The sequence below is a fragment of the Carassius carassius genome, chromosome 7 (genome assembly GCF_963082965.1).
Source record: "Carassius carassius chromosome 7, fCarCar2.1, whole genome shotgun sequence".
NCBI lineage: Eukaryota > Metazoa > Chordata > Actinopteri > Cypriniformes > Cyprinidae > Carassius > Carassius carassius.
In genome coordinates this window covers 19,299,552-19,365,638 of record NC_081761.1, presented here as the reverse complement: position 1 = coordinate 19,365,638, position 66,087 = coordinate 19,299,552, and the positions used below count along the sequence as shown (strand labels likewise).

General features: G+C 39.3%; 1 protein-coding gene across 2 annotated transcripts; it reads right to left on the bottom strand.

Moving 5' to 3' along the window:
* Positions 1 to 6,492: 6,492 nt before the first annotated feature.
* On the bottom strand, positions 6,493 to 18,262 carry LOC132143663 (probable ribonuclease ZC3H12C). 2 transcript variants are annotated; one of them, XM_059554085.1, is made up of 7 exons: positions 18,048 to 18,262; positions 17,353 to 18,005; positions 11,568 to 12,364; positions 9,145 to 9,284; positions 8,715 to 8,949; positions 8,466 to 8,572; positions 6,493 to 8,290 (listed from the first exon to the last, which is right to left on the bottom strand). In XM_059554085.1, the coding sequence occupies exons 3-7, from the start codon at positions 12,266 to 12,268 to the stop codon at positions 6,936 to 6,938; spliced, it is 2,538 nt and encodes an 845-aa protein (XP_059410068.1). In that variant the 5' UTR covers positions 12,269 to 12,364; positions 17,353 to 18,005; positions 18,048 to 18,262; the 3' UTR covers positions 6,493 to 6,935. The 2 variants fall into 2 exon arrangements, with proteins under 2 accessions (XP_059410068.1, XP_059410070.1); XM_059554087.1 differs by lacking the exons at positions 17,353 to 18,005; positions 18,048 to 18,262 and adding an exon at positions 14,809 to 14,866.
* Positions 18,263 to 66,087: the final 47,825 nt, after the last annotated feature.

The following is a 66,087-nucleotide window of genomic DNA, read 5'->3' as shown; positions in this document are numbered from 1 at the left end:
TTTTACAGCGCTGCGCATTATAACCAATCACACAAGATTCTGTTGAGCTTTTGAATGCAATGGCCAATCAGAGGTGTTCAGATGAGTCATTGCTAAAATGCTGGTGTTTCCTTCACTCGCTCCTGACTGGAGACAACAAAGTGTGTACGAATCTGTAATTAAGATATTGATTTCACAGTGGCAACAGTTTCAGTGATTTTAATGGGAGTTTCTGAGAGTGATTGAACTCTAGACGGTCAGTGAAAATGATCTTTGATAATGTAAATGTTATTTGCTCTCTTTCTGAACAATGAAAGATTAATAGCAATTTTTACATCACATTAACTTTCAATTTTAAATTCACATTTAATATAAAGTCAGTCTTATTAAAAATATGTTATGGCATGACACCTATATCTGTTACTTAAGTAAACGGACAGGGTTTTATAATAAATTACATAATTAGGCTACTTTGACCATCGCATATTATCATTATTAACAATCTATGAAATGTGAGAATCGAGATATTACATTATATAGTTCATGTTTCTGGGAATGTTTCTAATAAAAATGAAAAAAAAAAAATAAAAATAAATAATGCTTAATAATAATTTGCCAATATGCTGTTGTGGCTGCTGTATGTCACATAATGACCCCCATATGCCTAGACACAATTAATTATGATATTTCCACAATATTTACGCTTGCAGAAATATACTTCTGCATGCAGACAGAAGAAGATCCGTCAATGTGCATTTGGTTTGTTAAGTTCAGATGTTCGGTAACTTAGCGGTCATGTGAGGAGTTTTCTCTCTTCTCTGTGTCAGAGGTTATTTATACATATATAATACACACTTTAAAATATAATTTATTTTGTGATGCAAATCCAAATTTTCATCAGCTGTTACTCCAGTTTTCAGAGTCATGATCCTTCAAAATATAAATCTAATATATTGATTTATTTCCAGTGCTGGAAACAGTTTTGCTGCTTAATGTTTTTTTGGAACCTGTGAGATTTTTTTTAGGATTATTTGATGAATAGAAAGATAAAAGAACATCATTGATAGTAAATCAACATATTGGAATGATTTCTGAAGGATTATGTGACATTGAAGACTGGAGTAAAGGCTGATGAAATATATATATTTATACACACACACATACATTTTATCTATATATCTAAATAAAAATAGGCTCAGTATATATGACCCAAAGTAACTAGTAACTAACTACTTGAGTAGATTTTTTATCCGATACTCTTTTACTCTTACTCAAGTAACTATTCAGACTAGTACTTTTACTTGAGTAAATATTTCTAGAAGTACTTTTACTTTTACTTGAGTACAGTTTTTGGGTACTCTACCCACCTCTGTCTATTTGTGAAAACCTGTATTCGAACTGTAAATCATGTTTTTTGCAGTCATATTATGGTTTAATATGTCACCATAGACATTGCCCTATCCTGCTCATACAGTATTTATTTTATATGTGCAGATCTTAAAAATCCTTTCATTTTATAAAAAAAAAATAGTTCTGTATTTTTTATTTTATAATTTTTGTACTGTATGTTGGCTATTTATATTATGCAATCCTATATGCAATCCAGGTGGTTTTAATAGTACAATAACATCTGATTTAAAGTGAGAAAAACTAAAAACTGTTGTAAACATGATATTCACCACAGTTTTAAGTGCTGGAAAAGCTTGAAAATGCACCCTGAAAGTCCTTGAATTTGAATTTGGAAAAGGTACAATGTTCAATAGTTCAATATTTCTATGACCCAAATATTCAATTTTAGTTTTGATGCATATTTTACATGCATCTGAGGTTTTAAACTATAGTACTCAATGAAAGTTTTACACGTATGGATCAAATGTTTCTTGCTCTCTAACGTTATTCATGGGCTTAATGTTAGAGAGTTTGACTCCTAACACTAAGGTTGTGGGTTCAAGTCTTGGGCCGGCAATACCACGACTGAGGTGACCTTGAGCAAGGCACCAAACTCCCAACTGCTCCCTGGGCCACTGCAGCATGAATGGCTGCCCACTGCTCTGGGTATGTGTTCATGGTGTGTGTGTTTTCACTGCTTTTTGTGTGCACTTCGGATGGGTTAAATGCAGAGCACAAATTCTGAGTGTGGGTCACCATACTTGGCTGTATGTCACTTCACTGTTCAATCTCAGCAACTTTAAACAAAAATATGCATCAGATAAAATGACAATATTGTTTATAAGAAAAGCGCAAATTAAGTTTTTCCTTTGTAGCTTTAATTTAGCTAAAAACATATATATATGGAGATGGCAGCAAATACAAAATCCATAACATATTGAACAAGTCACACATTTACCACCACACATTTATTACTCTTTGTAATACAATGCTTTGAACAACTAAAGCATCATTGGCAGTGGGCATTAAACATGTTTCCAAACTCACTGCTTCCTTTGGTCTTTAAGCAATAAAACCCACTGACACATCAAATATTACTGAGACCTTAAAACGCAACACCTAAATTTACGCTACTTTACATTATTCTCTGCGCTTCATGAGCTCACAGACTGCAATGATTTCTACAGAGTGAGCTTGGCATTCTTAGGAAATTGAAGGCTGATTAATTGTTGAGTTAAAAGTAGTAGCATTACAATATTGCAGAAAACAATTATCAGTGATGGATGCACATCAAACAACTCATCATGAACACTTATCCATCTTTATAAAGCATCCCTACCAAATTTGTTTTTCAATGATTACAGACTTTTGGTTTTTGGTCTTTATAGATACTGTTATAGAACGTTATCCAAATTTAAATAACATGTACTCGGAAGCATTTGTGATACAATGTACATTGATAGTAAACAAAAAACAAAAACTGTTAACATCTTATCTAATTGAAAACAGTTGTCTGAACATGGTTCAGATTATTCAGATGTGTTTTAAGCACAATGCCATGTAGAGGCAAATACTCTATGCCCACACCACCGCCAAGTATGGCACACAGTGCCACAAGGCCAAAGGGAAGGCTCTTCTTGTTTCAAAATAAAAGGTGTTCCTATAACAAACATATTTCAGGCAGTATTTTTTTCTACCACAGCTTAACAGCTCATTCCTTGCCTTTGAACTAAGCCCTCTTTAATGCATCAAAAATAACATCTCTCTTCATAGTTTTTGGAAAACGTCTATTTGAAGTTAGATTTCAGATGTAAAAATGTTTAACAGAACGAGGCCAGAATGAATCATATGTAAATGAACAGAAATTCCTGTTCAGTTAAAGAACTAGGTACAACTTCTGTGTTGGTGGTCAAAATGTACCCACTTATTTTGGTCCAAAATTCCAAAAAATATCCATGCATGTATGTATGTTTTGGTCATGGCTACTTGAAATGACCATTTGTACAGTGAGGTGCAATTAACAAGTATAAATAGTATCTAACATTATTTTTACCTAGTATGTATTGCAATTTTTTCCTCCACTGCTTTTTTGTCATCTTTTTCTCAAACCCTTTTAAGGGAAAAAATAGTTTGTTCTGCATCTATTCAGTCTAGTAACTGAGGTCAAAACTTAACCAGAAACATCCGAATCAATATCAGCCGAATCAAACAAATAAACAGTGAATCAGAAGGTGAGTCTCAATTTCAAATAAGAATTTGAATCTTGAGTCTTAAACTTTGAGTCCGATTTTTGGTAAAGGTTTGCATGGAAACCATTGGGGGTCAGTTCGCTAATTTTCTTTATACACCCTCTCCAACATATCTGTGTCAAAACTTTGCATTCACATTTATGACCCTAAATAATCCCCAAACTTTTAAGAAGTAAATAGTTTAAACAGTATTTCAAGTTGTGGGTTAAATTGACCCTAATGCAACAGAAGAGTTCCTATTTACTTAAAAATCCCTACTTTTTTTTCTTTTTTTTTCTTTTTTTAGAAATAAGATCGGAAATACTTTAGCTTTAAAATAAATTAACTTGTTTATCACTGTCCCTTCTTCATTTTAGAAGCATTTAATGCTCTTCCTCTCCCTAAAAAATCGAAACAACTTATCTTCATAAAATGTTTCCCAAAATATTTCTTAATTTTTATGTGTACTACCTATTGTACATATCTTTGTGAGTGAATATACTTTTCATAAATCATATGTATATAAACATCTCTGAATTTAAGTTAAAAAGATACAATTTGTATCAACAAGGACAGGTATTCTCTGGCTACCCTAAGTCACATGTTATGAAAACAATTCTGGAATAATTCATTCCTGATAAAGAAGTCTGCAAAACATTAAATTTATCTGCACCTTATCAGATCCATACAGTATCATGCACCCATAAGCTTAGCCAGAGATGTCCCTTACTAAAACTAAGGTACACAGACAGAGCTGTCTTCACTACTCTACACCTGTGGCTACATTCAGACCTTTTATCCTATGACAACACTGAAAGAACTACAGAATACCTAAACCCATTTCCAAATTACAAGCAAGCACACCCTGACACATTTATCTCTCTATGTAAAATAATAAAACATCACAAAAACATAATTAAAATGGCAATATAAGCAGTTAGTGATAGGCAAGTTACTCCACTTTTGCATATAAAGAACCATATTCAAATGTAACTAGATTATAAAGAATGTGATTTAGAAGAAACAAGCAAAAAAAAAAAAAAAAAGCAAACAAATAATTCAAGTGAGAGTTGGCATTACATCACAAAGAGGAGGAAAGCCAAAGACCTTGAGGATTATGGCTATATAAAAATATAAAGCTATTTTTGTGATAGCACCTCTGAATTTGAAAGCGATTATCTTACAGAAATGAACAAACGTGTATACAAATATTCCTCAAATATATATTTTTTTCAGCCAAAAAAGTTAGTCATATTCTAGCAAAGTAAAGAGGGTCCTGCCCTTTACATTCATTTCATGTAAGTGAGGCTTGATCTGTTGACACAGATGAATGCAATACTTTAAACATCTGTTTTCTCAAGTCAAATCTACATTTGTATAGTGCTTTGTTTCAAAACAGTTTTACAAAGATAATAGCCAAGATGTCCTAAAAGATTCTATTGTAGAACATCTACACCTACAAATACTCTGGCCTTCTATCTCCTCTTACCGATTGCCAGAAGTTACCAAACTGCATTGAATTTGATAAACAGCAATAAAAAAGTGCCTTGTGATTCCTTGCATGCTCACCTGAACATAATCATGAACATAAAGTAAAACATTTCAGAAAATAAATAGCAAAAAATTAAATATCACACACACACATCACAGCATTCACACTTCTAGTCTGTAACTTGTCTTTTATAGCTATATTCTTCTCCACTCAGCCAAAAAGACATCAAAAACGCTTAATATTATGGTGTCCATGTTTACAAGGTCATACTTTCTCAAAGCTGAGAATTTAAATCTGATACTTTTAATGCAATGTTTTACATAAATAGACTGGGTCAACCTCACCAGATGCCTCAATTTCATTAGGATGTAAGAAGCTGCCAAAGAAGAGTCAAGGTTTACAGAGAGTGGGTCACTGTTAAAGGGATACTCCAATGTGCTTCACAAACTTTACAATGCACTTACATCACATTTCACAACATGCTGACGTTTACATCAGGTGAACACAGTTGGCATCAACTAGAGTAGCATGGATTGCCAGTGTGTTTTTTGTGGCTTTTGAAGCATCATATTTGAGGGTCCCATAAACACTCACCTAAAGGATTATTAGGAACACCTGTTCAATTTCTCATTAATGCAATTATCTAATCAACCAATCACATAGCAGTTGCTTCAATGCATTTAGGGTTGTGGTCCTGTTCAAGACAATCTTCCGAACTCCAAACTGAATGTCAGAATGGGAAAGAAAAGTGATTTAAAGGGTTATTTCACCCAAAAATCTAAATTATGTCATTAATAACCCACCCTCTTGTCGTTCCAAACCCGTGAGACCGTTTATCTTCAGAACACAGTTTAAGATATTTTAGATTTAGTCTGAGAGCTCTCAGTCCCTCCATTGAAACTGTGTGCACGGTATACTTTCCATGTCCAGAAAGGTAAGAAAAACATCATCAAAGTAGTCCATGTGACATCAGAGGGTCAGTTTGTTGAATTTGTTGAACCATCGAAAATACATTTTGGTCCAAAAATAGCAAAAACTATGACTTTATTCAGCATTGTCTTCTCTTCCGGTTCTGTTGTGAGCGCGTTCACTGCAGTGTATGATATCCGGTTCGCAAATGAATCATTCGATGTAACCGGATCTTCTTGAACCAGTTCACCAAATCGAACTGAATCGTTTGAAGTGGTTCACGTCTTCAATAACCATTAATCCACAAATGATTTAAACTGTTAACTTTTTTAATGTGGCTGACACTCCCTCTGAGTTAAAACAAACCAATATCCCGGAGTAATTAATTTACTCAAACAGTACAATCTGCCTGGTCTGATGAGTCTCCTCTGAAGGCTACTTCCAGCAGGATAATTCACTATGTCACAAAACTCCTATCATTTCCAATTGGTTTCTTGAACATGACAATGAGTTCACTGTACTAAAATGGCCCCCACAGTCACCAGATCTCAGCCCAATAGAGCATCTTTGGGATGTGGTGGAACGGGAGCTTCGTGCCCTGGATGTGCATCCCACAAATCTCCATCAACTACAAGATGCTATCCTATCAATACGGGCCAACATTTCTAAAGAATGCTTTCAGCACCTTGTTGAATCAATGCCACGTAGAATTAAGGCAGTTCTGAAGGCGAAAGGGGGTCAAACACAGTATTAGTATGGTGTTCCTAATAATCCTTTAGGTGAGTGTATTTATGGTCTCCCCAGAGATTTATATAAAAAAAAAAGTTATAAAAATAATAATAATTCTCTGTTTGTGTTCATCTGAAGAAAGAAACTCACACATTTGTGAAAATGTGAGTGTGAGTAAATGATGAGAGTATTTTCATTTCCATCAGCACTTAGTATCCAGCATAGTTCTTTTCTGCCAAAATGGCTGCTGCCAGCTGTTGGGCGTCAGTCACATGAGGGTACCGCCCCATGACCAACTGCACTAGCTCTGTGGGAAAAATGTTGCACAGGTTGGTAAACACTTTCTCTCGTACTTCCTGGTAACGACTCAAGGCAAGTGTCTCCTGGTGCTGGTGTGATAAAGCATGGGGCAGATGGTGGGGTGGAGGAGCAGAAGGACAGCCCCAGGGCATCCTCCACATCTGTTCACGATTCTTTGAAAGATCCTGGAAACCGATGGGCTCGTAGCATTGTTGTGAGTGCTGTCTGTAATATGTATCCCAGCTGGTCTTTCGCTCTTGGGATACATAGGGTTTTCTAGGAAGCAGTGGAGAGTGTTCATAAGAGTCTGACACGCTGTCCACACGTGTTGAAGCAAGGCCACGACCCAGAGGAGACTTCTGGGAGTGAGTGTTGCTCTGGAAGAGAGGAGAATAGTCTCCAGGATAGCTTGAGCGGGAGCCTATCACTTGATGCTTGCTTTGTGGAGACATGTAGGAGACAGAGTGCTGGAAATGGGGGTCTTGCTGGTCTTCTGGAGCAAAACTATGAACATGAGGTATGCTGTGGTGGAATCCTGGGTGATTAGATGTAGCAGGAGAGAGAATGAACCCTGGAGGAATAACACAGGGTAACTGATAATTTCTACGATGATGTTGGTGGTGAGGACACTTGATTCCTTCATCCAGTAGCAAATCAGAAGAACTCATGCAAGAATGCTCATTGTGGGTTGCCATGCCATAAGAATCGGAGCTCATGCTGCCATCACTGCTGCAATCTGATGCCACTGAGCTTGTCCGTGGATCAGCATCAGACAGGAAGTGACGATCTGGACTGTTCTGAGAGGGCAGGCTTAGGCCAGAATATGCCCTAACCATGGAGTAATACAGATCGGGAGATTCACAGTTTGCGTGTGGTTCTGCTTGAATCTGCTTGTGATCTTTCAGGTCTTGGCTATACCCATGACAGGAAGGAGGACCTCCTGGAGCTGGAGGAAGAGCTAGGTTGCTCTTATACATGTCTGCTTTAGTTTTGGTACACAGTTTATCTTCCACATCACTGTAAGAGTGGGCACGGATACTGGGGTCCAGTTGCCTCTTTGGCAGAGATCGTTTACCGTCACCAGCTTTATCATTACGGAAGCCTCCAGGCTCACTGTGGCTTTTCACGAGACCGGTCTCTCCCAAACTTTTAACTGTGGAGTTCTTGGCACTGGCACGGAGCTCATCTGCTACCGCTCGCTGTGGCTGTGTACCACGCTCTGGATGGTAAAACTTACACTTGTGCCCGTAGGTACATTTCTTTCCTAATGGAAATATTACGGATGTTGAAAATAATAGTAATCTACTTGCATTCATGGAAATAATATATTTTCAATTCAAAATTGTGAATTTTGACTACAGAAGTCAGTGTTCCTACCAGTCGTGTAACATAGCTACTTGCATCTTAGACAACTGTACAACAGCATTAAAAACACTTACCATATGGACAGGGCTGTTTCTTATGCTCTGGAATGATGGGTCTTTTTCTAAGAAAATTCTCCAGACTTGGCCCATGTCGACCCAAAGGATCATCAGGAGGCATAAACCTAAGAGACCCCCCCCCCCGCCACATTATTATTTATTTTTCATAAAGAGGAAAAAGAGCAATTGAAGTATACTGAAAACACTGAAATTAAGATTTATGTTCAACATTCATATACTTCATTATACCAGGTTCAATAGACTTACTTATCATTTACAAAGGAGTACATCAGAAGGCGTTCATCAATAAATTTTTTCCATTCCGGTTTCTCAACAGCCAAGTCTCTGTAGTTGTCATTGGAGACAATAATGCCATCTGATTCATAAGCTAGCTTAACAATAAACCTGTCATCATAGCAGACTACTCTGCGGCCCTGGACACGACGTGATGGTGTAAATACAAGAATCTTATCCTTTTCCAGACGTCTCAAAATCTCTTGATCTGTAAGGGGGAAAATTTTTTTGGATTGGTAGATATAGTTAATCAAAGGCTGATATTTTTTTTCTATTAACTGCGGGAAAAAAAACAAACAGATACCATTTAAAGTATTTACCTAATATAACCTAATAAGGAAAAGATTAAGACAAGTTTGAATCAAAAATTTTCAGTTGATGGCTTGATGACAAATCTTTATACCTGTGATAAGAGCATCAGGACGGGACTGTTCTTTCCTCCAGGCCGGAACAAAAACGGTTATGTCTCGATGGCCATGTTCAAGAAACCAGTCAACTGCGAGCTGAATGCCTTGACAGGAGAACATCTCCTTATTGCCATGGCTGTAAAAATGAGAAAGTTCTAATTAAAAATAAACAACTGTAACCGTAAATACATAATAACCTTTAAACAAAGCGTATTAATGGTTTATTTTGGTTTTTTTTTTAGCTAAGCAAATCGTTTCCCAGACAGCAACATAGTGTTGCCCGAGATCTGGTCCACATCTGGCCCGTGTGAAATACATGCGGGCCAGACGTGGGCCGAATCTGGGCCGAAACAGCTTGCTTTCTGGGTTGTACACAAAAACACACAATTTTCACATACTGTTTGTATGTACGTAATTGTAAATATACTAATACTCATTATACTACTGGGCCGTTGAATGCTTGAATCTGATTGGCTGGCGAATGTTCTGAGGTGTGCAATTATTTTCTGGGAAACGGATGGCAAACGTAGTTCCAGGCAGCTCTCCTGATCTCATTACAGTTCCATATCACTTCGCATAGTAAAACTGTAATAATGGAAATTACAGGACTAACAAAAACAACAATGACAGACAATTTTCCAAAAGTAAACACACATGACATTTCTCACTAGCGAAGTAATAACAGCGCTGTTTAGAGACGCTGATGCAGCCTAATTCATGCAAATTCTTTCTTTCTTTTTTTTCTCTGTGTGTCTCTGTCTCAATTGCTCTCTTTCTAATAGCTTCATTAATAATTGTATTAGAATGCTATCAACGGCTCAAGCCAAAGTCTCTTTTCTCAAGCTTCCTTTACCATCTTTAAAATGACATTTTGGAACCAACAAAAGAGGCATTGGATGAGATGCGGAACAGCAGTTTAAGTACAAAAACCGGACTAATCCTTTTAAATATATCATCTGATCAATGTCTTGAAGTGTGGTAACCATAGTATAAGTGGAATAATTTACTCAGGACGGTGAATTATTAGAAAAAGATGCTAAATATCAAACTGAATTTTTAACACGCCTTCATTGGTGTTTCCATGGAGAGGGATTCATGTACTGTCAATAAATTGAAACAGGAAGCGTCTCATATCTTTTCAATGCATTGTATGGTGCAAACTGTGTATTGTATTCATAGGGGCTGATCACATGGTCATAGTGCCAACAGCTGACACTTAACTTATACATTTACACATTTAAATGGATGTGCCCTTGACAAAAAATAAATAAATAAATATATAAAAAATGAGAAAAAGAAAATAATCTTCTCAAAGAATCTATCAAATAATTTTGTTCTATTAATTTTTTTTTACGATCTGACATATGTGTTAGTTGTGGCCGATTATTACTAATATGCCCATGTGAACACAAGAAGTCAAAACTTCTCAAAACATTGTACATATGGAAAACATGCTTAGTTTTAATTAATTTCTGATGCTCAGATGGCTAACAGCAAAACCATCAGCCATTTCAACTAAAAAAATGAGTGCTGTAAAAGATGGGTGCTGTAATAATGTTCTCCACTAGATGTACAGGAGAATAAATATTTTTTCAGTTCACATTACTTTGGGACAAAAGTTGATATAGTGCACTGTCAATATTGTTTTAAAGAATTAAAGTAAATCTGAAATGTGCTTATAGATCATCCAATTTATTTAAATGTTTCATGAATGCATTGGTGTTTTGTTAAAAAGTCATCATAATCACAATGTCCTGAAGGTACTCAACATTTTTAGAGTGAGTAGGCCTACCAATTTTTTTTTTCTACTACTGGAATGTAAAATAAATAAATAAATAAATAAATGCTAATAGCTATTGATTAGTATTGATTAGGCAATTTCATGAGACTATCTTTAATAGACATCTTGGATGCAGACTAAACTTTTTTTTGTTTTTGTTTACCACAATAACAAGAAACTGGATCTGATGGTGTATCTTTGCAATGGTTTTGCAAACTTGCACTAAATCTTTTATTATTACCCCACACTGATCACACCACATCATTTGTTGACAGCACCACCTATTAAGTATGTTAATGTTATAAAGAATTAAATCATATTACAATTGATTGTATTTATGGGTTTTCAAAAATGTTGTCTAAAATCATCAACAAATGTGATCTAATTACTCCTTTTTGTAGTTGGTCTGATGGTCTCTGCCATGCTTGCTAAGCTCTTCATTTTGTTTCTGTCATGCCTGGCCCCTTAATTGCCACTTGCAGCAATATTTATGATCATTAAATTACCACATGCATAACCTCTGCTACTTCAGGTCATGTAATCTAAATGTAGTGTTTAATAATTGTTTTGATCAAGGATAAACATATTAACCCACACAATGTGTGTACTGTATGTGCTTTTTAGTTTTTGGATTCTCACCTCATGGCCACATTGCTGCCATCAATAACAATTGGGCGGAAATTATCCTTTTCTTCCACAAAGGGAGACTCTGACCGGCGAGAGTCAAGTGAGTCAGAGAAACTGCCAAAAGATGTGCCAGAGGATGATGATGATGTGGAAGTGGATTGGGAGAGAGTCTGTGTCCCACCCTCATTCTCTGGCTTACTGCCCAGTTTTACCAGCTCCCCAAGAACATCATTGATCAGTGCATCTGACCCGAGCTTGTTTAGAACCAGCCGAACTAAGTCTTCTGCATAGCCAAGTTTAAGGGCAAACTCCATCTTTGTCTGGTATTCCCTGAGTGTATCCACAGGGCCTGGCTCTTGGTGTACTATATCCAGAACTAGTGAATCCATATCCAGACATGGAGACTTACAGTGTGGTGGGTGGACTGAATGGATGGACCCTTCACCAAGCATATCAACAAGAGGATGACTGTGGCTATGTGCAGGCTCACTGTCTGACCCCGCACTTTCCTCTGAGTCATCTTGTAGAGAAGAACCGCAGCTCCTAGAGCAGGGGGCAACAATGTCACCCATGTCAGATAAACCATTGTCCATGATAAGTCCAGCGTCTGCGCCAGTGTTCTGGTCTGTAGCCTTGACATCAAGGTAGTCTATATCCAGCCCCAGTTCGAGGATGTGGCCTGTTCCATCATCCAGATGGTCTTTCAGGCCCATGAATCTGCAACAAACATCCAACGCTGTTCTGACTGAGAGTCTTGCTGACCCCTGACACCTGTTATTCAGCCCTCAGATTGCCTTTCCTAGGTAAACCTGGAGAAGGAGAGAGGGATACTTTAAGAGACTCCATAGTAATCCAGGGAACAATGAGAGGTGTCAGAGTTGCTGAACTGCTAAAGCATGCTTGAAGTAGATGGGGTTAAAATCTCTACTAAAGGACATGACATCAATTGTGAGTTCTATTGTTCACCTCATCTGTTCACACTTTAGTCCCATAAATGAAACACCAAAGTGTCCCCAGCAATTTTGGCTTTGTCTCTACTCAAATGTTTATATTCGCTCATTCTGTAGGAGTTGTGCTGTTGGCTCCCCATTTCTCTTTTACTTTCCTCTATCCTCCCACCATCCTATTATATATGTATTATATATATTATTTTATGTTTCACAGGAGAAAGAAAATCTAACAGGTTTAGAACAACATGATGGTGAGTAAACAGACGATTTTAAAGGACAGATGACTTAACACTTTAATATATTTAAAGGGGTCATATGATGCTTTTTAAAGATCATTATTTTGTGTATTCAACAGAATATGTTGACATGCTTTAATGTTCAAAAAACACATTATTTTTCAAATACTGTAGTTTATTGTAGGTCCTCTATGCCCCGCCTTTCTCAAATAGGTCATTTTCTACAAAGTCCCTCCTTCCGAAAAGCGCAGTCTGCTCTAATTGGCCAACTGACTTAGTTTTACCATCAGTTCAAGCCCGAAAGTGGAACAGAGTGGTGTGACAGACACGGTGATGAAACTCGTATGTGTTTGCAGTACACAAACCACGGACAGTTAAGACCGCTGACTGCACTGTGTGACCCTGTCTCTCTCTAACACACAAACAAACACACACGTGACTCGCAAAACTCTGCATTTGAACCTTCAACAGTAAATACTTCAAGAGTAACTAAACCCTAAACCAACTTTTTTTAGTTAATGATCTATAAGAATGGGGCTTTATTAGTGCTGTTCATTGATTCGAGTAACTTTTTTGACATTTGAGTATAAAGTGTTTTAATTCTACAATATATGGTGTAAAAACGTGTGAGTGCTGCCCTCTTCAGGTTGAACGGTGGCTACTGCAGTTGATTTTTCCTATTGGATGTTGCGGTGGCAAGTGACATAAGCGGTGGCAGGTGACGTAAGCAGTTTCCAGCTCACCACGCCCCTTGGTACGAGCTACCACGCCCTTGGCAGTATAAAACCATCAAAATCACTGTAGTGAGTCAGGAGCTGGAATTGCGAGTATTGGTAACGACCAGGATAGACTATTATAGCATCTCTTAAGCATAGCAATTATATAGTTATTTAGATCTTCAAGTTAGCGTAGATTTATCTGTATTTAGTACAGTGGTCAGGATGGTACGGAGGTGTGTTGCTGGTTGTGACAGCACTGCTGGACTGCATAGTTTACCAGCAGACTTTAAAATTAGGAGCCAGTGGTTGCATGCACTTGGCCTGGAAGACCACACGTTCCCGCCTAGAGCTCGAGTGTGCAAACTGTATTTTACACGGGATTGCTTCTCCAACAGCAATGGAGGTGGAAATGGGCTTCTCCACACAGCTCGCGCTGAAAAGTGACGCGGTGCAGGAGTTAAGACCGCAGTTTGAGCCAGCGGCTCGAATTGATATGAACAGACAACTCGACATCCTCCACTTCAGGTGAAGGTATGGGAGAAAAGTCCTCTACTTCAAATGATCGCTCTGTTGCAAAGCTACTTGCGTCACTACAGTCACTCTCCATTTTAGCGACTCTGACAGCAGCTGTCAATCAATCCGTCACTGCGGGTCTCAGGATCACGCCGCACTCGCTCAGCCCCGCCCTAGGTTCATCCCCTCTATCTCCGCTGTGATCTGCCCACTTTTCAGCATTTTTCAAATATTGTCAGTGGGTGGAGTCGGGCTCTGAGCAGGGGTTTAGTTACACGTTAAATTAATAACAAAACCTTCATAAAGTAGCTGATTCAGTAGCGTCAGATAGTTTGTAGCCAAGTCAGAATTACCTCCTCTCCTAGGTTCAAGAAACATTAATCATTGCAAAATGCATTGCTGTTCTGTTGTCAGTAATCTTAAAGATTCCTAAATACGTCTACTTTTGGAATGCCAAATAAAGTGCTTTTGCTCTCACACAGATACACAGCATCTCCCTGACATGGCTGCTTCAACACTAACTGCGGTTACTGAAACCAAACCTTCTTTCTTTGCATGAACATTTGGGTGGCATTACGCAAATATTTCCACATAGTGACGTAGACATGTGGTGGCATGTTTGAATGAGCCATTTTGAGGGGGCGTGGCAGTCTTAACTTTGATAAAGAATATCTCTTTCGATCTGAGACTTTAGTCTTTGCAAATTTACAGATCTTCTTCATGCAGCAAGAGCTTGTAACACTCCAAAGAGAAAGGAAAATTTTTAATTGCATCATATGACCCATTAATATGCGTGCAGTATGGAACTCAATGTGAGAAGAAAACTCAATCTTACTGCTCTGAATGTCAGTGAAGACCATGTCAACTAGATGAGCCCAATAGACAGATCCCCTTCCGAAGACCTCGTCACCTAGACAGCCATTGGGACAAGACCATTATTTCTGACTTTGTTGCAGCCTAGAATTGAGTTGCTGGTTTCATCTGGCCAGGGGAGAACAGCACACTTTTTTGACACACTATTACCCTGTTTAATACTGTAAAGCTTGATTGTAAAAAGCACTATATAAATAATGGTGAAAAAAAAGAAACATACAAACACTGATAATGGTTAGAATACAAGATAAAACAAGATAATAATTCCAGAGTAAAACATTTTGCACACAATATAATCTTAGCACTAAAGAGTTTTCAGATAGAACAGTGTTCCTTTTTTATTATATCTTGCGTACTAATCTAGCTACTATAGGCTTGGCATTGTACACTATATTGTTAGCTCTTTTGACAAAGGCAAGGCAAGGCAAGTCGTGGTCTAATGGTTAGAGAGTTTGACTCTTAACCCTAAGGTAATAATAAGCAAATAATTGCTGCCCATTGCTCTGTGTGTGTGTGTGTGTGTGTGTGTGTGTGTTCACTGCTTTTTGTGCACTTTGGATGGGTAAAATGCAGAGCACGAATTCTGAGTATGGGTCACCATACTTGGCTGTATGTCATGTCACTTTCACAAATTGCTCAAAATGTTCCTTTGGATTAAAACTTCTGCTAAATGTATAAGTCTAAATATGCACTTCTTAAATTAAAGATGATTTTACAATTATTAAGAGGGTCCTGTTGCATTTCAACAAGACTTCAGTATGATTTGTTTTAGGATGTTGAAATGCAAGCAGGGTAGGTGATAACTAGCCCCAACAGACACTACATTCTTAGAAACTACACAATTTCCGGCAGAACACCTATCATTCACAAAGTTCTACAGTTTGCCTTAGCGTATTTCTTTATCAAATATTTTGGCAAATGCATTGTGATATTAGCTACTGATAGTGTCTAGATCCCTAAACCCTAAAATTTAAAATAAATAAATTCTATCATCATTTACTTGCTTACGTAGAGTCTGATGAGTTCAAAAGTTGCATCATGCCACCTAGGGCCATAAACTCACCAAATGTATAAGAAAAGCCAAGTAGCATGAAAGGAATGGAAATAGAAATTCCTGGAGGCGCTGACAGATTCAGACCACTTCCTCAGTCAGCAAGTACCCCTCAATATTTTGGCCTCACTCGTCATCCAGAGTCAGAATAATAATTCCAAATCTTTTTTTTTTTTTTTTACTTTGGAAAAATCCAGTTTAACTTTCACCTTCTTTTTTGAGCTTCAAAGTTCTGGACCATATTGACTTTCACTGTATGGTCAGCTGAAACATTCTTTTAAAAAATCTTATTCTGTGCTCCACAGATGAAAAGCTATTGAAACCGTCAATTATCCAATTGTTGCTAGGCTGCAGCTGCTGAACAAAGGTGTGCATATGTCTGACTTGTCTACCAAAAGAAAAAAAAAGAGTTCACCAGACCAATCTGTGCATTACATGCTCTCAGAGGGTGGGAATGGGAGAGGGACGGGCGAAAAAAATATAAAAAATTATTCCCTCATGACAATGATCGTCTGATGGATTAAACTGACCAATGTGTGTGTGTGTGTGTGTGTGTGTGTGTGTGTGTGTGTGTGTGTGCGTGCGTGCGTGTGTGTGTGTTGTAGTGCAGTGCCTTGGTAGTTATTGAGTTTGTGAGGAACGTCATCTAAGCTGTCGTCTTAGCCCTGTGCAGACAACAGAGAGGGTCGTCGCCAAGTTAGGGAGTGGGGGCAGGGGGTTTGCTGCCAGCAGGGCAACAGATGTCTACTGAGGCCACTGGGGAACAAAAAGTGGTGTTCTCCTTTTCCAGCACCCAAAAGAGTCAGCCACCGCATTTTCTTAACTGTCTGTGGTCACGTGACAAAAATGAAAAGCTTGCCTTAATTCTGAAGTGCAAACACCCTCCTTCTGGGAGTCTTGATAGCCATTTCAAATTCATACATAAAAAACACTCTGAAATGGCTTCCACTATCCTTCAGCCCCACATAACCTGAAGCACATCATACATCAACCAACCAACCCAGCTGGTTGGGACGGGGTAAAGGGAGAGGGCCTCCAGTTCCCTTTTGTAAAACTCTAAAGAGTGGCAAAGCAAGCCAAAGCTCCATTGTCTAAAAGATCTCTGGATTGATGTCCTTCTGATTTTTCTTTTCAGATAAAGTGGAAATCAGCACGAATATGCAGCAGAATCTCTATGACACCTGTCCTTGAGATATTCTGACACCTGTTCTTATAAGTGTCTCCGTTCCCACAAACCAATCAAAGGCAAATGATTTTAAGAAACAATTACTGCTAACAGCTAGTGAGCAAAAAAAAAAAAAAAAACATGAAATGAAATATTCATTCAAAATGGAAGAAATATGTGCATTCAATAAAAATTACAAAGACACTTAATGCGCAAAAGCATATATATATATATATATATATATATATATATATATATACAGAGAGAGAGAGAGAGGTAAGATGACTTACCATAAATCCTGGAATATCCAACCCAAAAGTTCTTGTGGTTAATTAAAATACCTCTTCTCAGTACAGCACTGGTTAACACAAAATATATATTTTCCTTGTTTTACTACAACTCAAAACCAAGAAGCAGAAACCAAGTAGTATTTAAGTAGTTAAATCCAAGCTTGAAGAAGTAATACTCTGTGCCATAGATTGTGTTCCGTCAGAAGACAATGAGAGCTTGAGCAGATGGAGCTACAATGTCTACCATTCCCCGATAGGCCAGTAGCTGTGCATGGACCAATAAGAGTGCAAAGTGCTCACAATTGAGTGTAAATACTGAAACACACTCTCACTCGATTTCTCTGATGCACACACACATTTGATATTCTAAGGGAGTGTGGGGATAAGCTAGTGGCTGTCCAAAAGGTCTTCCCCCACGCGGTTCATGAATAGACGAGGGGTGCGCGGTCAACAATGGAGCCACACAAAAGAGGCCTTAGCAGGCAGCTGCAGCACGAGGCCTTAGTCATTAGGGAGCAGGCTGGCAGTGGAAAACACCTGGCTCGCTTAGGGAATACAGCAGCTTTCGCTTCTTTGTTTATTTGACTGGGGGGATGGGGGTCTGGTTCAGATACAAACAATGGGCTGAATTATGTTAAAAGCATTGCGTGTGTCTTTAAAAAAAAAAGGCTGGGTGAAAGTGAGGATGAGGGTACTAGTGTGTGAGAGAGACAGCAAAGGGTTAGATGGGTAGTTGTGTGTCAGAGGGGAGCCAGATCCAGAAATCTACACACAATAAGTTTGTAAGGAAAAAAAGATGTTTTCATTGTTGTGCCACACTTCCACAAAATGGCTTTTTAGAGAGGACAGATAAAACGGGAGGACAAGCCCTATGGTCTGGGTTTTTGTCATTTTAGGTTATGAAAGCCTTGGGGGGAAAAAAAGGCAAGGAAAGCATGTGATTCTATAAAATCGGTAGTTCCAGTAGTCCAAACCTGAAGAACCTAACCTTTATCAAATCATACTTATCCAAACAAACTCAATCTTAAAACAAGATAAGTCGAACTGGCTTTAAGTACAAATTAACAGCTCTACAAATATAGATCCTAGGATAAATGTTTTAGCATAAACCAAACCATTCACAAGCATACAAACAGCTAAGACAGACTTAAAACTCAGATACTATTTAAAACAATGGTCATGCTTGTGGGGTAAAACGTCACGTACAGTATGACATCAGCACTCTCTTAAATTTTTGCGACTGGGGCTCAAATTAAGGTTCCGAAATATATGTTATAAAATGTAAAAAACGATAAACTATATCAAATGTTCTTAAAAATGTAAACGTCGGACATGACAACTTTGTAAACACGTAATAACTAATATTTTAAGATACGCAGTTCCAGTCGTACGTGTTTCCCGAATCAAACCTTTTGGTCCGATGAATACCTAAAACATCTAAAACATGTGTTGGTGCAGACCATCTAAAATGGACTAAAACATGCCCCTTTCAATGAATTCTGTCTACATGTCATCTCTGGTTTATTTACCAGTGTGATGTTTAGAGAAACAGACAGAGGAAATAGTTCCTGCGGTATCCTTAGACTTGTAATGCCTAACTTTAAGTGTAATAGACGGGTTTGTATTAAGTGTAACAGTCAGAACAGAAAATGGCAGGACTCATTTTCAAGTTGAGGTAGTGCCTATTATGTGTCTTTGTGACACAGGTAGACCAGAAAAAGCTCTAAAGTGCATCACAATCTCAGTTTAAACACTCTCTTGACAATCATTTAATCATGTTGTACTCTATTTTGTTCATGTTTTTGCCCGTTTGACCAAACTTTGAGAATAGTCTTTATCTAAAAAACAATGAAAAAGATACACGGCTGGTGGGCCCGATCAACATTAAAAGTTTTCACTATAGTTTAGAAGAGAGGATTTCACTATTAGGTATTTGTTATTCTGATACATATTTCTGTTGTTCAAACATATTTCCTGTATAAAAGAGTATGTCTATAACCTATTCAAGGGCGTTTAGTGCAATCTTATGGATCTTAAACGTAATCACATTACAACAAGGTGACATAGTCCCTCTAGCAAATCCACCAAAAGTGGACAAAGCAGAAAAATCTCAGCACACGGTAGATGCTAATGCTTATGACCGAAGGGGAGTACACGTAGGCCTACTCTTTAATGTCAAGCGGAAATGTTGAAACAAACAAGTATGACAAATAAAAATGTGAACATGGTCATCAGCTATATGAACAAGAGCTCTAGATGTAGGGGCAATATTTTTATGCTGTAGTTATGCTGTAAAAATTCCTATGAACAGGCACTGTATGTTTGACCACAGTCAGAGAAAACTCTTCATCAGAAACCTGCAAAACAACATGTAAACAGATCAGTCAACTATCTCTGGTAAAAATATATATAAATAAAATAAAATTATATATATTCACAAGTCACACATTGACAATTTTTGTCTTATGTGCTCATTACAGCTAAAATCCTGTTTTGCCAAATGCCGTACACACTTTTGCATTTAATAATTCAGTGATTTTTTTTAGTCAGATTTGCTCACAGATAATCCATATGCAAAAGTTATGTTTGAATTTTTCTATAACCGTTACAAAAGTGAGAACATTGTGGTTCTCAAATGTGTTTGTATTACAAGAGTAGCCCATCTAACAAATCTGGCAGAGGTGGAGAAACAAAGATGTTTAGCACATACACATATTGTAGATGCTTACAGTACGTACACCAGAGATGTTGCTTTATTTGAATCAAAGAAGATGGCGATAGGATCTGATAACATTCTTTAATGTTGTGTTTTGTTAAAATAGTAAAATAGTAAAATAGTCTCTTTCCCATGCAGGGATTAGCATGAATTTACAGGAGTCTTAAAACAAAAACGGCCAAACAAACAAAATGTGAATGGTTTCATCTGCTATCTGAACAAGATGACTTAATCTAGTGGATTAATGAAAATACCATTACCAAATCAACAAAAAACATTTTTAACAATTGTATTCTGAATTTTATATGCATTGTAAACATTTGTTTTCTTGCTATACTCTCTTTCTTAGTGATTTGGTCGCTCGAATACGCAAAAGGTTATGGATAAAACGTATCTACACAAGAGTGTGGAAACTTTACCATGCTCAAACATAAACGAGTGTGCAGCTTTCAGTGAATCCGTTTGATTTGTTTTGGTTTTAAGTGTAAAACAACTAGACTTCATTTTTGTGTTTATGCTTCATGTGATCGCACTTTTTGGACAGACACAAAGTTGCACTAAAAGAAATATCTCAAAGAGAAAAACTGTAACTTAATTTCTTAATTTTCATTTATTCTATTATGATGATGGCTCACAAAGAGATGTCTTCACCTAAATACTTACAGTCCGACAAACAAATTGTGAACGGCCATCCAAAATCTTGATATGGGGAAATCTAGTTGTGTAAGAAAAATGTCATTTACAAAACATTGTGATTCTTAGATAAAAAGTGAAGTGAAATTCAGCCAAGTATGGTGACCCATACTCAGAATTTGTGCTCTGCATTTAACCCATCCGAAATGCACACACACAGAGCAGTGAACACACACACACACTGTGAGCACACACCCGGAGCAGTGGGCAACCATTAATGCTGCGGCGCCCGGGGAGCAGTTGGGGGTTCGATGCCTTGCTCAAGGGCACCTAAGTCATGGTATTGAAGGTGGAGAGAGAACTGTACATGGATGTGACACATCCTTGACATAATCTGTCGGCATGCAAAAATAGTCATAAATGTTTTAGCACAGCTATTTACACAAATAGTATGAGAACTGTCGTGTCACTTGCATAGAAAGTTCTAGGTAAGATAATTTACACAAGGTGTTATAGGCCTGGGTAAATAATTTGAAAATAGTATTTCTGTCGAATGAGAAAAGTTCAGTCACGCATTTAAAAAAGTTTTCAGATGTAGAAATTATGTTTCTGTCAAACACATCCAAAAAGTTTTCTACTCGTGTGAAAAAAGCAATTGTGTGCATAAATGATCTAAAGAAACAATGCTGGTCATCAGGTTATTTAAAAAATAATTAAGACAATAGACAGTGTGCCTTGCTTTAGTGACACACAATGTGTTTAATCTTTTAAACATGTTTAAAATGGTAGGTGTAATTAGTTTACTGAGATTAAGCTAAATGTATATTTGTTCATTTACAGTACACATACTATCTACAGGCTATATTAAAATGAAAACACAAAGTAAAAACTACAAATACGATTTTGCTCATAATTTAAATTTAGTTTACTCAGTTTTACTGTGTGTGTGTGGTTCAGGTGTACCCCATGTTATGAGGGACAATGATGTTATATCATCAAAATCCAGCAGATGGCGCAATTTTCACTATAACAGGGTATCATAACATTAAACTGCCGCAGATGGCGCAATTTTCACTATAACATGGTGTCATTTCACCCCAGCCTCACCAGAGGGAGCCATTTCACTAAGAGCAGTTAGCAACCGGGAAATGGTGCTAAGATAGAACCGTGCATTCCTAACCGGGAGCGCTTACAGCCTGCGATGTCGTGTTCATAGATGACAAACGGATAACGCGGTGGCAAAACGTCGATTTAACGGACCCAGAATTGTTTTTCTGAAATCCTATACATAGCAAACTGAATTGTAGCACGGTAAGCTAAAGCTAAGCACATGTCAACAGGATGTCGTCGTCTTTTCAAAATAAAAGTGTTTTTCATAAAAAAAAAGTCTGGCGATGATATTAAGTCAAACAAAACATCTCGACATAATCATAATTTGTGATAAATTAATAGAGTAGTTAAAATATCTCTATCAGCAGATAAAATAAAACACCATAGCATAATTTTTGAATATAGTAGTTAAAATATCTCTATCAGCAGATAAAATAAAACAGCATATCATAGTTTATGAATATCTCTATCAGCAGATAAAATACCAATGCATGTTTTATTACAGTAATGAATTGTAATATGGTTTAAAGACACCATAACATCATAGACTGTAAAAAATAGCATAACATACTTTGATCAATTAATAGTATTTAAAACACCATAGCATGAAATGAGAAAATACTCACTTTTATCCATTGTCTTGGAGAGCCGTCCGGAAAGTTTTTGGGCAAGCGATTGTCTTGGAGACTCGTCCGAGAAAGTTTTTGGTACGAGTGATGGTTTGAACACGTCAAATTGCATTTATAAAGGTGACCAGCTTGAAAGAAATCGGTGTTGAGTGACCACTAGGTGTCATCCTTGTTCTATGAATGGATCTGTACAATTCGTGGAAACAGAGCAGGGATCAGCCGTGTCACCATAAATTCGCGGGCACAAGAGATTCTAGATGCGGACCGTCCGTAATTCATAGATGGAACCGTCAGAAAACTGTCAAAAACATGGTACTCCTGCATGAGATACGATGGTTTCAATTAACAACATCTTAAAAGATATTATGATTGTGTAGTAAATTCAGACGAGGGTGAACTGTGGCGTGCGTACACACACACACAGGGACTGATTTTTGAAGCACCGCCGGTCAGAAAAGGTGATGTGAAAACACCTCCTTCAGCTCTCTAAAAAATGTAGAATGGATTTTGTTTATCTGAAACAATCGGTTTAAGTATATTTTTTACAACCGTTTCATTTATATTCTTTTAAAGAACAGAATGTTTTTCAACTTTAGCTCTGCTGTACTGAGGCATGAAAAGGGGGGGGGGGGGGGTCAGACAGAGAGAACGCGCATGCAGGCACGTGCACGGCTAACTATGTTTTGAGACAGAGGTAAGCTCAATCAGGAAAGGAGTATTTTTGTTTTTACCGCTTTTAATAATTTGAAAACATTATTACAACTTTTTAAAATTTTAGAATTATAATTTGAAAATCACTTTAACCCTAACAAAACATTGACCGTGTCTCATTGTGATCGCTGATTCAGAGAGAGTCCAACAGATAGCGCTGTGCCCCCGTTTCACAAGCTGTATGTTCTCTCTAAAATAAGGTAAGCCGACTTTATTAAGCTAAAACAATTGGTTTTAGTAAGCTTTTTATTTTATATTCTTTTAAAGAACAGAATGTCTTTCAACCTTAGTTAAATTGCTTTAGATTATGTATATTATATAAATTATATAAAGGATAGAATATAAAGAACGGTATGTTTTCAACTTTAGCATGATAATTATTATATAATTTATATTATAGAAATTATATAAAGGATAGGATGTTTTACATACGAATGTGAAATAATTAAATGTTTTTTTAACCTATAATTGTTTTAGATTATATAAATTATAGAATGTTTTATGTATAAATGTGAAATAACTGAATGTCGCATATATGAAATAACTGACCCCATTTATATACTGCTCAGGAATGTAATGGGAGGGGGCGCAGGCCTGTGACACAAGCCATATAACCACACACGCACACACATAACCACACACAAACCCATATAACTGGGACAAAGTTCAAACAACCGGCAAAAAACATCTGTTCTCTTCATATAGCGGAAAACTACCCGTCAAAACTATGGTTTAGGACTAACTAGGTCAATAGGGCAAAACCTTTCCTCAAAACCACATGATCAATGCATGGGAGGGTTCATATAGGGCAAAATTACCCGTCAAAACTATGATTTAGGGCTAACTAGGTCAATAGGGCAAAAGCTTCTGTCAAAACCACATGATCAATGTGTGGGAGGGGTCCATAGGTTAACCCATGACCTCATTCGGGAAGTTCAACCATCCATCATAAGGTCACCGGAAGTTCAACCTGTCAAAAGGTCAAAGGTCAAAGTCGTAAATCATTTTGACAAAGTGTATGGTAAGAACTACTTATATTGAAAATAGAAGGGGACCTAGGACGGATCCTTGTGGCACTCCATATTTTACTGGTGATAAATGAGATGACTCCCCATTTAAATAAACAAAATGGTAGCGATCAGACAAGTAGGATCTAAACCATCTTAGAGCCTGCCCTTGAATACCTGTATAGTTTTATAACCTATCTATGAGTATGTCATGATCTATGGTGTCGAACGCAGCACTAATATCAAATAAAACTAGCAATGAGATGCAGCCTTGATCTGACGCAAGAAGCAGGTAATTTGTAATTTTAACAAGTGCAGTTACTGTGCTATGGTGGGGCCTGAAAAATCTTTTCTTTTTTTTTTTCTTTTTTTTTGCAGAAAGGAGCTCAATTGAGCAGACACAACTTTTTCAAAAAAAATTGACACAAATTTAAGATTTTAAATAGTCCTATAATTTGCCAGTTCACTAGGATCTAGTTTTGGTTTCTTAACCCTCTGGAGTCTAAGGGTATTTTTGGGGCCTGGAGAAGTTTTGTCATGCCCTGACATTTGTGCTTTTTTCAGTTTCTTATAAATATCTGAATGGGTAAAGTCTAATCTCACTGTAAACAGCACAAACTGGGCTATAATAATATTTAAAATGCATGTATGTACATGATTGTGTTTTTGAGAAAAAAAATATTATACGTGGTTAGTGAAAAACTAAAAATGTTAAAACACTTGAAAAAGGCAAAAAAAATCACATAGAGAACATTGGTTCCCAGGATTTTTGAGATTTGGAGCTTGTAGCCTAGAATTTTTCTTTCTAAATTATGTGAAAATCATCTTGTTTACTCACTTACAGAAAACAATATATTGATTTACATTTTCTAAGACACTTTTTGTTGGTAAAAGTCATATGCGAGTAGGCAACTATCATGAATATCATTGTGATTTACACCTGAGAAGACAAAGGCCTGCATAATGATCTGCATAATGAGCCATTCAGTCATCTGTGCCACTGAGAGGAAGGAGTTACAAGAAAGAATGTGAGAACAAAATAAATCTATATAATTTTATGTTTGTAGTTTATTTAGAATATATTTAATTATCCCACAACATACTTTAATATCCACTTGGGGGGAGCAGTTAAACAGTTTATCAGGAACAATCAAAGCTGACTTTCAAACAAGTTTTTTGGCATCAATACTCCAGTCACACAATCCTTCAGAAATCCTTTTAACAATCTTATTTTCTACAAAAAACATTTACTGTTGTTATTATTATTATCATTATTATTATTATTATTAATATTGAAAAGAGCTGAGAATATTTTTTAGGGGGAATAAATTGAAAGAACGGCATTGTTCTTACATTTGTTAGCCTAGAGTTATTTATTTGTTATATTTATATTATTTACATCAAGCTTTTGAATGGTATAGTATTGTATATTGTTATTGAAACTTCATAATGTTTCACTTGATTATATATTTAGTCAGGAATTATATTTTGGAAAAAGTCTTTGGAAAAAGTCTAACTAGTAAAATGTTTACACGTTATGTGAAAACTAGTACAAGTATATAAATAAATAAGAGACGTACTCATGTTTATGATCTCTGCTGAATAAAGTGCTACATTCTTTTTTTTTTCTGATGAAATCTATTTTTCAAATCCTCAACCACGTTGCATCTTTTTGGGGTGAATTATGTCTTATTCCTCTCATCGCGAAGCAAACAGTAAAATAAAAACTTGAAGAACAGTCTCTCTGCTTTTTCTTCTGTTATGGGCGTGTTCAAGCCGTGCGCTTCAGTTTGAATCTGAATAGCGCGTTCAGCGCGGGGGCGTGGTCACATTAGATATAATGAAGGGAGACATGAAAAACAGACATCGCGTTGTTTTCATATGGATTACTTTATCACAGAATATCTGTTTTCGGCGGCACTTGTTTGGTTTAAAAGTAGACGTCAAACTTTCTATAGATATCTCTCTCATGTCTCTTCGTTTAGTATTCACAGAGTTACAGTTCATTTAAATGACGTGTTTGTAAATAAAGATCGGCGCAGACAAAGGCTGCAGACAGCACACCTTGTTTGTTATCTTTATTTTATAAGTGTTATGTCTGTATCCAAAAAAAGTAAACCCTTTAGAGATTCGATTGATGTATTGCTCTTATCTGTACGATTAAAACTGAAAGTGTAATTTAAGTTCTTTTCGGGGTTATCAGGAGAAAATGACTAATCGACTAATCAGATCGACTTCAGAGGGTTAATAAGAGGCTTACTAATGGCCAGCTTAAATTGTTTTGGGATGTGACCTAAAGATAACGACGAGTTAATATTGAGAAGCGGTTCTTCGGCTACAGGTAACAACTCTTTAAGTAATTTAGAAGGTATAGGATAAACATGTTGTTGGTTTATATAAAGTGATAAGTTTATTTAGCTCTTCCTGTCCTATAGTTGTGAAGTACTGCAGTTTATCTTTGGGTGTGATCAGAGCCGGCCCTAGACCTTTGGGGGCCCTAAGCAAAATTCGGTTGGAGGCCCCTTTGACCGTTTTAAGTAAGGCCTAAAGAAAAGCAATGACTACCTTATAACTATACTGTACATATTATATCTAATATGTTATTTTTAAATCTTTTAGTCTATTAAATTATGTTTAAATTATTCAATGCTGTATGTTAATTATCTTTTTTACGCTGCTGGTCCTGAGTAAGTATTTTGTTCTTATGTGGCAATATGTACAGAATGACAATAAAAGACCTTGAGTTCTTGAGTTGAGTTCCATGTTTGATGTCTAAAAGGAAAATTATGATACCACTGAGCTGAATGGCAGTGCAGTTCAACGAACACACACTGATGAATTGCTGAATAAGAAGACTGATAAAGTGATTTTCACTGACCTTCAAAGAAACATTTTTAATTGACACCAGAGTTTAAGAGGCACAAACAACAGCCTATATATAATTTAAATGAAATCGAGCAAATAGAATAACATTTAAATAAAATATTATTTATAATAATAAATAGAACATTTAAATGTTTGAATTTTTCAAATAAACAAAATTAACAATAACATCTAAAACACCACAAACAAGATAAATAGTAACAATAATAAGAATTAGGTAATATTTCAATAGAACTATTAAAATCCATATTTGTGCAGAATGATGTGCTCAAAGCAACATGGAGTCACAGTGTGCAGCGCTGCGCTGCTCAAGTGGGCATTTAAAAGTTCATGGCACAAAGCGAAGAAATGTCGAGCGCACAAATCCTAATGTATATCTGTCCAACAGTTTATTGATCATTTGTTTCTTCACAGTTTTAAATTCCAGTTATTGTGCGTTTGATGCCGATTCATAGTCCTTGTGATGTGTGTGATCTAACAGGCAGACGGTAGCGAGTCGTTTAAAAACAGCAACAAACATAAAATACAAATACACAAAATAAAGTCATTTTATGTAAATCCACATCCTTTTATCTAGAGATCAAGCATTATAATGTAAATATATCATATGATATATTGGAGAGAGTTTTACCGTGCACGAGACGCGCCCTTTTTGAATAACGTTTATGAATGGAGAATGATTGACGAGGAAAAACGAGTTTCCGTGAACTTTAATTTAATGATGTAAATAGAAGGCCTGTCGTGATATTCGTGAATTTCTCTGAACAGCAGGCCACTGTAAACGTTCACTTAAAACATAACCGACTGTGTTTACGAGAATACTTGCAGAAACAATTATTTTTAGAGTGACTCTAGGGGGCCCTCTGCTGGCTACGGGGCCCTTTGCAATTGCAAGGGTCGCTTAGTGGCTTGGCCGGCTCTGGGTGTGATGAATGAAACTGAAGTATTAGACTCTGTTAAATCTACATTCGCTATTGTATTTCTAATGTTATCTATTTTATCAGTGGAGAAATTCATGAAGACATTATTATTAAACGTTGATGGAATATTTGAATCAGGTGGCATCTGGTTATTTGTTAATTTAGTAAATTGTACATTTTTGATGGTCACTTTTTAGCACATTTACAACAATATTTGTCAACTTAGAGATATTTTAAATAGTTAAATATAAATATTAAATGTTAAACCTAAATGTTAAATGTTAAATCTAAATGCTAAATTTAAATCTAAATGTTAAATCTAAATCTAAATAAAAAATCTAAATGTTAAATATAAATTTAAAATGTTAAATATAAATTTAAATCTAAATGTTAAATATTAATGTAAATCTAAATGTTAAATCTAAATCTAAATGTTAAATCTAAACGTTAAATCTAAATGTTAAATCTAAATATTAAATCTAAATGTAAAATCTAAATGTTAAATCTAAATCGAATTGTTGAATCTAAATGTTTCGGGGTGAAACTAAATATTTAGCTAATATGCAAATTAAAAATGCCGGAAGTGCCAAAATAAAACATCGATGAGGTCAGTGTGTGTGTGCATCGTGTCAAATAAGTAATGAATAAAAACCATCTCATCCCAGGAAATTGACTCTTGGACATGGATTATCGTGATAATGACTACCTAAAATAATAAACACATTTGGAGAAACTGTAGACTAAGTAGACATCGAAAACACCTCTTTTACCGCCGCACGTACCGTGGCGGCGGCGGTATAAAGTGCATTTGCAGCTTTTGACCGCTGAGTGGCGCTTTAACCACAAGTTATCAAACCAAGCGCATCAAAGCACATTTCCGCAAATAGACGTCAGTTTTGCCTTGCTGATGTGTTACATTTGACTGCTTCAGTCACGGAAAATGAAAGAAAAGCACTATAGTTTAAATATTTAATATATTTAATATTTAATATTCACAGATGAAAGTTTGGTATTTATGAAGTTATGTGCATTTCTTAGAACGAATTCAAGCAGGATAAATGTCAAGCCTGTGCCTGAGTCTGTGCTTATATTTTCTAAGCTACATGGTATTAAACCATATTTTAGATTTGACACATTTAAAAGGTGTGCTGTATTATTTATATTATATTAATTATCTGTTATATTATTCAAAAGAAATTGTGGTTTACTTTGCATCGGAGCATTAAAAGTGGTAGCCTATTTTAGGGGGGTAGGCTACATGGATTAATATGCAAAATGTCAATATTTTAATATATTATGCCTATATTTTAATTTATATTTTAAATATAAATATATTTTTTCCTTTAATAAAACAACATGCATTTTTGTTATTCGTTACTTGTCCTTTATTTTGACATAACTTATTGGGAAAAAGACATTTGTCTGTAAACTGATTAAGAAATTGTTGCATGTTTAAATGTGAAGCACTGTATAATTTCATTCCCATTATTTAGGCCTAATTTGCCTAAAACAAGAAACGAATAAAATTAAACCGGCACGATTAAATCTTTGAAACTCTAAAGAATTAATTAAACGTCCTCACGATTAAACTCAAGTTCTCTCAATATAATCAACAACATTCACACGATGTAAAAAAAAAAAGCTTTGGTAATTGACAACTAAAGTGATTTTAAAGGGAACCTTCTTTACTTGCTTTTAAAGTAGGGTAACATCATATGGCCTAAAAAAAAATCCAGTTTCTTTCTTTATTTTAGAAAAAAAAAAATCTGATTTATGATTTAAAGCGATTTTTAAATCAATATTAAAATGACGAAGAAATTTTACAAAACAAGTTTTAATATAGTTCTTTATCATTCATTTAGCAGTCAAATTTATAACTGCAACAAGATGATTTAAAAAAAAAAACAGTACTGTTATACCTAAATGCTGGAAAGACCTTTATTTTTTTATTTATTTATTTTTTTTTTAATACTAGCCCATCATGCATCTAACCATCCACTCAGCCTTAAGGGCTGTTCAGATTAAAACTGCCAGCTCCGCCGTGAGTCAGTGTCATGGATGGAGGACCTGTTAATATTTTTTCTAGTTTATATTTCCATCTCGTTATGCCGCTGGTTTAGTTTTTTTTTTTTTTTTTATAGAACTTATTTGTAAATAGAGCAGTCACTGTCTGTGTCTACACCGGACGCGAGAGTTTCATCTGTGCCCCACAGTGAAAAGTGTGTCTAAACTTGATGACATCACACTATAGTGTCAAATCATCTGAACACAGTGTCAGAACATTTCATCATAAACAGAACGAGCATCAGTTCACTGATGGGGATCGTGTCCAGTGTATCCATCACTGTGTTCTGTTGTCTTTTGTTGGATCGTTCCACTTGTGTCCGGTGTAGACCTGGCGTGCGTTTTTTATTGTTTTATTTTACAGCCCTGCTTGTTTTAATGTTTGTATTAAATATCTGTATGGACTGCATGGTCATATTATCGAATTATTTACTGCCATGCGACCAACAAAAGTAAAGCTTAGCGAGTCGATGAGCATTGCTGCAGGTTGATTTTTGGCGGATGTGCTGTGCTTGTGCAGCCGCGGTAGTCTTCATTTCGTCGGGTGAAACATCTCTCTCACTCGCAGCAGAGTCTGTGAGCAGCAACAACTTCCCCTCCACGCGCACTGATACCAGAAACACGCTTCACCTTCACTCCGTGAATAAAGTATTTCAGTATGTTTGAAATGTTATGTTCCTAACAAAGCATATAAAATAATAATAATAAAAAAAATAACAGGAGAGTTTCAAAGTGGCTTAAGCTATTTTGTGTAAACTTTTTTCCCTATATCACATGCCAAACTAATAACATTGTAAGCATTACATCTTTAATTGCTGCTTTCTGCTGTGAAAATTATGTTTGTGATGAAAATAACAGTATATTTTTGTCAGTTATTTTATCTAAACAGATCGATTAACTTCAAGATTTCAAAATCAGATAGCATGCTGATAATGTAGTAGCACTGTAAGATTACATTTGTTTGAACGCATTATTGCAAAAGCGATTGAGTGTGAATCTGTTTATATCATGCTTTAACCCGAAAATAATTAGTAAAAGAAACAGACAAACTCTTAACATCCCGCTCGACTCTTGCAGTCAACCTTCTGATCAAGCTAAATATGTTGGCTGTTGGCATGAATTTTACTTGTGATAAGAAGCTCATATTCAAGTGTTTGTGCAAAAATTATTAATGTGCATTAATGACAGGGAGGCGCCGTCTCATCACTTTAATTTTTTCATGATAATGAATGTATAATTTTTTAATTAACATAATATCGTGGTGTCTCACATAGGTAAATTAAAAATATATCTACAGAAAGCTTGAAATGTTTTTTAAACGAAAACGAATTGTGAAATCTGCGAATGTTGCATTTCTCTTGTAGGAGAGAGCCAGCACTGTGAATATAACCAAAACAACAGTCCTATATAAACCAGTTCAGCAAGTGAAAGCCTCATAAGACACTGTCCATATGAAAGAGCAATTCACACCTTAATCTCGACCCCCACAAGCCATGCCGAACTATCCAAAACCCAACCCTCTCCAGCTGAACAGAATTCGTTCTGTGTTTTGGCTCTGAGGAACGGTGTGTTACTGGGCTGAAACATGCCTGCACTCAGCAGCACTATTCTTTGTATTCATAATTTTATTATTTTCACAAGACCATAATGATAATAACAAATAATCAATTAATAATTAATCATTATTTTAAGAAAATCATTGTTATTTGTGATCGTGGATGTTTGCGGCAGGCTTTAAGACCAAGCGGAATCCTCTGTTCCCGCCTCACAGCAAGTCCCGCGCGCTCAGTGATGCAGCTTCACTGTCTGCGGTTTGACTTTACTGAATCAGATTGAGGCCAATACAACTTATTGATCATGAGCCCAACATTTAGCAAGGCAGGAAAATTCTAACGGAAGGAAGACGTATATCATTGAGCTAATGCTGGTAAAGAGAGAGAGAGAGAGAGAGAGAGAGAAACTAGTCTAGGGCTATTCTTAAACTTGGAGCTCATTAAATTGAAGTACAAATCCAAACACCAGAAACGTTATGCATTTTATGAATAATGAAATGTTATGAAAATTATGCATTTTATTTATTCACATGCTGTATGGTTGAAATAATATTTTAGTTCACAACTTTAAGTTCCGTTGTTTAAAAAAATGCTTTATTGGCTAATGTTTCATAAACCTTCAGTTGTTATGCTCTAAAATCCATGCCATTATTAATTTCACAGTATTTTTACCACCTAAATGACTAATCTTTAAAGTCACAATTCTATAATGGTCAAAATTACTCAGGCCAATGGTATTTTTTATTGACATTATTTTATTATTATTATTATTATTATTATTATTATATATATTTTTTTAATAATTGTAGCTTACATAAATAGGTAAAGCAAAGCAAAACAAATATTCGGATTGTCCCTTATTTTTTCCCTTGTTTTCTTAAAGAATTAAACACATATTTTTTACAAGAATAAACATGATAACATATTATTAATTAATAAAAATAATTTAAGCAATTAAAACCTTTTTTAAACTTGATTTTAAATACTATTAAACTAACTTTAAATTTCTTAAGGAGTTTATAAGTAAAAAAAAAAAGTTCTAAATGAACTTGTGTTAACAATATAATAAGAATTAAAGCTGCAAGCAGCGATGAAAGGGCCCTCGCACTCGGGCTCAACACCACCCGGTGCCCATAGGAGGAGCAGTTAACGTTGGGCCATATGCATATAAAATAGTAAATATTTGTGCCACATTTCCTGCTGCCAACCGGTGGCGCTATGATTATAACTGAATATCGACATGTAAATGTCTTCAGGCCAGGACTCTTACCAAACATGCAAAGTTTCTGGCAGATCAGACAAGTCATGTTTAAGTTAGTATAAAATAAGTAATTTCCTGTTGCCAGCAGGTGGCGCTATACTTATAATTGAATGTTGGCCTTTAGTTGTGTTCAGGCCAGTACTCTTATAAAACATGTGATGTTTGGGTCAGATTGGGAATTGTATGCATGAGTTAAAAACACTTCCTGTTTTATAGGATTATTAGCATCATTTTGCACATACTAAGTGTTGCTAGAATGTTTGAAAATATTTATAGCATGATTAGCACACAATGGCATATTTTACTGTGTTGCAAATAGTGCATAAAAGTGTTAAAACTGAAACTTCCTGTTGCCAGCAGGTGGCGCTATGATTATAACCGAATATGGGCATGTTGATTTATTTAGGACAGGACCCTTGTCAAACGTGTGAAGTTTGGGGCAGATCGGACATTGCTTGCCTGAGTCACAGCATCTTCCTTTTTCACTGCATAAGTAGCTTGCTTTACCCCTTAGCTTAGTGTTGCTAGCATGTTTTAGTATGCTTCTAGAAGGTTGCCAGCCTATTTAACACTTCTTGATGCTTTTTATTATTTTGCAAGGAATCCATAACAGTTTTAAAAATGCCACTTCCTGTTGCCAACAGGTGGCACTATCATCGAATACGGGCATGTTGATGTGTTCAAGACAGGACTCTTATCAAACTTGTTCAATTTGGGGCATATTGGACACTGTATGCCTGAATTACACTAACTTCCTAATTAACTGCAGTAATATGATGCTTTAGCATTTAGCTAAGTGTTGCTAACATGTTTCAGTATGTTTATAGCATGCTGCCAGTGTATTTATCACATGCTGGCACTTTTTAATATGCTGCTAAGACTCCATAACATTGTTACACATGCTAGGAGTCCATAACAGTGTTACACATGACACTTCCTGTTGCCAGTAGATGGTGCTATGACTATAACGGAGTACGGGCATGTTGATGTGTTCAGTACAGGACTCTTGTCAAATGTCCTGAGTTTGGGGCAGATTGGACATTGCTAGCCTGAGTTACAGCTGAGTTACAACTTCCTTATTCAATGCATTAGTTGCATGCTTTGACACTTAGCTAAATGTTGATAGCATGTTTTATGTTTCTAGAATTTTGCCAGCCTATTTAACTCTTTTTGACACGTTTTAATTTGTCCCTAGGAGTCCATAAAAGTGTTAACATTGTCACTTCCTGTTACCAGCAGGTGGCGCTATGACTATAACTGAATTTGGTCATGGGTGTTTGTTCAGAACAGAACACCTATCACACGTGTGAAGTTTGGGGAAGATCAGAAATTGCTTGCCTGAGTTACAGCAGCTTCCTTTTTCATTACATTAGTAGCATGCTTTAGCACTTAGCTAAGTGTTGCTAGCATGTATTAGTATGTATCTAGTATGTTGCCAGCCTATTTAACACTTGTTGATGATTATTAATATGTTCCTAGGAGTCCATAACAGTGTTAACCTTGTCACTTACTGTTACCAGCAGGTGGCGCTATGACTATAACTGAATTTGGTCATGGGTGTTTGTTCAGGACAGAACACCTATCACACGTGTGGAGTTTGGGGTAGATCGGACATTGCTTGCCTTAGTTACAGCAACTTCCTTTTTCACTGCTTTGGTAGAATGCTTAAACACTTAGCTAAGTGTTGCTAGCATGTTTTATTATGTTTCTAGCATGTTGCCAGCCTATTTAACACTTGTTGATGATTATTAATTTGTGCCTAGGAGTCCATAACAGTGTTAACCTTGTCACTTCCTGTTACCAGCAGGTGGCGCTATGACTATAACTGAATTTGGTCATGGGTGTTTGTTCAGAACAGAACACATATCACACTTGTGAAGTTTGGGGAAGATTGGACATTGCTTGCCTGAGTTACAGCAACTTCCTTTTTCACTACACTATTAGCATGCTTTAACACTTAGCTAAGTGATGCTAGCATGTTTTAGTATGCTTCTAGAATGTTGCCAGCCTATTAAATACTTATTGTTGCTTTTTATTATTTTGTAAGGAGTCCATAACAGTGTTAGACATGCCACTTCCTGTTGCCATTAGGTGGCGCTATGACTAGAATCGAATACGGGCATATTTATGTGTTCAGGGCAGGACTCTCATCAAACTTGTTCAATTTGGGACAGATTGGACACTGTATGCCTGAATTACAGTAACTTCCTGATTCACTGTAATAATATGATGCTTTAGCATTTAGCCAAGTGTTGCTAACATGTTTAAGTATGTTTCTAGAATGCTACCAGTGTATATATCACTGGCTGGCACTTTTTAATATGTTGCTGGGACTCCATAACATTGTTACACATACTAGGAGTCCATAAGAGTGTTACACATGACACTTCATGTTGCCAGTAGATGGCGCTATGACTATAACGGAGTACGGGCATGTTGATGTGGTCAGAACAGGACTCTTGTCAAATGTCTGAAGTTTGCGGCAGATCGGACGTTGCTAGCGTGAGTTACAGCAACTTCCTTATTCAATGCATTAGTTGCATTCTTTGACACTTAGCTAAATGTTGATAGCATGTTTTATTATGTTTCTAGAATTTTGCCAGCCTATTTAACTCTTTTTGACACGTTTTAATTTGTCCATAGGAGTCCATAACAGTGTTAACATTTTAATTTCCTGTTACCAGCAGGTGGCGCTATGACTATGACTGAATTTGGTCATGGGTGTTTGTTTGGAAAAGAACACCTATCACACAAGTGAAGTTCGGGGAAGATCGGACATTGCTTGCCTGAATTACAGCAACTTCCTTTTTCACTACATTATTAGCATGCTTTAAGTCAAAGTCACCTTTATTTATATAGCGCTTTAAACAAAATACATTGCGTCAAAGCAACTGAACAACATTCATTAGGAAAAGTGTCAATAATACAAAAATGATAGTTAAAGGCAGTTCATCATTGGATTCAGTTATGTCATCTCTGTTCAGTTAAATAGTGTCTGTGCATTTATTTGCAATCAAGTCAATGATATCGCTGTAGATGAAGTGTCCCCAACTAAGCAAGCCAGAGGCGACAGCGGCAAGGAACCGAAACTCCATCGGTGACAGAATGGAGAAAAAAACCTTGGGAGAAACCAGGCTCAGTTGGGGGGCCAGTTCTCCTCTGACCAGACGAAACGAGTAGTTCAATTCGTGTCTGCAGCAAAGTCAGATTGTGCAGAAGAATCAGCTGTTTCCTGTGGTCTTGTCCTGGTGCTCCTCTGAGACAAGGTCTTTACAGGGGATCTGTATCTGGGGCTCTAGTTGTCCTGGTCTCCGCTGTCTTTCAGGGATGTAGAGGTCCTTTCTAGGTGCTGATCCAGCATCTGGTCTGGATACGTACTGGATCCAGGTGACTGCAGTGACCCTCTGATCTGGACACAGACTGGATCTGGTGGCCACGGTGACCTCAGAACAAGAGAGAAACAGACAAATATTAGCGTAGATGCCATTCTTCTAATGATGTAGCAAGTACATAGGGTGTTATGGGAAGTGTTTCCGGTTCCATCCATCTTCTTCCGCTTGATCCGGGGCCGGGTCGCGGGGGCAGCAGTCTAAGCAGAGAACCCCAGACTTCCCTCTCCCTAGACACTTCCTCCAGCTCTTCTGGGGGGACACCGAGGCGTTCCCAGGCCAGCCGGGAGACATAGTCTCTCCAGCGTGTCCTAGGTCTTCCCCGGGGTCTCCTCCCAGTGGGACGCGCCCGGAACACCTTCCCGGGAAGGCGTCAAGGAGGCATCCGGAACAGATGCCCGAGCCACCTCAGCTGACCCCTCTCGATGTGGAGGAGCAGCGGCTCTACTCTGAGCTCCTCCCGGGTGACTGAGCTTCTCACCCTATCTCTAAGGGATCGCCCAGCCACCCTGCGGAGAAAGCTCATTTCGGCCGCCTGTATCCGGGATCTTGTCCTTTCGGTCATGACCCAAAGCTCATGACCATAGGTGAGAGTAGGAACGTAGATTGACCGGTAAATCGAGAGCTTCGCCTTGCGGCTCAGCTCTTTCTTCACCACGACAGACCGGTACATTGACCGCATTACTGCAGAAGCTGCACCGATCCGTCTGTCAATCTCCCGTTCCATCCTTCCCTCACTCGTGAACAAGACCCCAAGATACTTAAACTCCTCCACTTGAGGCAGGAACTCTCCACCAACCTGAAGTGGGCAAGCCACCCTTTTCCGACTGAGGACCATGGCCTCGGATTTGGAGGTGCTAATTCTCATCCCAGCTGCTTCACACTCGGCTGCAAACCGTCCCAGTGCCTGCTGAAGGTCCTGGCTTGATTAAGCCAACACGACAACATCATCCGCAAAGAGCAGAGACGAAATTGTGTTGTCACCAAACCTGACCCCCTCCGGCCCCTGGCTGCGCCTAGAAATTCTGTCAGAACCGGCGACAAAGGGCAGCCCTGCAGGAGTCCAACACACACCGGGAACAAGTCTGACTTACTGCTGGCAATACGAACCAAGCTCCTGCTCCGGTCGTACAGGGACCGGATAGACCTTAGCAAAGGGCCCCGGACCCCATACTCCCGGAGCACCCTCCACAGGCCGCCGCGAGGGACACAGTCGAATGCCTTCTCCAAATCCACAAAGCACATGTGGACTGGTTGGGCAAACTCCCATGAACCCTCCAGCACCCTGTAGAGGGTATAGAGCTGGTCCAGTGTTCCACGGCCTGGACGAAAACCACACTGTTCCTCCTGAATCCGAGGTTCTACTATCGGCCGGATTCTCCTCTCCAGTACCCTGGCATAGACTTTCCCAGGGAGGCTGAGAAGTGTGATCCCCCTGTAGTTGGAACACACCCTCCGGTCCCCCTTCTTAAAAAGAGGGACCACCACCCCGGTCTGCCATCCCAGAGGCACCGTCCCCGACTGCCACGCGATGCTGCAGAGGCGTGTCAGCCAAGACAGCCCCACAACATCCAGAGACTTGAGGTACTCAGGGCGGATCTCATCCACCCCCGGTGCCTTGCCACCGAGTAGTTTCTTGACTACCTCGGTGACTTCAGCTTGGGTAATGGACGAGTCCACATCTGAGCCCTCAGCCTCTGCTTCTTCAATGGAAGACATGACAGCGGGATTGAGGAGATCCTCGAAGTATTCCTTCCACCGTCCAACGACATCCCCAGTTGAGGTCAACAGCTCCCCACCTCTACTGTAAACAGCGTTGGTAGGGCACTGCTTCCCTCTCCTGAGGCGCCGGACGGCTTGCCATAATCTCTTCGAGGCCGACCGATAGTCCTTCTCCATGGCCTCACCGAACTCCTCCCAGGCCCGAGTTTTTGCCTCCACAACCACCCGGGCTGCAGTCCGCTTGGCCTGCCGGTACCTGTCAGCTGCCTCAGGAGTCCCACAAGCCAACCAGGCCCAATAGGACTCCTTCTTCAGCTTGACGGCATCCCTTACTTCTGGTGTCCACCACCGGGTTCGGGGATTGCCGCCTCGACAGGCACCGGAGACCTTACGGCCACAGCTCCGAGCGGCCGCTTCGACAATGGAGGTGGAGAACATGGTCCACTCGGACTCAATATAAAGCTCTGCCGGAGGTGGGAGTTGAAGATCTCTCTGACAGGAGGCTCGGCCAAACGTTCCCAGCAGACCCTCACAGTACGTTTGGGTCTGCCGAGTCTGTCCAGCTTCCTCCCCCGCCATCGGATCCAACTCACCACCAGGTGGTGATCAGTTGACAGCTCCGCCCCTCTCTTCACCCGAGTGTCCAAGACATACGGCCGGAGGTCGGATGAAACGACCAAAAAGTCGATCATCGACCTACGGCCTAGGGTGTCCTGGTGCCACATGTACTGATGGACACCCTTATGCTTGAACATGGTGTTCGTTATGGACAAGCTGTAACTAGCACAGAAGTCCAATAACTGAACACCACTCGGGTTCAGATCAGGGGGGCCGTTCCTCCCAATCACGCCCCTCCAGGTGTCACTGTCGTTGCCCACGTGGGCGTTGAAGTCCCCCAGTAAAACGACAGAGTCCCCAGTCGGAGCACTTTCCAGCACCCCTCCCAGAGACTCCAGGAAGGCCGGGTACTCTGCACTGCCGTTCGGCCCGTAGGCACAAACGACAGTGAGAGACCTATCCCCGACCCGAAGGCGCAGGGAAGCGACCCTCTCGTTCACCGGGGTAAACTCCTACACATGGCAACTGAGCTGGGGGGCTATAAGCAGACCCACACCAGCCCGCCGCCTCTCACCATGGGCAACTCCAGTGGTGAAGAGTCCATCCTCTCTCGAGGAGTGTGGTTCCAGAGCCCAAGCTGTGCGTAGAGGTGAGCCCGACTATCGCTAGTCGGAACCTCTCAACCTCACGCACAATCTCGGGCTCCTTTCCCGCCAGTGAGGTGACATTCCACGTCCCTAGAGCTAGTTTCCGTGTCCAGGGATCGGGCTGTCGAGGCCCCGCCTTCGACTGCTGCCCGATTCTCTAAGCACCGGCCCCTTACGGTCCCTCCTGTAGGTGGTGAGCCCACGGGAAGGCGGCCCCACGTCGCTCCTTCGGGCTTTTGCAATAATGCAAAAATGATAGTTAAAGGCAGTTCATCATTGGATTCAGTTATGTCATCTCTGTTCAGTTAAATAGTGTCTGTGCATTTATTTGCAATCAAGTCAACGATATCGCTGTAGATGAAGTGTCCCCAACTAAGCAAGCCAGAGGCGACAGCGGCAAGGAACCGAAACTCCCATCGGTGACAGAATGGAGAAAAAAACCTTGGGAGAAACCAGGCTCAGTTGGGGGGACAGTTCTCCTCTGACCAGACGAAACCAGTAGTTCAATTCCAGGCTGCAGCAAAGTCAGATTGTGCAGAAGAATCATCTGTTTCCTGTGGTCTTGTCCTGGTGCTCCTCTGAGACAAGGTCCTTACAAGGGATCTGTATCTGGGGCTCTAGTTGTCCTGGTCTCCGCTGTCTTTCAGGGATGTAGAGGTCCTTTCTAGGTGCTGATCCAGCATCTGGTCTGGATACGTACTGGATCCGGGTGACTGCAGTGACCCTCTGATCTGGACACAGACTGGATCTGGTGGCCACGGTGAGCTCGGAACAAGAGAGAAACAGACAAATATTAGCGTAGATGCCATTCTTCTAATGATGTAGCAAGTACATAGGGTGTTATGGGAAGTGTTTCCGGTTCCGGTTTACCTAATTAATGCAGCCTAAAAATCCTTTAACGGATTTGGATAATAAAAGCATATTAGTATGTTATGTGTATGCCAGGTTAAAGAGATGGGTCTTTAATCTAGATTTAAACTGCAAGAGTGTGTCTGCCTCCCGAACAATGTTAGGTAGGTTATTCCAGAGTTTGGGTGCCAAATAGGAAAAGGATCTGCTGCCTACAGTTGATTTTGATATTCTAGGTATTATCAAATTGCCTGAGTTTTGAGAACGTAGCGGACGTAAAGGATTATAATGTAAAAGGAGCTCATTCAAATACTGAGGTGCTAAACCATTCAGGGCTTTATAAGTAATAAGCAATATTTTAAAATCTATGCGATGCTTGATAGGGAGCCAGTGCAGTGTTGACAGGACCGGGCTAATATGGTCATACTTCCTGGTTCTAGTAAGAACTCTTGCTGCTGCATTTTGGACAAACTGTAGTTTGTTTACTACGCGTGCAGAACAACCACCCAATAAAGCATTACAATAATCTAACCTTGAGGTCATAAATGCATGGATTAACATTTCTGCATTTGACATTGAGAGCATAGGCCGTAATTTAGATATATTTTTGAGATGGAAAAATGCAGTTTTACAAATGCTAGAAACGTGGCTTTCTAAGGAAAGATTGCGATCAAATAGCACACCTAGGTTCCTAACTGATGACGAAGAATTGACAGAGCAACCATCAAGTCTTAGACAGTGTTCTAGGTTATTACAAGCGGAGTTTTTAGGTCCTATAATTAACACCTCTGTCTTTTCAGAATTTAGCAGTAAAAAATTACTCGTCATCCAGTTTTTTATATCGACTATGCAATCCATTAGTTTTTCAAATTGGTGTGTTTCACCGGGCTGCAAAGAAATATAGAGCTGAGTATCATCAGCATAACAGTGAAAGCTAACACCATGTTTCCTGATGATATCTCCCAAGGGTAACATATAAAGCGTGAAGAGTAGCGGCCCTAGTACTGAGCCTTGAGGTACTCCATACTGCACTTGTGATCAATGGGATACATCTTCATTCACTGCTACGAACTGATGGCGGTCATATAAGTACGATTTAAACCATGCTAATGCACTTCCACTGATGCCAACAAAGTGTTCAAGTCTATGCAAAAGAATGTTGTGGTCAATTGTGTCAAACGCAGCACTAAGATCTAATAAAACTAATAGAGAGATACACCCACGATCAGATGATAAGAGCAGATCATTTGTAACTCTAAGGATAGCAGTCTCAGTACTATGATACGGTCTAAATCCTGACTGGAAATCCTCACATATACCATTTTTCTCTAAGAAGGAATATAATTGAGAGGATACCACCTTTTCTAGTATCTTGGACAGAAAAGGGAGATTCGAGATTGGTCTATAATTAACTAGTTCTTTGGGGTCAAGTTGATGTTTTTTGATGAGAGGCTTAATAACAGCCAGTTTGAAGGTTTTGGGAACATATCCTAATGACAATGAGGAATTAATAATAGTCAGAAGAGGATCTATGACTTCTGGAAGCACTTCTTTAACACTTAGATAAGTGTTGCTAGCATGTATTAGAATGTATCTAGTATGTTGCCAGCCTATTTATCACTTTTTGACACTTTTTAATATGTTCCTAGGAGTCTGTAATAGTGTTAACCATGTCACTTCCTGTTACCAGCAGGTGGCACTATGACTATAACTGAATTTGGTCATGGGTGTTTGTTCAGAACAGAACACCTATCACACGTGTGAAGTTTGGGGAAGATCGGATATTGCTTGCCTGAGTTACAGCAACTTCCTTTTTCACTGCCTTAGTAGAATGCGTTAACACTTAGCTAAGTGTTGCTAGCATGTTTTATTATGTTTCTAGCATGTTGCCAGCATATTTAACACTTTTTGACACTTTTTAATTTGTTCCTAAGAGTCCATAACAGTGTTAACCTTGTCACTTCTTGTTACCAGCAGGTGGCGCTATGACTATAACTGAATTTGGTCATGGGTGTTTGTTCAGAACAGAACACCTATCACACGTGTGAAGTTTGGGGAAGATCGGACATTGCTTGCCTGAGTTACAGCAACTTCCTTTTTCACTACATTAGTAGCGTGCTTTAGCACTTAGCTAAGTGTTGCTAGCATGTATTAGTATGTATCTAGTATGTTGCCAGCCTATTTAACACTTGTTGATGCTTTTTAATATGTTCCTAGGAGTCCATAACAATTTTAAACATGTATCTTCCTGTTACCAGCAGGTGGCACTATGACTATTACTGAATTTGGTCATGGGTGTTTGTTCAGGGCAGAACACCCATCACACGTGTGAAGTTTGGGGACAGATTGGACATTGCTTGCCTGATTTACAGCAACTTCCTGTTTCACTGCAATAATATGATGCTTTAGCACTTAGCTAAATGTTGCTAGCATGTATTAGCATGCTTATCCAATTTTGCCAGCCTATTTAACCCTTGTTGATGCCTTTTATTATTTTGCAAGGAGTCCATAACTGTGTTAAACATGCCATTTCCTGTTGCCAGCAGGTGGCACTATGAATATAATCAAATATGGGCATGTTGATGTGTTCAGAACAGGACTCTTGTCAAACGTTTGAAGTTTGAGGCAGATCGGACATTGCTTGCATTAGTTACAGCAAATTCCTTTTTCACTGCATCACTAGCATGCTTTAGCATTTAGCTAAGTGTTGCTTGCATGTATTGGTATGTTTCTAGCATGTTGCCAGCCTTTTTTAACACTTGTTGACACTTTTTAATATGTTCCTAGAAGTCCATAACAATGTTAACCATGTGTTTGTTCAGGACCGAACACCCATCACACGTGTGAAGTTTGGGGACAGATTGGACATTGCTTGCCTGATTTACAGCAACTTCCTGTTTCACTGCAATAATATGATGCTTTAGCACTTAGCTAATTGTTGCTAGCATGTATTAGTAGGTTACTAGCATGTTGCCAGCTTATCTAACACTTGTTGGCACTTTTTAATATGTGCCTAGGAGTCCATAACTGTGTTAACCATGTCACTTCCTGATACCAGCAGGTGGCGCTATGACTATAACTGCATTTGGTCATGGGTGTTTGTTCAGGACAGAACACCCATAACACGTGTGAAGTTTGGGGCAGATCGGACATTGCTTACCTGAGTTACAGCAACTTCCTGTTTCACTGCATTAGTAGCATGCTTTAGCACTTAGCTAAATGTTGTTAGCATGTATTAGCATGCTTATAAAATTTTGCCAGCCTATTTAACCCTTGTTGATGCCTTTTATTATTTTGCAAGGAGTCCATAACTGTGTTAACCATGTCACTTCCTGTTACCAGCAGGTGGCGCTATGACTATAACTGAATTTGGTCATGGGTGTTTGTTCAGGACAGAACACCCATCACACGTGTGAAGTTTGGGGCAGATCGGACATTGCTTGCCTGAGTTGAAGCAACTTCCTGTTTCACGGCGAAACATCAAATTTTGTCAGGCCGCCAGGGACACACCCCTTGACGAAAACTCAAAGGCTTCGCAATTTAACGTCACAAAGGTCTTATGATGACCCTCACCAAATTTGAAGATTATCCGATTAAAACTGTAGGAGGAGTTCGTCAAAGTACGAGGCATGGAAACGGCAAAAACTGCACAAAAATCGTACTGGAAATTCAAAATAACTTACTTCCTGTTGGGTTTTCGATTTTGTACCAAGAGACTTTTTTGTAGGTATTGGTGTTACACGTGCCTACCGATTTTCATGCATGTACGTAAAACGTAGCTCGAGGGACACTCCGTTGAAATTTACCAGGTTGCGCTATCGAGCCATTTTGCCACACCCACTTCTGAAACCTATATCAGATGTAAATATTCGCCGGTCCTGATGCGTGTGCAAAGTTTCGTGAGTTTTGGAGCATGTTTAGGCCCTCAAAATCGCGTTTCATTACGGAGAAGAAGAAGAAGAAGAAGAAGAAGAAGAAGAAGAAGAATTAAAGCTGCAAGCAGCGATGAACGGGCCCTCGCACCCGGGCTCACCGCAATCGTGTGGCTTTAGTAAAAAGGTGAACGGTGAGAAATATGCATTTCAAATCGTAAATAAAAAGTGAAATATGTCAGTCATTCATATGTACCAATTTTGCTGTTGCCAATAGGTGGCGCTATCATTTTAATGGAATATTGGCCTTCAGATGTGTTCAGGCCAGGAGTCTTATCGAACATGTGTAGTTTGGGGAATATCGAATATTTTATGCCTGAGTTACAACAACTTCTCTTCCTATGGCGAGACATCAAATTTTGTCACAACGCCATGGACACGCCCTTTAACAAAATCTAAAGATCTCCACAATTTAACATTGCAAAGACCTTTAGATTAGACTGACCAAAATAAAATGTTGATGTAATAAAATTTCTTGGAGTAGTTATTTGCAGTGTAAAACATGACACTTCCTTTTGCCAGCAGGTGGCGCTATGACTATGACTGAATATGGGCATGTAGATCTAAGGGCAGAAGTCTTATCTAACATGTGAAGTTTGGGGCAGATTGGACATTGTATGTCTGAGTTACAGCAACTTCCTTTTTCATGGCGAAACATCGAAATTTGTCAGGCCCCCATGGACACGCCCTTTAACAAAACCTCAAGATCTTCGCAATTTAACATCGCAAAGGGCTTAAGATTACACTGACCAAGTTTGGTACTGATCTGAATAAATCTCTAGGAGGAGTTCGTTAAAGTAAAACCCCTGAAAATGGCGAAAACAACACCAATTTTGCAGGGAAAATTCAAAATAACCGACTTCCTGTTGGGATTAGGATTTCGTACCAAGAGACTTTTTTGTAGGTATTGGTGTGTTACATGTGTGTACCAATTTTTGTACATGTACGTGAAACATAGCTTGAGGCGCACTCCGTTGAAAGTGTATATGCACTCAGTTGAAAGTGTATAGGTGGCGCTATCGAGCCATTTTGCCACACCCAATGGAATATTGGCCTTCAGATCTGTTCAGGCCAGGACTTTTATCACACATGTGAAGTTTGGGGAAGATCGGACATTTTATGCCTGAGTTATAACATCTTTTATTCCCATGGCGACACATCGAACTTCGTCACGGCGCCATGGACACGCCTTTTAACGAAAACTCAAGATCTTCACAACTAAACATCACACAGGTCTTTAGATTAGACTGACCACAAAAATAACATTGATATCATAAAATTTCTAGGAGTAGTTTGTCGCAGTGTAAAATATTTCACTTCCTGTTGCCAATAGGTGGCGCTATGACTATAACTGAATATTGGCATGTAGATCTGTTCAGGTCAAGAGTCTTATCCAACATGTGAAGTTTGGGGCAGATTAGACATTGTATGTCTGAGTTACAGCAACTTCCTTTTTCATGGCGAAACATCGAAATTTGTCAGGCCGCCATGGACACGCCCTTTAACGAAACCTCAAGTCCTTCGCAATTTAACATCGCAAATGGCTTTAGATTACACTGACCAAGTTTGGTGTTCATCTGAATAAATCTCTAGGAGTTCGTTAAAGTACAACCCCTGAAAATGGCAAAAACAACACCAATTTTGCAGGGAAAATTCAAAATAACCGACTTCCTGTTGGGATTAGGATTTCGTACCAAGAGACTTTTTTGTAGGTATTGGTGTGTTACATGTGTGTACCAATTTTTGTACATGCACGTGAAACATAGCTCGAGGTGCACTCCGTTGAAAGTGTACAGGTGGCGCTATCGAGCCATTTTGCCACACCCGATGGAATATTGGCCTTCAGATCTGTTCAGGCCAGGACTTTTATCACACATGTGAAGTTTGGGGAAGATCGGACATTTTATGCCTGAGTTATAACATCTTTTATTCCCATGGCGAGACTTGGACACGCCCCTTAACGAAAACTCAAGATCTTCACAATTTAACATTGCACAGGCCTTTAGATTATACTGACCATAAAAAAGACATTGATGTCAAAACATTTCTAGGAGTAGTCTTTCGAAGTGTAAAATATGTCACTTCCTGTTGCCTATAGGTGGCGCTATGACTATAACTGAATATGGCCATGTAAATATGTTCAGGTCAGGAGTCTTATTAAACATGTGAAGTTTTGGGCACATTGGACATTGTATGTCTGAGTTATAGCAACTTCATTTTTCATGGCGAATCATCGAAATTCGCCAGGCCGCCACGGACACGCCCTTTAACGAAAACTCAAAATCTTCGCAATTTAACATCGCAAAGGCCTTTAGATTAGGCATACCAAATTTGGTGTTGATCTGAATAAGTTTCTAGGAGGAGTTCGTTAAAATAAAACTCATGGAAATGGCAAAAATGACACAAAATTTGCTCATAATATTAAAAATAACCGACTTCCTGTTGGGTTTAGAATTTTGCTCTAAGAGACTTTTTTGTAGGTATTGGAGAGTTACATGTGTGTACCGATTTTCATACATGTACGTGAAACATAGCTCGAGGCGCACACCGTTGAACATGTATAGGTGGCGCTGTCGAGCCATTTTGCCACACCCACTTCTGAAACCCATATCAGATGTACATTTTCGCCGGTTCTGAGGTGTGTGCAAAGTTTCATGACTTTTTGAGTATGTTTAGGCCCTCAAAAATGCGATTCATCCTGGAGAAGAAGAATAATAGTAATAATAATAATAATAATAATAATAAACGGAGCAATTCCAAGAGGGTCCTCGCACCATCGGTGCTCGGGCCCTAATTAAAGCTGCAAGCAGCGATGAACGGGCCCTCGCACCCGGGCTAACCGCCAGCGAGAGGCTTCAGTAAATTGGCGAACGGCGAGATATATGCATTTAAAGTCGTAAATATAAGTGGAATATGTCAAAATTATTTATATGTGCCAGTTTTCCTGTTGCCAGCAGTTGGCGCTATCATTATAATGGAATATTGGCCTTCAGATGTGTTCAGGCCAGGACTCTTATCACAAATGTGAAGTTTGGGGAAGATCAGACATTTTATGCCTGAGTTACAACAACTTCTTTTCCTGTGGCGAGACATCAAATTTTGTCATGGTGCCATGGACACGCTCTTTAACAAAAACTCAAGATTGCCACAATTTAACATTACACAGGCCTTTAGATTAGACTGACCACAAAAAATACATTAATGTCAAAAAATCTCTAGGAGTAGTTTGTCTCAGCGTAAAATATGTCACTTTCTTTTGCCAGCAGGTGGTGCTATGACTATAATTGAATATGGGCATGTAGATCTGTTAAGGGCAGAAGTCTTATCTAACATGCAAAGTTTGGGGCAGATTGGACATTGTATGTCTGAGTTACAGCAACTTCCTTTTTCATGGCGAAACATCGAAATTTGTCAGGCCGCCATGGACACTCCCTTTAACGAAACCTCAAGATCTTCCCAATTTAACTTAGCAAAGGCCTTTAGATTTAAATGACCAAGTTTGATGTTGATCTGAATAAATCTCTAGGAGGAGTTCGTTAAAGTACAACCCCTGAAAATGCCAAAAACAACACCAATTTTGCAGAGAAAATTCTAAATAACTGACTTCCTGTTTGGATTCGGATTTCGTACCACGAGACTTTTTCGTAGATATTGGTGTGTTACATGTGTGTACCGATTTTTGTACATGTACGTGAAACATAGCTTGAGGTGCACTCCGTTGAAAGTGTATATGCACTCTGTTGAAAGTGTATAGGTGGCGCTATCGAGCCATTTTGCCACACCCAATGGAATATTGGCCTTCAGATCTGTTCAGGCCAGGACCCTTATCACACATGTGAAGTTTGGGGAAGATCGGACATTTTATGCCTGAGTTATAACATCTTTTATTCCCTTGGCGAGACATCGAATTAGTCACGGCGCCATGTACACGCCTTTTAATGAAAACTCAAGATCTTCACAATTTAACATTACACAGGCCTTTAGATTAGACTGACCACAAAAAAGGCATTGATGTCATAAAATTTCTAGGAGTAGTTCTTTGCAGCATAAAATATGACACTTCCTGTTGCCAATAGGTGGCGCTATGACTATAACTGAATATGGGCATGTCAATCTATTCAGTTTCAGAGTCTTATCAACCATGTGAAGTTTGGGGCAGATTGGACATTGTATGTCTGAGTTATAGCAACTTCATTTTTCATGGCGACTCATCGAAATTCGCCAGGCCGCCACTGACACGCCCTTTGACGAAAACTCAAAATCTTCGCAAATTAACATCGCAAAGGCCTTTAGATTAAGCATACCAAATTTGGTGTTGATCTGAATAAGTCTCTAGGAGGAGTTTGTTAAAATACAACTCATGGAAATGGCAAAAATGACACAAAATTTGCTCATAATATTAAAAATAACCGACTTCCTGTTGGGTTTAGAATTTTGCTCCAGGAGACTTTTTTGTAGGTATTGGAGAGTTACATGTGTGTACCGATTTTCATACATGTACGTGAAACATAGCTCGAGGCGCACACCGTTGAACGTGTATAGGTGGCGCTGTCGCACCATTTTGCCACACCCACTTTTGAAACCCATATTAGATGTAAATATTCGCCGGTTCTGAGGTGTGTGCAAAGTTTCATGACTTTTTGAGTATGTTTTAGGCCCTCAAAAATGCGATTCATTCTGGAGAAGAAGAATAATAGTAATAATAATAATAATAATAATAAACGGAGCAATTCCAAGAGGGTCCTCGCACCATCGGTGCTCGGGCCCTAATTAAAGCTGCAAGCAGCGATGAACGGGCCCTCGCACCCGGGCTAACCGCCAGCGAGAGGCTTCAGTAAATTGGCGAACGGCGAGATATATGCATTTAAAGTCGTAAATATAAGTGGAATATGTCAAAATTATTTATATGTGCCAGTTTTCCTGTTGCCAGCAGTTGGCGCTATCATTATAATGGAATATTGGCCTTCAGATGTGTTCAGGTCAGGACTCTTATCACAAATGTGAAGTTTGGGGAAGATCAGACATTTTATGCCTGAGTTACAACAACTTCTTTTCCTGTGGCGAGACATCAAATTTTGTCATGGTGCCATGTACACACCCTTTAACAAAAACTCAAGATCTTCGCAATTTAACATCGCAAAAGCCTTTAGATTAGGCATACCAAATTTGGTGTTTATTTGAAGAAATCTCTAGGAGGAGTTCGTTAAAATACAACACATGGAAATGACCAAAATTACACAAAATTTGCTCATAATATTAAAAATAACCGACTTCCTGTTGGGTTTAGAATTTTGCTCAAAGAGTCTTTTTTGTAGGTATTGGTGTGTTACATGTGTGCCAATTTTGGTGCATGTACGTGAAACTTAGCTGGAAGGCTTTTGATTTTCTTAGTATAGGTGGCGCTGTCGAGCCATTTTGCCACACCCTCTTCTAAATCCTATATCAGACGAAAATTTTCACCAGGTTTGACGCGTGTGCAAAGTTTCATGACTTTTTGAGCATGTTTAAGCTCTCAAAAAATGCGATTCATTCGGGAGAATAATAATAATAATTAAAGCTGCAAGCAGCGATGAACGGGCCCTCGCACCCGGTCTCACCGGCAGCGAGTGGCTTTAGTAAATAGGTGAACGGTGAGAAATATGCATTTAAACTCATAAATATAAGTGGAATATATCAATGTTTATTCCATATATGTGCCAATCTTTCTGTTTCCAGCAGGTGGCGCTATCATTATAGTGGAAAATTGGCCTTCAGATGTGTTCAGGCCAGGACTCTTATCGAACATGCGAAGTCTGGGGAAGATCGAACATTTTATGCCTGAGTTACAACAACTTCTCTTGCTGTGGCGAGACATCAAATTTCGTCATGGCGCCATGGACACGCCCTTTAACAAAAACTGAAGATCTCCGCAATTTAACATTGCACAGGCCTTTAGATTAGACTGACCACAAAAAAATACATTAATGTCAAAAGATTTCTAGGAGTAGTTTGTCGCAGCGTAAAACATGTCACTTCCTGTTGCCAGCAGGTGGCACTATGACTATAACTGAATATGGGCATGTAGATCTGTTAAGGGCAGAAGTCTTATCTAACATGTGAAGTTTGGGGCAGATTGGACATTGTATGTCTGAGTTACAGCAACTTCCTTTTTCATGGCGAAACATCGAAATTTGTCAGGCCGCCATGGACACGCCCTTTAACAAAACCTCAAGATCTTCGCAATTTAACATCGCAAAGGGCTTAAGATTACACTGACCAAGTTTGGTACTGATCTGAATAAATCTCTAGGAGGAGTTCTTTAAAGTAAAACCCCTGAAAATGGCAAAAACAACACCAATTTTGCAGGGAAAATTCAAAATAACCGACTTCCTGTTGGGATTAGGATTTCGTACCAAGAGACTTTTTTGTAGGTATTGGTGTGTTACATGTGTGTACCAATTTTTGTACATGTACGTGAAACATAGCTTGAGGCGCCATTCCGTTGAAAGTGTATATGCACTCAGTTGAAAGTGTATAAGTGGCGCTATCGAGCCATTTTGCCACACCCAATGGAATATTGGCCTTCAGATCTGTTCAGGCCAGGACCCTTATCACATATGTGAAATTTGGGCAAGATCGGACATTTTATGCCTGAGTTATAACATCTTTTATTCCCATGGCGACACATCGAACTTCGTCACGGCGCCATGGACACGCCTTTTAACGAAAACTCAAGATCTTCACAACTAAACATCACACAGGTCTTTAGATTAGACTGACCACAAAAATAACATTGATATCATAAAATTTCTAGGAGTAGTTTGTCGCAGTGTAAAATATTTCACTTCCTGTTGCCAATAGGTGGCGCTATGACTATAACTGAATATTGGCATGTAGATCTGTTCAGGTTAAGAGTCTTATCCAACATGTGAAGTTTGGGGCAGATTGGACATTGTATGTCTGAGTTACAGCAACTTCCTTTTTCATGGCGAAACATCGAAATTTGTCAGGCCGCCATGGACACGCCCTTTAACGAAACCTCAAGTCCTTCGCAATTTAACATTGCAAATGGCTTTAGATTACACTGACCAAGTTTGGTGTTCATCTGAATAAATCTCTAGGAGGAGTTCGTTAAAGTACAACCCCTGAAAATGGCAAAAACAACACCAATTTTGCAGGGAAAATTCAAAATAACCAACTTCCTGTTGGGATTAGGATTTCGTACCAAGAGACTTTTTTGTAGGTATTGGTGTGTTACATGTGTGTACCAATTTTTGTACATGTACGTGAAACATAGCTCGAGGTGCACTCCGTTGAAAGTGTACAGGTGGCGCTATCAAGCCATTTTGCCACACCCGATGGAATATTGGCCTTCAGATCTGTTCAGGCCAGGACATTTATCACACATGTGAAGTTTGGGGAAGATCGGACATTTTATGCCTGAGTTATAACATCTTTTATTCCCATGGCGAGACTTTGAATTTTGTCACGGCGCCATGGACACGCCCCTTAACGAAAACTCAAGATCTTCACAATTTAACATTGCACAGGCCTTTAGATTATACTGACCATAAAAAAGACATTGATGTCAAAAAATTTCTAGGAGTAGTCTGTCGAAGTGTAAAATATGTCACTTCCTGTTGCCTATAGGTGGCGCTATGACTATAACCGAATATGGGCATGTAAATATGTTCAGGTCAGGAGTCTTATTAAACATGTGAAGTTTTGGGCACATTGGACATTGTATGTCTGAGTTATAGCAACTTCATTTTTCATGGCGAATCATCGAAATTCGCCAGGCCGCCACGGACACGCCCTTTAACGAAAACTCAAAATCTTCGCAATTTAACATCGCAAAGGCCTTTAGATTAGGCATACCAAATTTGGTGTTGATCTGAATAAGTTTCTAGGAGGAGTTCGTTAAAATACAACTCATGGAAATGGAAAAATGACACAAAATTTGCTCATAATATTAAAAATAACCGACTTCCTGTTGGGTTTAAAATTTTGCTCTAAGAGACTTTTTTGTAGGTATTGGAGAGTTACATGTGTGTACCGATTTTCATACATGTGCGTGAAACATAGCTCGAGGCGCACACCGTTGAACATGTATAGGTGGCGCTGTCGAGCCATTTTGCCACACCCACTTCTGAAACCCATATCAGATGTACATTTTCGCCGGTTCTGAGGTGTGTGCAAAGTTTCATGACTTTTTGAGTATGTTTAGGCCCTCAAAAATGCAATTCATCCTGGAGAATAATAATAATAATAATAATAAACGGAGCAATTCCAAGAGGGTCCTCACACCATCGGTGCTCGGGCCCTAATAATAATAATAATAATAATAATAATAATAATAATAAACGGAGCAATTCCAAGAGGGTCCTCACACCATCGGTGCTCGGGCCCTAATAATAATAATAATAATAATAATAATAATAATAAACGGAGCAATTCCAAGAGGGTCCTCACACCATCGGTGCTCGGGCCCTAATAATAATAATAATAATAATAATAAACAAAGCAGATACAAGAGGGTCCTCGCACCTCGGTGCTCGGGCCCTAATAAACGGAGCAATTCCAAGAGGGTCCTCACACCATCGGTGCTCGGGCCCTAATAATAATTAAAGCTGTAAGCAGCGATGAAAGGGCCCTCGCACTCGGGCTCACCACCACCCGGTGCCCATAGGAGGAACAGTGAACGTTGGGCCATATGCTTATAAAATAGTAAATATTTGTGCCACATTTCCTGCTGCCAACAGGTGGCGCTCTGATTATTACAGAATATTGACATGTAAATTTCTTCAGGCCAGGACTCTTACCAAAAATGCAAAGTTTCGGGCAGATCAGACAAGTCATGTTTAAGTTAGTATAAAATAATTCATTTCCTGTTGCCAGCAGGCGGCGCTATACTTAGAATTGAATATTGGCCTTTAGTTGTGTTCAGGCCAGTACTCTTATAAAACATGTGATGTTTGGGTAAGATGGGGAATTGTATGCATGAGTTACAACAACTTCCTGTTTTATAGTACTAATAGCATCGTTTTGCACATACTAAGTGTTGCTAGAATGTTTGAAAATATTTCTAGCATGATTAGCACACAATGGCATATTTTACTGTGTTGCAAATAGTGCATAAAAGTGTTAAAAGTGACACTTCCTGTTGCCAGCAGGTGGTGCTATGACCATACCCGAATATGGGCATGTTTATTTATTTATGACAGGACCCTTGTCAAACGTGTGAAGTTTGGGGCAGATCGGACATTCTTTGCATGAGTTACTGCATCTTCCTTTTTCACTGCATTAGTAGCATGCTTTAGCACTTAGCTAAGTGTTGCTAGCATGTTTTAGTATGCTTCTAGAAGGTTGCCAGCATATTTAACCCTTTTTGACACATTTTAATTTGTTCCTAAGAGTCCATAACAGCGTTAAACTTGTCACTTCCTGTTACCAGCAGGTGGCACTATGACTATAACTGAATTTGGTCATGGGTGTTTGTTCAGAACAAAACACCTATCACACGTGTGAAGTTTGGGGCAGATCGGACATTGCTTGCCTGAGTTACAGCAACTTCCTGTTTCACTGCATTAGTAGCATGCTTTAGCACATAGCTAAATGTTGCTAGCATGTATTAGCATGCTTATAAAATTTTGCCAGGCTATTTAACCCTTGTTGATGCCTTTTATTATTTTGCAAGGAGTCCATAACAGTGTTAAACATGCCACTTCCTGTTGCCAGCAGGTGGCACTATGAATATAATTAAATATGGGCATGTTGATGTGTTCAGGACAGGACTCTTGTCAAACGTTTGAAGTTTGAGGCAGATCAGACATTGCTTGCATTAGTTACAGCAACTTCCTGTTTCACTGCAGTAATATGATGCTTTAGCACTTAGCTAAATGTTGCTAGCATGTATTAGCATGCTTATACAATTTTGCCAGCCTATTTAACCCTTGTTGATGCCTTTTATTATTTTGCAAGGAGTCCATAACTGTGTTAACCATGTCACTTCCTGTTACCAGTAGGTGGCGCTATGACTATAACTGAATTTGGTCATGGGTGTTTGTTCAGGACAGAACACCCATCACACTTGTGAAGTTTGGGGCAGATCGGACATTGCTTGCCTGAGTTACAGCAACTTCCTGTTTCAATGCATTAGTAGCATGCTTTAGCACATAGCTAAATGTTGCTAGCATGTATTAGCATGCTTATAACATTTTGCCAGCCTATTTAACCCTTGTTGATGCCTTTTATTATTTTGCAAGGAGTCCATAACAGTGTTAAACATACCACTTCCTGTTGCCAGCAGGTGGCACTATGAATATAATCAAATATGGGCATGTTGATGTGTTCAGGACAGGACTCTTGTCAAACGTTTGAAGTTTGAGGCAGATCGGACATTGCTTGCATTAGTTACAGCAAATTCCTTTTTCACTGCATCACTATCATGCTTTAGCATTTAGCTAAGTGTTGTTAGCATGTATTGGTATGTTTCTAGCATGTTGTCAGCCTTTTTTAACACTTGTTGACACTTTTTAATATGTTCCTAGGAGTCCATAACAATGTTAACCATGTAACTTCCTGTTACCAGCAGGTGGCGCTATGACTATTACTGAATTTGGTCATGGGTGTTTGTTCAGGACAGAACACACATCACACGTGTGAAGTTTGGGGACAGATTGGACATTGCTTGCCTGATTTACAGCAACTTCCTGTTTCACTGCAATAATATGAGGCTTTATCACTTAGCTAATTGTTGCTAGCATGTATTAGTAGGTTACTAGCATGTTGCCAGCTTATTTAACACTTGTTGGCACTTTTTAATATGTTCCTAGGAGTCCATAACTGTGTTAACCATGTCACTTCCTGTTACCAGCAGGTGGCGCTATGACTATAACTGCATTTGGTCATGGGTGTTTGTTCAGGACAGAACACCCATAACACGTGTGAAGTTTGGGGCAGATCGGACATTGCTTGCCTGAGTTACAGCAACTTCCTGTTTCACTGTATTAGTAGCATACTTTAGCACTTAGCTAAATGTTGCTAGCATGTATTAGCATGCTTATAAAATTTTGCCAGCCTATTTAACCCTTGTTGATGCCTTTTATTATTTTGCAAGGAGTCCATAACAGTGTTAAACATGCCACTTCCTGTTGCCAGCAGGTGGCACTATAAATATAATTAAATATGGGCATGTTGATGTGTTCAGGACAGGACTCTTGTCAAACGTTTGAAGTTTGAGGCAGATCGGACAATGCTTGCATTAGTTACAGCAAATTCCTTTTTCACTGCGTCACTACCATACTTTTGCATTTAGCTAAGTGTTGCTAGCATGTATTGGTATGTTTCTAGCATGTTGCCAGCCTTTTTAACACTTGTTGACACTTTTTAATATGTTCCTAGGAGTCCATAACAATGTTAACCATGTAACTTCCTGTAACCAGCAGGTGGCGCTATGACTATTACTGAATTTGGTCATGGGTGTTTGTTCAGGACAGAACACCCATCACACGTGTGAAGTTTGGGGACAGATTGGACATTGCTTGCCTGATTTACAGAAACTTCCTGTTTCACTGCAATAATATGATGCTTTAGCACTTAGCTAAATGTTGCTAGCATGTATTAGCATGCTTATACAATTTTGCCAGCCTATTTAACCCTTGTTGATGCCTTTTATTATTTTGCAAGGAGTCCATAACTGTGTTAACCATGTCACTTCCTGTTACCAGCAGGTGGCGCTATGACTATAACTGAATTTGGTCATGGGTGTTTGTTCAGGACAGAACACCCATCACACGTGTGAAGTTTGGGGCAGATCGGACATTGCTTGCCTGAGTTACAGCAACTTCCTGTTTCAATGCATTAGTAGCATGCTTTAGCACATAGCTAAATGTTGCTAGCAATTCAATTCAAGTTTCTTTGTATAGCGCTTTTTACAATACAAATCGTTACAAAGCAACTTTACAGAAAATTATGGTTCTACAATATTTAGTAGTAGCTAGTAGTTTGTGCACGTTTGACAGGATTTTAGAAAAAGAAAAATAATAATAATACAAGACGTAGTCAGCTAGATGATGAACTATCAATATTATTAATTAATAGTAATTATATGATGCAGTCACACATGTAGCAATAATTGTTAGTTCTGTTTGTTGATTCAAGGTTAGGATCATCTGGGGTCCTCTGAGGGTCAGCATCATCTCTTCTCAGGTGTTCTGGATGCAGACTGGAGCTTGTGTAAAAGGCAAAACATAGAAACAAAATAGAGACATCATTAGCATAGCTGCTGATCCAACAAAGTAAAATTAGTTTAACCCAAGCTAAAGAATAAAAATGCAGATGCAACTACACTCACAATTTAAGAGATACATTATTCGAATGCTTGGCGAAAGAGATGCGTTTTTAATCTAGATTTAAACAGAGAGAGTGTGTCTGAACCCCGAACATTATCAGGAAGGCTATTCCAGAGTTTGGGAGCCAAATGTGAAAAAGCTCTACCTCCTTTAGTGGACTTTGCTATCCTAGGAACTACCAAAAGTCCAGCGTTTTGTGACCTTAGGGTGCGTGATGGGTTGTAACGTGGTAGAAGGCTAGTTAGGTACGCAGGAGCTAAACCATTTAGGGCCTTATAGGTAAGTAATGATAATTTGTAACTGATACTGAACTTAATAGGTAGCCAGTGCAGAGACTAAAATTGGGGTAATATGATCATATTTTCTTGACCTGGTAAGGACTCTAGCTGCTGCATTTTGGACTACCTGTAGCTTGTTTATTGATGAAGCAGGACAACCACCTAGAAGTGCATTACAATAGTCCAGTCTAGAGGTCATGAATGCATGAACTAGCTTTTCTGCATCAGAAACAGATAACATGTTTCGTAGCTTGGCAATGTTTCTAAGATGGAAGAATGCAGTTTTTGTAACATTGGAAATATGATTTTCAAAAGACAAATTGCTGTCCAATATAACACCCAGATTTCTGACTGTAGAGGAAGTAACAGTACATCCGTCTAGTTGCAGATTGTAATCTACAAGATTCTGTGTGGTGTTTTTTGGTCCAATAATTAATATCTCTGTCTTATCCGAATTTAATTGGAGAAAATTATTTGTCATCCAATCTTTTACATTTTTAACACACTCTGTTAGCTTAGATAATTGGGAAGTTTCATCTGGTCTCGTTGAGATATATAGCTGAGTATCATCAGCATAACAGTGGAAGCTAATTCCGTATTTTCTAATAATATTACCAAGGGGCAACATGTATATTGAAAATAGGAGGGGACCTAGGACGGATCCTTGTGGCACTCCATATTTTACTGATGATAAATGAGATGACACCCCATTTAAGTAAACAAAATGGTAGCGATCGGACAGGTAGGATCTAAACCATCTTAGAGCCTGCCCTTGAATACCTGTATAGTTTTGTAATCGATCTATGAGTATGTCATGATCTATGGTGTCGAACGCAGCACTAAGATCAAGTAAGACTAGAAATGAGATGCAGCCTTGATCTGACGCAAGAAGCAGGTCATTTGTAATTTTAACAAGTGCAGTTTCTGTGCTATGGTGGGGCCTAAAACCTGACTGAATTTCTTCATACAGATCATTTTTATGCAGGAAGGTGCTCAATTGAGCAGACACAACTTTTTCTAAAATTTTAGACATAAATGGAAGATTTGAAATAGGCCTATAATTTGCCAGTACACTAGAATCTAGTTTTGGTTTCTTAATAAGAGGCTTGATAACCGCCAGCTTTAATGGTTTTGGGACGTGACCTAAAGATAACGACGAGTTAATGATATTGAGAAGCGGTTCTTCGGCTACAGGTAACAGCTTGTGACGAGTGGGGCGGGGCCGAGGGACATGGGAGCGAGGCCGGGGGAGTGATTGGAGATGAACTACACCTGTTCGACCCACCGGTCTCGAGGCCCATGGAGGAGATGGAAGGATATAAAACTGGAGCGACGACAGTGAAGGACGAGAGAGGACCAGGCCTGGGCTTTTAGTTGTGTTTTGGTTTTTATTTTATGCGCACCAGTCGTCCGTCAGGGGCTGGTGCGCTGTTTTGTGTTTATTTTGTTATTAAAATGTGTTTGATTGTCCGCCGGTTCCCGCCTCCTTCTTCCGGATGAATATGAAGGTTTATAATCATTACAGTGGTGCCGAAATCCGGGTGAAGGAGGGACGCGCTGCTGAAGATCCCTCGCCGCTGTGGTGAATCCGCGGTGCCATCGAGGTGGCGAGGAGTGTGCCGCCATGGACGCTCGAGGCGGTGGGCTGGAGCGAGTTGCCGGGGACGGGCGAGCTCGCTACCGGCCGCCCACGATGTGGAGAGACGGCTGCCATCCGTGAGGGAGCGGAGGAGTCGGCGCCGTTCGCCAGGTGGCCGGAGCCTGCTGCCTCTGCCAGAATGGGGGGAGCAGGGAACGGGGGACTCCTGCCGGCTGCCCAAAATCGGAGGAGCCGTCGCCGTCCACCGGGCGGCGGAGGAGTGTCGTGCCGTCCGCCGAGGGCCGTCCAGTGCCACCGCCAGGCACCGCGGAGGAGATCACCCAGCTGGTGGAGGGCCGAGCAGCGGTGCGTCTGGGAACCGGAATTTTTTTTTTTTTTTGCCGTCGCCGTCCACCGGGCGGCGGAGGAGTGTCGTGCCGTCCGCCGAGGGCCGTCCAGTGCCACCGCCAGGCACCGCGGAGGAGATCACCCAGCTGGTGGAGGGCCGAGCAGCGGTGCGTCTGGGAACCGGAATTTTTTATTTTTTTTTTTCCTCTCTCCCCTCTCTCGTCTCTGTCGCTCCTCCTTCCATCTCCTTTTCTCTCGCCTCGTCTGTCCTACCCCCAGGTTCCCGCAGGTCCCCGTGAGCGGCCCCCCCGGAGGGAGGGGGGGGGGGAGTAGAGCGCAGTCTCGGGAGTACCCCCCGGCCTGCGAGGGGCGATGGGAGTATGTGACGAGTGGGGCGGGGCCGAGGGACATGGGAGCGAGGCCGGGGGAGTGATTGGAGATGAACTACACCTGTTCGACCCACCGGTCTCGAGGCCCATGGAGGAGATGGAAGGATATAAAACTGGAGCGACGACAGTGAAGGACGAGAGAGGACCAGGCCTGGGCTTTTAGTTGTGTTTTGGTTTTTATTTTATGCGCACCAGTCGTCCGTGAGGGGCTGGTGCGCTGTTTTGTGTTTATTTTGTTATTAAAATGTGTTTGATTGTCCGCCGGTTCCCGCCTCCTTCTTCCGGATGAATATGAAGGTTTATAATCATTACACAGCTCTTTTAGTAATTTAGTGGGTACAGGATCTAATAAACATGTTGTTGGTTTAGATACAGTGATAAGTTTATTTAGCTCTTCCTGTCCTATATTTGTAAAGCACTGCAGTTTATCTTTGGGTGCGATGGATGAAACTGAAGGGTTAGACGCTGTAGAATCTACATTCGCTATTGTATTTCTAATGTTATCTATTTTATCAGTGAAGAAATTCATAAAGTCATTACTACTTAACGTTGGTGGAATATTTGAATCAGGTGGCGTCTGGTAATTTGTTAATTTAGCCACTGTGCTAAATAAAAACCTTGGATTGTTTTGGTTATTTTCAATGAGTTTGTGGATATGCTCTGCCCTAGCAGTTTTTAGAGCCTGTCTATAGCTGGACATACTGTTTTTCCATGCAATTCTAAAAACTTCCAAGTTAGTTTTTCTCCATTTGCGTTCAAGACTACGAGTTACTTTCTTGAGAGAGTGAGTATTACTGTTATACCATGGCACAGTACGTTTTTCTATAACCTTTTTCAATTTGATGGGGGCAACAGCTTCTAATGTATAAGAGAAAATAGTGCCCATGTTGTCAGTAATTTTGTCTAATTCATGTGTATTTTTGGGTACAAATAGCAGTTGAGATAGATCAGGCAGGTTATTTGTGAATCTGTCTTTGGTGGCTGGAACAATAGTTCTGCCCAGACGGTAACGCTGAGACATATAGTTAATATCAGTTATACGCAGCAGGCACGATACAAGGAAATGGTCTGTAATATCATCACTTTGGGGTACAATATCTATAGCAGTAAGATCGATTCCATGCGATATAATTAGATCTAGTGTATGATTAAAACGATGAGTGGGCCCGGTGACATTTTGCTTGACTCCAAAGGAGTTTATTAGGTCAGTAAACGCAAGTCCTAATGTATCATTTGCATTATCAACGTGAATACTAAAATCTCCCATGATTAGCGCCTTATCAACTGTAACTAGAAGGTCTGAGAGGAAATCTGCAAATTCTTTTAGGAATTCTGTATACGGCCCTGGTGGTCTATACACAGTAGCCAGAGCAAGAGATACATTAGACTTCTTTTGCATGTCTGACAGTGTAACATTTAGCAGAAGTATTTCAAAAGAGTTAAACCTGTATCCTGTTTTCTGGGTAACATTGAGAATATCACTATATATTGTTGCAACACCTCCGCCACGACCAGTCTGACGGGGCTCATGCTTATAACAGTAGTTTGGTGGAGTAGACTCATTTAGACCAAAATAATCATTTGGTTTTAGCCAGGTTTCAGTCAAGCAGAGTACATCAAAACTATTATCTGTGATCATTTCATTTACAATAACTGCTTTGGGTGTGAGTGATCTAATATTTATGAGCCCAAACTTTAAAAATTGTTTTTGTTCATTTACTTTACATTTTTCTGGTTTAATTACGATAAGATTTTTTCTAGATCCTACATTATATTTTGAACTCACTATTCGGGGAACAGACACAGTCTTAATAGTTTTTACAGCGCAAGTACTTTTATCATTTAAGCGGGTGGAACAAAACTCATCATAATAGTTATTAGAGAATTGTCTTACTAGTCACATTGAGCGAAGTGTCCTGGAGATGTTGTCAGAGAGCAGCTCCGCTCCGACTCTGCTGGGGTGTAATCCATCAGCGCGAAACAGCCTAGGACGCTCCCAGAAAAGATTCCAGTTATTAACAAACAGCAGTTTCTGTTCTTTACACCATGACAACAACCATTCATTTAAAGCAAAAAGTCTACTGAACCTTTCGTGTCCTCGTCGATACGTGGGAACAGAAACATCGAGAACACGAGCACCAGGCAAACAATGAGTGTGCACTTTACCTTCGGCTAACGTAGCACTTACGTGTCGGACGATGGAGTCTCCGATGATCACAGCGTCGCGTCCTGTCTCGCGGAGGGGAGCGAAGCGGTTCCGGATGGAGATGTCGAATGCAGGAGGGGGAGAAGTCGTCGCCCGGGACCCGGCTCGCATCCTCCGCTGTGGATGCACCCAGGGTCCGTGGTGTCCCGGCGTCGCAGTGAAGGACATCTGGGAAGATCGCATCCTGGGTGCACCGGGCCTGTGCAGAGAAACACACGGAGTAGACGTGGTGGGACTGTTAGCAGATCGCTGTATACTTACCCCGGACTTGTGAGCGTCAGCCCGGGATGATTCCAGCGCGGCTCTCCGCTCTCTCAGCTGGGCCTGCCTCACCTCCAGGTCGTGAATCTGCTTTCCCACGGCCTCGAGCTCGAGCTGCACAGAGTGGAGACATTCATCCGCCATTAAAGCAAGTAACAGTGAGTACAGCAGTGGTAATGCGTGTGAATAGAGTATTAGCAATGTAAGCGCAGTTAGCTGCAACCACGCCGCTGATGCTAACGGGCTAAAAGCTAATAGTGGACCCGGGAGATCAAAATAAAACTAGTGATAGCGAGGCGTTCTGATTGTTTTTGTTGTAGAATACAATAGAGGATATATTCACACGTTATATAAACGGAAACGGAAACGATGATGTATAAAATTGATTTTTGAGTTAAAAATAGTCAATGAAAAGAATATAGTGACGGAGCTCAAACGCAGTACAGCCGCCAACAACAAACAGCTAAATTTGTTTAATGAATGCTAGCATGTATTAGCATGCTTATAAAATTTTGCCAGCCTATTTAACCCTTGTTGATGCCTTTTATTATTTTGCAAGGAGTCCATAACAGTGTTAAACATGCCATTTCCTGTTGCCAGCAGGTGGCACTATGAATATAATAAAATATGAGCATGTTGATGTGTTCAGGACGGGACTCTTGTCAAACGTTTGAAGTTTGAGGCAAATCGAACATTGCTTGCATTAGTTACAGCAAATTCCTTTTTCACTGCATCACTAGCATGCTTTAGCATTTAGCTAAGTGTTGCTAGCATGTATTGGTATGTTTCTAGCATGTTGCCAGCCTTTTTTAACACTTGTTGACACTTTTTAATATGTTCCTAGGAGTCCATAACAATGTTAACCATGTAACTTCCTGTTACCAGCAGGTGGCGCTATGACTATTACTGAATTTGGTCATGGGTGTTTATTCAGGACAGAACACCCATCACACGTGTGAAGTTTGGGGACAGATCGGACATTGCTTGCATTAGTTACAGCAAATTCCTCTCTCACTGCATCACTAGCATGCTTTAGCATTTAGCTAAGTGTTGCTAGCATGTATTGGTATGTTTCTAGCATGTTGCCAGCCTTTATAACACTTGTTGACACTTTTTAATATGTTCCTAGGAGTCCATAACATGTAACTTCCTGTTACCAGCAGGTGGCGCTATGACTATAACTGCATTTGGTCATGGGTGTTTGTTCAGAACAGAACACCCATCACACGTGTGAAGTTTGGGGACAGATTGGACATTGCTTGCCTGATTTACAGCACCTTCCTGTTTCACTGCAATAATATGATACTTTAGCACTTAGCTAATTGTTGCTAGGATGTATTAGTAGGTTACTAGCATGTTGCCAGCTTATTTAACACTTGTTGGCACTTTTTAATATGTTCCTAGGAGTCCATAACTGTGTTAACCATGTAACTTCCTGTTACCACCAGGTGGCGCTATGACTATAACTGCATTTGGTCATGGGTGTTTGTTCAGAACAGAACACCCATAACACGTGTGAAGTTTGGGGCAGATCGGACATTGCTTGCCTGAGTTACAGCAACTTCCTGTTTCACTGCATTAGTAGCATGCTTTAGCACTTAGCTAAATGTTGTTAGCATGTATTAGCATGCTTATAAAATTTTGCCAGCCTATTTAACCCTTGTTGATGCCTTTTATTATTTTGCAAGGAGTCCATAACTGTGTTAACCATGTCACTTCCTGTTACCAGCAGGTGGCGCTATGACTATAACTGAATTTGGTCATGGGTGTTTGTTCAGGACAGAACACCCATCACACGTGTGAAGTTTGGGGTAGATCGGACATTGCTTGCCTGAGTTACAGCAACTTCCTGTTCCATGGCGAAACATCAAACTTTGTCAGGCCGCTAGGGACACACCCCTTGACGAAAACTCAAAAGCTTCGCAATTTAACGTCACAAAGGTCTCATGATGACCCTCACCAAATTTGAAGAGTTCGTCAAAGTACGAGGTATGGAAACGGCAAAAACTGCACAAAAATCGTACAGGAAATTCAAAATAACTTACTTCCTGTTGGGTTTTGGATTTTGTACCAAGAGACTTTTTGTAGGTATTGGTGTGTTACACGTGCGTACCGATTTTCATGCATGTACGTGAAACGTAGCTTGAGGGACACTCCGTTGAAATTTACCAGGTGGCGCTATCGAGCCATTTTGCCACACCCACTTCTGAAACCTATATCAGATGTAAATTTTCGCCGGTCCTGATGCGTGTGCAAAGTTTCGTGAGTTTTGGAGCATGTTTAGGCCCTCAAAAATGCCCTAATAAATATAGCTGCAAGCAGCGATGGCGGGCTCAAGCCATCAGTGCAAACGCCACCCCGGTGGCATCGGGAAAACTGTGCCCAGCGGGCATAAGCATTTACAGTAACCCTCTGGCAATCAAGTTTTAAGGGATACGGCAGTTAAAGGGTTAATCCAACCCATCTAGACTTTGAAATCACATACACAGAACAATATATATAACTTTAGTAACACTTTATTTTAATATATATAAAAAGTTTATAAGGTGTGCATTGTAGCTGACACCTAAATTAACACATTACAATTGTTTTATGACTGCAAGTCTTTCTCCTCAAATGCTATTGAGCTTCAAATTTGTGTTTGAGCCCATGTGAAAAAGTAGCATAATTTACATATGTCTTACAGTTTGTTTTAATAAAGATCAAATATTCAATTTAATTGTGCATTATAGCTGTTACCTAGATGAACAATTACAGTTTTTTTTAAGACTGTAAGTCATTTTCTATAAATGCTGCTGACGTTAGAAAAGCGTATAACAATATCACATGTAACTTTAGAGACTGTCCCTAAATTTGAGACTCTCGAATGTCCAATGTCAAGCCAACTTTATGCCTGTTTTTGTTTTGTTTTTTACTTTCTTTATTTTTCTTTTATCTGTGCCGGATTGCTGATGTCCTTTAAATGGGCATAGATGTCCATCCATCAATAACGAACATTCATCCGCAAACATGAGGTGCAAGCGGTCGCGAGCGCGGATGGGAGAATGGCGCATGTTTTTTTTTTTTTTTGAGCAACTGGGATGGTCCCCCCCGTCTGGGAGTTGGTGCCCTACGAAGACTGCGTACTCTGCATATAGGAAGCGGCGGTACTATCTGGAAGATATATTCCTCAAACCGTCGTACAAGAGGAGGTGATGCTAGTCCTTCAAGAATCTCTCAAAACCTATCTGTTCATAAAGCCTATATATAAAGTCTTAAAATAGTATTCCACAACACATTGTGCTATTCTAATCAAGTCATTTTTGGGATCTTTTTACATCTCTCAGAACCTGACACATTGTAATTTGTAGACTCCAGGAAAGTTGCAGTTCTGGAAAATGGTGGCACTGTAGACTAAATGCTCCCTGATTGTTTCACACCTAATTCTTCACTTTAATTCTTAATTCTTTTGCAGTTTACGTGTTTCTGGTCTTCTCCACCTGTTTTTTTTTCTGACCCTTCTGACCCAGTAAGCATTTTTCTGTCCAGTGGTCATGTCTTTACTTTGCAATTAATGTAGTGATCTAATTTTGAATATTTCTCATGAGGATCTAATAATTTTGTTTTTTTCAGTCTGAGTGAAATGTCTTTTTTTGGCTCATTTTATCAGTAAAGGAAAAAGTGCCTCATAATTCTGCACAACTGAATATAAAGAGATTTTTTTCTCTTCCAGTCTTTTTTCACATCCCATTCGTCAATATTTGTGTTATCACAAATCCCGGAAAATGCTTGTTGTAGTCCAAACAATTTGTTCGTTGTAGTTTTTAAAAAGTGATTTTTGTTAAATAAAATATCTCCTTTTGAATTGGACTTTCAGCTTTGTAACTTTGCAGAACTTTTTTTTGCTGAAACAGCAACATTACAGACTAACTAAAGTTGAAAAAGTGAAAAAGCATAATAGCACTCCTTTAATAGGCATTATTAAGCAGTTCATAAATACAGCTATAAATATTTTGTTATTGAGCATATCTATAAAGTTCAATCATTGTATTTTTTTCATACTTTAAGGATCAATTTATCATTTATAAATTATTGCATTATTTACAAACCAGTTATTAAGGAGTTGTCAGTGGTTTATGAGATCATTAAGAAAGTGAAATTAAATGATTAATGAACTATTTTAGTGTAAATATATAAATCTTATTATTTAGACACATGATAATAGTTGGTCAGTTTGCTAATAACTGCTTTATTGACATATATTCCAGCTGTAATTCATGATAAAGTCAGGTTTTTATAAAATATTTAGTAATTGTCAGCTATCTATTTTTGTGAGCTCATAGTATTAAGTTAAACACAACACAGAGGGATAAAGAACACAGAAATATTTTTTCAAGATGCAAAAAGTTAAACCGTACAGCTGTACACTTGATAAAAAAAAATAAATATAAATGTATGCAATTATATATATATATGTATGTCTGGTTCATCTTATACCGACCTACAAGCAGAAACTTAAATCTGCTAAACCTGTAGTAAAGACTGTGAAGAGATGGACCAGCGAAACAGAGCAGGATTTACAATCTTGTTTTGACATCACAGACTGGAGCGTTTTTGAAGCTGCTACCACCGATCTGGACGAACTCACAGAGACTGTAACATCCTATATTAGTTTCTGTGAGGATATATGCATTCCTACCAGGACTTATTTAACATTCAACAATGATAAGCCATGGTTTACAGTAAAACTCAGACACCTTCGTCAGGCCAAAGAGGATG

Excerpts from the sequence above, each read along its gene's own strand:
- LOC132143663 (XM_059554085.1), bottom strand. The coding sequence starts at position 12,268 with ATGGGCCTGAAAGACCATCTGGATGATGGAACAGGCCACATCCTCGAA. Across the intron at positions 8,950-9,144 it reads TCCTGATGCTCTTATCACAG|ATCAAGAGATTTTGAGACGT; the intron begins GTATAAAGATTT and ends TCCCCCTTACAG. Across the intron at positions 8,573-8,714 it reads TACTCCTTTGTAAATGATAA|GTTTATGCCTCCTGATGATC; the intron begins GTAAGTCTATTG and ends GGGGTCTCTTAG.